The following is a 60,948-nucleotide window of genomic DNA, read 5'->3' as shown; positions in this document are numbered from 1 at the left end:
TTATTAAGCGTCATTCACGCTCGGGGGTGGTGGGAGGGGGGGGTTTACGGCGACCGTCTTCGGGCGTTTTAATTCCGCACCGTGTCCACCGCCAGCACGAGGCCGAGGGGACAGCATTTGCCATTTAAACGTCTCTCGTGTCGTTCGAACAGTCTTCCATCGGACGTGATTAGAGCCCGGCTGCTCTGACGTCAGCCAGATTGTCTGCGTTATAGGTGAGTCTGCGCGCGGCCGGCCCTCCTCTTCCTCTCATATCATCATCCTCATCACCAGCGCCGCCCTGTAGAGAGCGAGAGAGAGAGAGCGAGAGAGAGAGAGAGAGAGAGAGAGAGAGAGAGAGAGAGAGAGAGAGAGAGAGAGAGAGAGAGAGAGAGAGAGAGAGAGCCCCCTCCCCACCTAACAACAACCCCAACCCCGCAGGCTCCAGCACATCGACCCCACCCCCCAACCCCCTCGGAGAGAGGGGACGGAGCGAGAGACGCGCAGTCACGGAGAAACGACCGTTTCGGGATCCCGGCTCTTGTTTTGCCCTCAATCCGGGCCTAATGCTGTAGCGGACAGCGCAGGAGGAGAGCGCCAGTGAGAGACAACGCACTGACTGAGAGTCGGCGAGGGACAGGGCGGACCGGGGAGACGACGGGATTGCTCATTCGCCTGGAAACATGGGATGTACACTGAGCGCCGAGGAGCGCGCCGCTCTGGACCGGAGCAAGGCCATCGAGAAAAACCTGAAGGAGGACGGGCTGGTGGCCGCCAAGGACGTCAAGCTGCTGCTGCTCGGTAAGAGAGGCGGCGGCCCCGGCCCCGGCCCCGGCCGCGGGGCTGCTGGCGCGGTGTCGCTGTGGTGGGACTGCTGCATGGGGCGGAGGTGCTCTCCGTGGTACTGAATTCGCTTTGCCCGGCTCTCACTCTGCCCTCCGTTCTTTACAGGCGGCGGAGAGTCCGGCAAAAGCACCATCGTCAAACAGATGAAGTAAGTGGCTCCCTTTTGGCTGGCTCTGCCCTTCTCCCGCACAGCCGGAGTGAAAGGCCCGAGATTGCGCCTCGCCTGTCTGTGCTAGGGGAGGTTGAGCCGCCATGTTTCGAGAGGCCGTAGCCCCGGAGGAGTGCCGGTGACTCGAGCACCTCCTGCAGACCGACAGGGAGGCTGCGGAGGCCCGCGGCGCTCCGTCCCAGGGTGCTGTTCACTGCCGGGGTGCTGAAATCTAGTTACCGAGGGTTTTACTGGACCACAGGGAGTGTGCGGCTGGGGATGTGTGGGTGTTGTTCCTCCGTGTGTGTGTGTGTGTGTGTGTGTGTGTGTGTGTGTGTTTGTGTGTGCGTGCGTGCGTGTATGTGTGTGTGTGTGTGTGTGTGTGTGTGTGTGTGTGTATGTGTGTGTGTGTGTGAATTACAGTGAGGTCACTACAGCTCCATTAGTGAATACCTCTGCTTTTAATCTTAATGGCTTTAAGTGCCCGATATCGCCAGGAGTACTTTGCCTATAAAGCGGATTTACGCAGAAATATGGCTTCTAAAACCGCATCTAAACCTTCCCACTGTCTAAGCTAAATCACCCTTTGATGTTTTAAACGACTGTTGTTGCTGCATCTAAAGCTCTTAGTTAAGTTTCTAGATGTTTCAGGACAGAAAAGGCTCGGTCCTTTGTATATTTGGCCCTGGGAAGCATCTTCTCTAGCAGCAGCTCACACTGTGAATATCTCCGTCTCCTTCCTGCACTGCACTTGCTGCTGCTGCTGCTGCTGCTGCACCCTCCCTCCATGCCCTGCTTCCTTCCTCCTCTTCCCTTCACCTCATTACCCTCCCTGTGGTCTCTGGTTGCCCATAACTCAGAGCTCTGCCCTGAAATCAAGACGTTGGGGCCGAATAGTGATTACAAATACTCTGAGGGCTTGCTTTAGCTCAAGCAGGTGTAGGGGTTTTTAACACACACACTGGTAGCCATAAAGTTTAAGTTGTTGGAGGGTGCATCTAGCATGCTCAACTGTGTTGCGTCTCCTCACCATCATCACAAACCCTCCAGGTAACTGGGACCTGGACGTATTGTCGTAACAGCAGTGTTAAGGCTCAGGATGGTTAGGAAATGTGACTTGTGAGAATGCCGCAGCTTAAACGATGCAGAAAGCTTGGAGGACATGGTCGGTGTGTGAAACTTCATCTATAGGTGATGTAGCGCTCACTGTGCTCGCCAGTTGCAGCTGCAGAAATGTCACTGATGTCTATTTTTATACTTGTCCACTGTCAGACTCTGATTGGTTTGTATAGTTTAACAAACACACACTATATGCATGCAGATGTTTAAAACTGAAGCCCATAGATCCATCGCTTTCTTAAATATTGTGATTATCTGGGTCATTTCAAACCAAAAAAAAAAAAAAAATCTCTTTCTGATTGAATGCACCAAATATCATTTAGAATAATGTGCAGCTCAGTTGATACCACTATTATTTAAAGACTCAGAAGTACATTTCATCATTTGGTTTATGGAGCTTAATTCATCATCACTAATCACAGGCGCATTGCCAAAACTAAATAAACAACAGAATATAACACTAAATCTGAATTTGTATTTGCAATTATTATTACATTCATTATTTCAAAGCAGAGAGCGTGAACTATGTTGATGGTTGATCATTCATTTTTTCTTTCATATGCTTTGCGTGATTTGGACTGATATTTAAAGGAACCTTGAGGTGCAGGAAAATGTCAGATTTCATATATACTTTGTAGTCAAAAGCAGCAACCCTGCAAACTTCAAGCTTTACATGATTTTATTCCATCCTCATTGTGGTTCTTTTGCTCCATAAAACCATTAATTTCTGTGATGGTGGTGAGGATTCAGGCCTGATCCAGGTAGTTGATCTCTGCTCTCATACATTTCATAATGTGCACTACAGCAGTGAATATGTTCCAGCCCCTATCCTTTTATTTATCTTCCTCATCAAGTAAATCGATGGCCAGTCAGAGGCGGGATGAGAAGCTGTGTTAAAACTTTAAAAACCAGGATCTGGAGTTCAGTTTGAGGACCTGGTTTTTGTTTGGCAGCTGCAGTCAAGGTGAGCGAGTGCTGTTGGATAATTCAATGCTGGCCAGATTATCAGGAGTTTTAACTACAGCGAGTTCTGCGTGGTGTGATTGATTTGTGCTCTGACTAATATCACTTCATTTCCCATTATGAATTATAAATGGTTTAAATATCACATTACTGCCCAATTAGAGATGGCAGAGTGAGATGTGATCAATTCCTGACCCATTACCCACGGCACACTTTAAGGGAGTGTCAGTGGGATCGAGGGTAAGAGTAGCTGTGAATGGTATGTTTGGTTTGATGCCAAGTCATATTACCCAGTGTCCCAAAGCGACGCAGCTCTGCAGGAGCAGGTGGGGCTTTGACTGGGGAAAGGCCATTGTTTATGTCTGCACGAACATATGGACGCGTGTGAGTGTTTCTGCTCTCTGCGAGCTTGTGTTTCTACGCTAATATCTCTGTACGCATGCAGGATTATCCACGAAGATGGTTTTTCTGGGGATGATGTGAAGCAGTATAAGCCTGTGGTCTACAGCAACACCATCCAGAGCTTGGCGGCCATTCTCCGAGCCATGGACTCACTGGGCATCGAGTTTGGAGACAAGGACCGAAAAGTTAGTCGTCGCCTTCCATACGTTCCTCTTCTTCAAAAATTCTCAGCTCTGTAGTTAGTTTGTAGCACCAGTCTTAGGAAATCAGGATGATAAACTACTCCTCATTGCAGAAAATACCCCCAAATACCATCTCAGCATTTCTGAAAGAAAATTTTTCTTTTCTCCTGACCGCTGTGTCAACGTGTTTGTCCAGGCTGATGCTAAGCTGGTCTGTGACGTGGTCAGTCGTATGGAGGACACAGAGCCGTACTCTGCGGAGCTGCTCACTGCGATGAAGCGTGTATGGGCTGACGCTGGCACTCAGGAGTGCTTCAACCGTGCACGGGAATACCAGCTTAACGACTCTGCTAAATAGTGAGTAAAACTAAAGGACGACCAGAACCTTCACCCGAAAACACAGCGCAGATCTTGCGATCGTCGGCGGGGCTTTCAACCGTCCTCTGTCCTGTTGTCATCAGCTACCTGGACAGTCTAGACCGGATCGGGGCAGCGGACTACCAGCCCACAGAGCAGGACATCCTGAGAACCCGAGTGAAGACCACCGGCATCGTCGAAACCCACTTCACCTTCAAAAACCTCCATTTCAGGTACTAACTAATACTTGATTTGGCTTTTAATACGTCACCTGAGTTATAAACACAGGTGCCGCAGCGCCAAGTCTGAACTGACGTCTTGACTCCTTTTCAAGGCTGTTTGACGTGGGAGGTCAGAGGTCAGAGAGGAAGAAGTGGATCCACTGCTTTGAAGATGTGACAGCCATAATCTTCTGCGTTGCTCTGAGCGGATACGACCAGGTGCTCCATGAAGATGAAACAACTGTAAGTGTGTCTCTCTTAATCCAGCCTGAACCCCTCAGTGTGGCTCTACCGTCACTCTCATCGAACCAACGGGCAAAACAGAAAACACAAGTGTTTGAACTGGATAAAATAGTAATAGAGCAGATGACCCGCCCACAGTCAACTGCAATCCTGCATCCCGTCACTTACGACAATGACCTGGAACAGATGTTGGATGATATTTTGAAACGAGGATGTTAGATACTGTCTCATAAGACGAGATGCCATCTATCAGTAAAACCGTGGGGAAAGTTGGATTATTACGGAGAACAGCGAGCCCAAGTAAGAAAAAAGGGAAAAAATGAACAATGATATGTTGAAAAAGTTTTTTTTTATTTGTGAAGGCACCAGCTTCATAAATGAGTTTTTTTCTTAACCTATCGCCTTAATTTAGCTGTTCCACAATAATGACGAAATCTTATGCATCTTGTCAGAGTGTCAGTCATCTCTACTGTATTGCCACCGCTACTGGACTTTCTTCTCAGTCACCAAGCAGTAATAAAGTCTCGGAGAAGAGTTTCATAGTCTGCATCCGGTGAAAAAAGGGGAAAATGGATCAAAGTTATATAAAAAACTCATTAATAGTATGTCAGCCAGCTGCCTGAGGCTCAGTTACCAGGAAAAATACACTTCTTGTGAATTGTTTGTTCTGCTGTTTTTTGATATCCAGTGAATCTACCCTTTGGACAATTGCATTGATAAATGTTTCAAAATATCAAGTACTACTGTCCCTGTTTTTGACAAAGCGATATAAAGAGAGTTTTTTAAAACTTCTCTCTCTCTGACGTCAACATTGTTTGTCCCGCAGAACCGCATGCATGAGTCGCTCATGCTTTTCGACTCCATCTGCAACAACAAATTCTTCATCGACACCTCCATCATCCTCTTCCTCAACAAGAAGGATCTGTTCGCTGAAAAAATCAAGAAGTCCCCACTGACGATCTGCTTTCCAGAATACACAGGTGAGTCTCCACGCCCAGCCATTCGCCACAGCGCGGGGAGTGTTTGACCCCTCACACTCTGTTTCTCCCGTCTGCCCGCAGGTGCTAACACTTACGACGACGCTACAGCGTATATTCAGGTTCAGTTTGAGAGTAAGAACCGTTCTCCCAACAAGGAGATCTACTGTCACCTGACCTGTGCCACAGACACAGGGAACATCCAGGTAGTGTTTGATGCCGTCACTGACATCATTATCGCAAACAACCTTAGAGGGTGTGGCTTATACTGAGGCCTGGCCAAGCACAGAGGTTGTCATGGAGCGTATGAGGTGTTAATAATGATAATTTTGATGATACTTAAACACATAAATATGTAATTCTACACGTCCAAAATGGACCCAAAGAGCTGCCGTCAGACACCACACTGGATTATTGCCATGATTTGTTCCCTCCCTCTTCTCTTTTGATTTCAGTATACAACCCCAGTTTTGTCTTTTAAAGAAAAAAAAAAAATGTGTTTTTTGAGCTGAATGTTTCATATTTTGTTGATGACTTTGTCAACAGCTTGGGGAGGTCAGGAAAGTGGCAGCACCAGGGGGGGGGGATTTGAGTGGGCCTTGTTTAAAAAAAGAAAAGAAAGAAAGCCTAGAAATGTAACGCGAGGAGCGTGCAATGTTACCCTCCAAACACAATGTGGAATATTGTCCCGTTCTTTGTGGCATTTCCTTCTTCTGTCTCGAGGCGATTTCCATCCACTCTGAATTATAGCCTCTGGTGTTCAGTCTGAAGAGCTGCTGTGTGTGTGTGTGTGCGTGTGTGTGTGTGTGTGCGTGTGTGTGTGAAGGTGGAGATGATGATGTTGGGGAGGCGCTGTACTCGTGGCTGAGGTTTATGGATAGAAAAAAGGAGGCTATTTTAACTTTCCTTCAGAGCCACACATGACCGAGTAGCCCGCAGGTCTTTTCCACTCTTGGTTTCCTCTTTTATTAAAAGAGAGGACTCTTATGTGCAGGGTGGTTGGCCATCACCACCGGCCTCCTGTAGCGCCATGAGGAAATACCTATCAGCCAATGATATCTCGAAAAAAAAGAAAAAAAAATGCAAAGAAAAAGGAAAAAAAGAAGAAGAAAAGAAAAAAAGTCATATCGGTGCCAACCATCTGAGAACAACAGATAGGGGAAAATAGGATCCTAGCGCATATTATCAATTATATTATTTAAGTGAAAGATTTCTCATTTTATTATCATCGAATGATTTATTTATTTAAGCCTCATGCCCGACATGCCTCCTCCTACCTCCTGAGATCCCGTGCCACATTATTTATTTCCTGTCATGAGAAATTGGGGTGCACTGATACCTGTCTGCGGTTCAGAGGGTTAAAAAAAAGCAAGAAGCCCTCCAATGACATCTAGTTCTCCTTGTGGCGCTCGACCCTTCGGTGTGAATCTGTGTAGAACTAGGAACGACTGCACGAGGAGAACAATATCATTTGAGGCGGCCTCTGTCTGAGGAGTCAAGGTTTATTTATTTATATTTTGTTTTGTTCTATTTTTTTAAAAAACAAACCTTTTCGTCCTCTGATCAGTGAACAGGGAACCATTTTCCCCTCTTCCTCTCCACCTCATCTTCCTCTGTTTGTCCGTCACGTTTCTCTTTTCACAGAGAAAAAAAAAAAAAAAAAAAGTACAGCTCTCCATTCTCACCTGTGCACCCAAAACTTCCTCTTCCCACCCCTGTATGCTCCCACCACATATCAGCCCTCATATCCTATCTCATTCTCACCTTACAAAGCACCGTACTGTATATATATATTATGATTATACCAGATTTTTTTTTTACTGTGAATGTTTTTGTGCTGCACCCCATCCTATTCAGTAGTTTATTGGTTGCTCTCATGTGGAATGTTTGTGCTGAGCCAATCGAATGTTGTGTTTACATTAAAGCCACACTTTTCCTAACTACTCCCGCCTCCGTGGTCTGAGTCTTGATTACCGGCCGACTGGGTTCTACGCCCTCAGTCAACGTTTCAAACCCAAGCTGACCTGCTTCAATCTGCGCAGAGAATTAAGGTTAGACCAGGAAATTAGGCTGAACGTTATGAGAGTGGACCACTTTTAATGCTTCGCTGCACGGTGAACACAGCTTTGTATTTAGCGTCCGAAATATGTATAAAGGATTGGGAGCAGGCCTCGCACGGCAGTAGGGCAGCGCCGGGTGAAATGCGGCGGACGGCAGGGATCAGAGGCGTCGCACAGCAGCTCTCAATTTATTAGGTTAAAAGTGTTCCATCATCACAGACAAGGAGCTATTCATATATTGAATGACTACGCTGGATCAGCTGTCTGACCTGCTTCTGTCAGTTTAATGGGTATGATGTTCATTACTGCTCCGTCTCGCTGACAGCCGCAGAGCGCCGCTCCGCAGTCCCAACGCGTCCCCGTTTCTCACAGCCAGTCACAGGTTAAAAGGTTTGAACTCCCGCGGTGATACAATTACAGAGTCACACTTTTAATTAAAGATTTCGGGGAACATCTCATATTTTACTGTTAATTGACATGTGGAGATTTCACCGCTCCTTCCACCGACACCCATAGAACTCTGACAGTCTGGAAACCTCCGAACAGCAGTGAGCACCTTAGTTTTTTACATGAAGAAGTCCTGGTGTCCATTCACAGACACAGATCAAGCCCCGATCGGCCCTTTAGTGAAAGGTGGGTATTTTATTGGAGTCTGTTCCAACCAGCAGGTCAGCTCTGGGGTCACAGTCTCAGCCTCTTGATGTCTTCACTTCTGAAGTCGATTCTCAGAGCCAGAACCTGACGCACCTCTGCCGGGGTCAGCCGCCACGTCAGGGGCCCCGAATTAGGGCCCCAGTAATCCAAGATCTCTGTGACCTGCAGTGCAAAGAGCCAGAGTGATTTAGGAGCTGATAAAAGAAAAACTGAGCGGACAACTTCAAGCCAGCAACTCGTTTGTAATCGTAACTATAAAATAAGGGAAGTGTTTGAAGCTGCTGCACTGTAGGAGGGGAAGTTTCTACATCAGACTGCAAATCTATGAGTTTGGAAGTTTGATTTTATTCCTAAAAAAATGTTTCTGGAGGTAAAAAGCAAACCAGCATTACTACACTGCAGAATTTCAAAATCTTGCAAGGCAAGGCGATTAACTTATTCCAATCATTTGAACTTGAAACAAATCCACCAGGAGAAAAAAAAAATCACCTCACAGACTTTTTAAGACACTTCAAAAAAGGCAAAACCATCTGATTAATTAAAATATTCCAACATTGGAAGATGGCTCTAACACGATCAACAATCAAACAAAACAGGCTTGAAATAAATCCGTTTATATGAAATGCTTCCAGATGTAAATAATTAAGACTAAAATATTTAATTATAATTCTAACACTGGAACAGAAAGAAATCCTAAACTACCCATGAGAGTAACTCACATCTAAACTACACTAGCAGTGATGTAAATGTCTAAAAATAGAGCTGTGACGGTCAGACGTACCCGCTCCAGGTTGAGGATGGTCGCCATTTGTGTGAGTCGAGCGAACTTGTCTCTGATGGTCCAGGTGGTCACAGTGGTGAGATACGCCACCAGAGACCGCAGCTCTTTATCAAACTGCAGCCCTCCGAGCTGAAACACAGAGACCGGCATGGAGGGTCAGACTGAAGCTGTGGACTCAAACCCAACGCCGCTGCGGCGCCGCTTCACCAGCGTTACATGTTACACACACACACACAGTGTAAGAAAATGCGCTTTTGTGCTGAGGCGCTGCTGTAAACAGGATACTGCGAAAAGGAGGCGCCCTCTCCTCCAGGCCTCCATGAACTCATTAATAAATCAGTGCTGAGGCTTTTCTTCCCCATGTGAGCATCGGGGATGTGACGCATTAGGAGCTCGCTGCCACCTTGTGGCCAAGGTCAGCGCCTCACCCTGCTGAAGGAGCATTTCAAGACCGTCTTCTCCATCTCGATGGATATCAGGCTGGTCATGAGGCTGGTAAGTGTGTCGTAGATGATGGGGGAGAGGGCCGTCTGAGGGGACACAGACGCCACAAGTTAGAGAAGAAAGCAGTCAGAGAACAGCGAGGATGCAAACAGACAAAGCTCGACAGGAGAGAATACTTTAAACTCCGCCATGAGCTGCTCCAAGTTGACGATGAGCTGCTGCACCCAGGGGTCGTTGGCTTCATAGTCATTAAACTCCTCCTGTGGACGGACCGGCAGTTAGAACCGCACTGTTCCCAACCTCTGATGGGTCTGTACGCGCACCCCTCAGAACGTTACCTCCTCTATGTTGTGTGAGATGGACAAGAAGCTGCTGATCCACGGTTTGACTTGAGGCTTTATGGCTGTTGTGTTCAACTCAGTCAGACCCTCCTGTCAAACAGAATTCAAACCCGTGACTCAGTGAGTGCCGCATGTCAGAGAGAGGCATGTTCAGACAATTACCGCCATCACCCGTCATCTGAAGACAACTGCAGTAAAAACAATGATTAGTTTTGTGCAATATTTTTTTTCCCTCAATGCCTTCTTTTAAACAAAGGCTTGATACTGGAGTCATAAAAGCCGACTGTGTTTAATTCTCTTGTGGGCCTTAAAAAGCGACTGTCAAGTGTTCTGTCATACTAAATAATAATAATATTCATCGGCATTATGGAAACATACAGTGTGTGTGTGTGACTTGTGGTTGCGCGTCACCTGTAGGAGATCTTTGAACTTTGTGGAGGTGCCGACGAGGTCGGACAAACAGCTCTCGATCTTGGCTTGTTCACCAGACCCGGCGCCCTGACTGAACAGCTTGGAGCAGTCGTTCTGTCGGGAGACGAACAACACATGACGACAAATCAGGATGAACCGGAGAAAGGCGGAGCTTTGGCACAGAAGGAACTTACCTCCAGGTTTCTTTTTAGGGTTGAGATATTCTCACTGCACACTTCAACGTTATTCAGAGTCACCTGGGTGACAAAAAGAGAATCAGAGTGGGTAGTTAGCTGACTCCAGTGTGAGTCATTCTGAAAATACAGCTTATTGAAGGTGAGAAAATAGAAGAGCTCATTGCCTTTATTTTGAGTGACAAATTGGTATTGGTATTGGTCTTACTAGAAACGCAGCCTTGGCATTTTCGGCGCTCTCGATGCCCAGCGTGTTGAACTTCCCCTGCTGCAGGCTGCTCTGCATCAGGCTGACGGCGCTGCTGACGCCTCGCTGGATGTCCAGAAGCGTCGTAGCGGGGAAACCCTGCCGCAGCTTGTTATACAGCACCTCCCTGACGGGCGGAGGGAGACACGGCCGGGTCAGGACTGGGAGGTCGATCGTGTGAAAAAGCATTGATCATATTAGCTGGAGGGTGAAGCGGCACCTGAAGTCGGACTCGAGCACGGAGTTGGCGTGATTGATCATGGCACAGAGGCAGTCGATGCTGGAGCTGGACAACGCGCGGCTGATGCACTTCTTCACAATGTAGAAACAGTCGTCCACCATGCTGCTGGTCAGCTGACCTTTTTCATAAGTATCCATGGCAACGGCCTAAAGGGGAAAAGTAAACAGGATCTAGATTAAGAAGAGAATGTTATAATAATGCTCTTCGAGAGGACGTCACAAGATTTTGAGTCTTAGATAAAACGTCCCAAGTTGGATGTTCTTGTCAAATTTATTTTAAATCTTTCAAATTAATGCACTGAGAAGAAATCTGAGGATTTAGATTACTGGAACACTCAGTTGGCAACAAGTTGATGTCATTTGGCAGACAAAAATACAATGGAGCCGAGTCCAAATGACAAATACTTGATGCTCCATGTGGGCAGGCTCGACGCTGAAGAAAAACAAAGGCTGTCGGGAAAGGAGGCCTTCGGGAAAGAATGAGCAACTTCGATCGGCTGAACACCTCTATCGCAAACAATCTATCAAGATTATGGCTTCTACTTTACCTGCAACATCCACAATATGTTAACTGTATGCAACTGACCTTGTTAACGGACTCTCTCATGTAGTATTCTTCCATTGGGATGTAGTATCCGATCAGCTCCTGCATCGTCCTGCTCAGCTGGCAGTGTTTAAGCAGCTTCTCCACGTTTTGTTGATGCTCTGTGTCATAAGAAAAGCAAGAAAAAACAAACAAACTTGTAAACATGTAATTGTGATGATTGTGGGCTCTGATATGAAATAAGGAACTTTACCACTGTATTCTTATTTTCTCAGATGCTCCTGCACTTACAAAAGAAACAAAGACATTAAATCAAACCTGTTTAAACAAAATCTACCTTGCGTGACACTCTGAGCATCTCCAACTTCGAAGTCGGCCATTATTCGGCGACGCAGGAAGCGCAGGTAAAGCTCCGCCCTGGCGTTCATCATGGTGACCTCTGACAGCACGGGGTCCAGCTCCCTGTTCGTGTGACACGGAGGTGAAAACCCAGATCACTACACACACAGAATTAGAGCAGAAGCACAACATGTTGCTGTGATATCCTCCCACACCTTGGCTCGATCCGTTCTGCTGGCACGCTCTTCATCATGCTGCTCTGGACGATCTGAAACTAGAGAGCACGCTCAACATCACAACGGGGAAGAGATGCAGGGAAGAAACTCAGCACAGCTCAGGATGGACCAACCTTGTTGTGGTAGTCTCTCTGCTGAATGAATTTGTCGACAACTTTTTGGGCCTGCCGGTCGCACTCCTGCTGCAGGTGAGTGATGAGCGTGTAGAGGTGCCCCGGCCCGTAGTACGTCTCCACGATGGGCTGATGGGTCTCCACCACACGAGCGATGCCTGAAAACGACCCCATCAGTGGAATCATGTCCAGTAATGTCGATCAACCCAAACTCTTTGCAAATATGTAAAATGCTGCTGCCTTTTGAAGCTTACAAAGACAGTGAACAAGGGCATGCGTGCACGGCACACGTGCACACTTTTCTCACCTTCTAGCAGCAGAGTTAGAGTGTCTGCAAATATCAGCAGAGCTCTCTTCTCGCCAAGATCTCCTCCTGTAGCTAACAGCAGGTTCTCCTCGGCTTTGGAGGCAAGCTGTGTGAGCGAAAGTGTGAGAAACACAGAGAGAATAATTCATGATGTGATTTAATCAGAATCAATTTGACATACTGTAACAAATCTGACTGAAGGATAAAGGCTGAGATTCTCAGTAACATAGATGTATTATAAGCTAATTAGTAACCCGCAGTGAGGGGGTCTAGGCAGAGATGAACAGAATGAAAGGGCATCATTTGTAAATGCTTTTGAAGTGATATCAGCTGATTTACAGCCACAGAGATTTTCTTCCCAGTGGTAACATGCTTTATGAGCAGCACACTGCAACCACGGTCACACAAACCTCTCATCTTACCACGAAATGTGAAGAAATTTTTGAACCGGTCTAAGGATGCCATTTGACAAGATATGAAAAGATAGAATTAAAAAGGAGCGATTGACATTTTGGAAGGAGTTACAGTGACTTCATTGAACTATAGACATGAGCTGGAAGCTGTAATAATTCATTATAACCAAGGCCAAATTTGCCTGTATTCATTAAAGGCCTTACACAACAACTGCTTTATTCTTTGATAAGAGGTGAACACAGCGCGGTTTTCTTTCCTTGAAATGTTTTTCAGTCCATGACGATGATTTTTGTCACAGGAATTAGCCAGATGAAACACAAAACACGTCAATTCAATTTCAAAAATAGACGTACAAAAACATGACCTTATGGGGCCGTTACAGGAGCAGAACTGTGTGTGCATGCAGATTAGCGTGTGCCTGTAATGAGATTTTTGCATGCACAATCCAACTTGCATGAACAAAAAAAACTGTATGAGTCTAACAATCTGGATGTGTATGAAGTGTGTGTGTATACGCGGATTTGGACATGTCTACTAGGTCCTGTGAAAGTCTCTGTCTGCCACCTCAGGCAGCCTCTAAACCAACTGGATTTTCACTGATGGATTTTGCATCTCTTCTTCCCTGACACAAGATCTGCCACAACTCAGGCTTTCCTCATCCTAAGCCAAGACTCTTCATATCAGGCTGTGTGACGTTTGTCTGCACTGTGCGTTGATACAGCGCTCATACCAGCAGGAGGCGCTGTATCGACCTTTTAATCATTTCAAACAGAACAGCAAATATTTTGCAGTGACTGTTGGGAGCATGAGCTCATGCACCATTTTTGGAAACTACAAATCGACTCTGATAAAATGTATCATAATTTTCCTAAAACAGCTGTGTATTGATTGTGGCTTATCGTGAAAGAAATTCTGGCACACAACATTTCTCATGCACAGTTAGAGTATGAGTGCACAAAGTGAATTACAGACACACATACAAATATGCACAAATCAATGTATGTATGCAACTAGATATACAACTCTACACAGATGCAGAAATAATTTTATTGCTGGCCCCATAGAAAACATCAAAAAGTTACAGCAAGCAACGCTCTCACTAATAATCCCTTGCTTTCTGACCTCTAAGTGCTACTGACCTGGCTGCAGAGATATTGACCGAAGCGGGTGAGGCCCTCCTGGTGGAGGCCCAGCAGAGGGAAGATCTTGAAAAACCTTTCCACCTGCGCCAGGTCGACCGCCGCGACGGCTTCATCCAGCTTCTCGGAGACGATGACCTTCAGCTTCTGCTCTGCCTCCTGCAGCATGACCAGACTGGCATCCACAGCACTGCCTGTGCAAACGCCAGGCATTTAAGTCATGTCAACACAGACGAGACGCATATCCTCATTCTCACTAAGCTGTCCGAATGCACAGTGACACAAATGTAAAGGCTCCATACTTTCTTCTCCCTGCCTGCTCAGCTCAATGACCGACTGGTCCAGAGAGAGGTATCGGTGGATGTGAGCAGCAGCCTGTTCATAGTCTTCGTTACGCAGAGCGGTCTGGACGCCGTCTGTGCAGAACTTCAGGTCGAGGATATCATCGGCTCGCTGGATGACGTTGTACAGCCGAGTCTGCAGGAAACATGACACACACAATCAGAGAAAAGTATGGTTTAATAACAAAATTATGAGAGGAAACGCAACCTAAAAATTACAAGAGTGGAAATCTTATTGAGAATCTCAGCTACAACATCCAGGTGTAAAGCTCACAACTGATGAGTGAATGTGTTCTAGGTTATTAACCTGCAATCTAAAACCCCCTGGTGACATGCCAGAGATCACAGGAAACCTGAGGATATGGATGGTCTGAAGTCGCTCATATTAGATTTGTATGTGCCAAAAAAAATTATAATGCTGCTTGAGCAGAGACCAGAGACAGTTTTGCACATGGGAGAGGGTGTGTGCACCAGCATTTCACTTCAGTCTTCAAATCAAAGAGGCCAGGTGGGGGGCAACCACGAAAAAAAAGTGTGGGACAGACTTCAAATGATAAAGGTGTCAACAAGTTATCCTAAACATTAAAATCTATGAAAACACATAATTGAACTCTCTCTGTTGGGCTACTGCAAACACAAAGATGGGTTTTGCAGAGATTATGTGATTTAAACAGCAGATAAACAGCAGTTCACATTGTTTCAGTGACAGATGTTACCTTCGCCAGGTCGAGCTGTCTCACTTTACGACTGACATTTTCAGCCAAGCTGCAGGTAAACGTGATCATGCCGGACAGCTGACTGGCATCTCCTCCAATCAGCTGTAAATTGGGTCTGTAGAGCAAAGAAAAGAAAAAAAACCAAACATTTGCAGGACAGTAGGTTTGTTAAAGTTTTTAAAGTTGGTTGGTAGTTTTATGAATAATCAGCGATCAGTGCACACTGTACCCCATCCTCTGCAGTGCAAACATCTTTGTGTGAATGGTCCCCTCCTGTCCCACCAGCCGGTCCAGCTCAGCCTCCACCTCTTTCTATTACACAAAAAACATTATATTTAGACACACACACAGTCCATGGAACAATGCATATTCCTACTTTTTTGTGAGTTTCAATCTGTCTGTATATCTCAAAACACTCAAGGCAGATGAATAAACTCATACTGAAGCCTCAGATATGTAGAAACTAATTTTTGCATCCGGGTGTCTGATAAAGAGCTGATTATTCACATTTTCCCTGATCTGTAGCGCCATGCCATGTCGCCCTAATGTGAGGCATGTGGGTGTGCGCATGTGTGTACGTTTGCATGTATGTCAAGAGTGTGTGTGTGTGTGTGTACACATTGGGGGACGGGTTTATTTTGTAATTTTTTTAAAATGCTGTAAAGCACTGTGTGTTGCTTTTTACTGTATGAAAGGAACTATACAAATAAAGATTGATTTGACTAGATATTGCAGAAATAATCTCAAGAATATTACAGACAAATGATTCAGAATCTTTATCGAGTGTTTTGAACATGGATAAAGGGTGCTTTAGGATAAAAGCACCAAAAACTGCCATCAGAAAACATCAGATATAACCTTTTAATTTACAGCTCTACTCAAGGTTTGAGTTTCTCAAATGTAATTACATGAAATGGTTTATTTAGTTGAATATTTAGCTGATTTTTATGGAATGGAAAATCAGATGTGCTATAAAATTTTTTTTTAAGTCCGTTATAAATGTATGCTTATTGAAAATACGTCCAACTCAATCGAAGGCTTTGACACGTATGCAAATATTTCCAATTTATTTTAATTATAGTTTACAATTGGCAGTTAACTGGAAGAAACATAAATTTATTCTGCATGGAGTTATATGTCTTTAAAATGTTAGCTGTTAATTGAAATATGCTACATGTGCTAAAATAACTAATTTTGAGTGTTAATACTTCAGAACTTGAGATAAATTTTGTACTTTGCCATGTATGATTATAATTCTTATTAATATGAAAAACCTGGACGTATCATGCAACCTTATCAATATGAATTGATATTTGGACCGATATCAGACCAGCTGACACATTGAACAAAACACGAAACGCTACAGTATTTTTAATACTCCAGTGACAGGTATTTGTATTTGTATTCTGACTGAAAGTACCACAGGTTGTGTCATTTGTTTTGGGTCAGAGCGTCACGGAAGTGACCGTGGATGTGAGGTACCAACCTCCTCGGCACAGAGCTGCTGGTAAACCCGTTCCAGGTCCTCCAGCTCCGTCAGCGCAGAGATCGCCTCCATGCTCACTGAGGACACGGAGCCGGGGCCAGAACCAGAGACGGACACGGAGTCGCATCTTTTCACTGCCAAAGCTCCGCTGTCAGCCATCTTCCGCCACCGTGACACGACGCACAGGCAGCGTCAGCAGAGGGCAAACCTGCCCTGCGTACTGTCTGTCAGACACAGCCTCGGTAATAAGAAGCTCACGGCTGCCATAAAGTTCAATACATAACACACGATATCAAATGAAAATTTTGTTACAAATAAAAAGGTAACATCCTAGCTTCAATCACAAGTATTTTTAAGAGCAGCTTATGAATCAGATTTGCTACCTGAGAAGTCAAATTTTGGGTGAAAACTGGTTTGAGTTTGCGCAGTGGACTTTCGCCGGCGACGTCACCGGTCGGCCATCTTACCTAGGGGGACTCTTCCGGAGCGAGCGACCTACACAAACAAAAATACACTAAACTTGTTGAATTCTCGACGGATTTTGTCTAAATGATAATTTGTGTGGATGCAGTTGGGTATCAGCTAGCAAAGAAACAAGAGGATTTGAATGAGACATGTGAGCCACTTGAACTATTACAAAGTAACCTGGACTTAATTCTATACAGGTGGGAAAGACATAATTACTCCTTCGTTTTAACATGATTTTCAAGCTGTTTCAGTAGTGAAATATATCCTAGATTTAGATTCATTGTGATACAGTAACTGGCTGGCTTTGTTTGCAGAAAAAAAACCCTACAGTGCAAGATGCCAGACTTTTGTGCAGCATATGGATGCTCCAACGAACGTTCCTTCAAAACAAAAGCCCGTGGGATCACCTTTCACTCGTAAAGAAATGACTTAGTTTGGATAATTGTTACTTAGTGATTTTGTACTTGTATAATACAAGTTATTTTGACCCTGACGTTTTAGAAATGTTTAGAACATTTGTTTACATAATCATTGATTTTTTTTTACATTTCTTTTAACATTTTACTGTTATTTAGGTTTTCATAATGGCATTCAAGCATAGGCTACATGAATTGCCCCAATAATATCATAATTTAGCTCAGTATTTTTGTCCTTACTATTAATGTTAAAGGTAAGAGGGGTGTAAATTGTTGTCAATAATTCATATGTCTTGATATCTTCTCATGTTTTTAAGGTTTCCCCTAAACGCAGAGAAGAGGAGGCAATGGGAACTTGCTCTAAGAAGGGACGGTTTTGTTGCATCAAAGAACTGCAAATTGTGCAGTGAACATTTCAGGAGTGAGGATTTTGACAGGACGGGGCAGACTGTCCGGCTGAAGGCTGGTGTTGTGCCAACCATTTTCAAGTTCCCTGCTCATCTCCAAAGAGTATGTGTATCTTTCACCAACAAGAATATGTGATATACGTATTTTCACAATTTCTGCAAGTTTAGGAATACATAAAGTGTTGTGCATTAAGGACATTTTCATATTTAACTGTATATTTTAGCCGGTAGCAACAAGAAGTACTGCTGCCTCTAGAAGAACAGAAGAAAACCTGCCCATAGACCTGCACCAGGATAAGCCTCCACCTGATGATGTGAGTATTTGTACACAACTTAGAGCATCATATGGTTTATCATTAAATCATTTATCTCAGTGGTGCCCAGGTGTATGAGGTGGTAATCTGTGTAAAAGGATTGAGAACCACAGGCTGTCACTGGCTCATGTCACTCATACTTTTATGAATAAGCATGTGCAAACTACAACAAGGTGTAGGGAACCTTTACAATCAAAACTGACATTCTTGTCAAGAGACCCAAAAAATAATTTCGCCTTGAGCCAAGCCAATTAATTAAAATCAATTTATTAAAAGAATACTGATTTGGGTTTTATTTTGTAGATTTGGAGAACATAGCATTGCATTGAACTCAGAACTGATAGGTGAACATGAATTGTCAAAAAGTTACCATTAATACTGTCCTCATTATTATTATTTATATATTTTTCCAAAGCCTCAGGCAGTCACTGAAGAGAGGAGAAAGAGCCTGAAGAGGATGGCCCCTGACCACCTGTATGCATTGCCTTCCTGCCCCAAGGCTATAAAGGCCAAACTCGATGCAGCCTTGGCAACAGTGCAGAAACTGCAGCGGGAGAAGAGCAATGCCTTGGCCAGGGAGAGGAGGGCAAAGAAAGCGACTGTTGGTTTGGAGTGAATGTTGAATTGTTTTGGAATTGTGCACACCTGTTAATAAAATAAACCTTGATGTCATGTTGGTGAATATGTTTATTTAAAAATGTACAATAAAATATGTTCTGGAGAACAGGTAAGATGAACGAACCATCCCCTTGATCTTTACAACTATACACACGAGTTGTCACGAGACCCTAAAATAAGAACGCAAACATCATTTCCAACTGACTGTGGAATTCTTTGACTTTTGTGGTGTAATTATTTTTATGCTGAAGCAAATGGACCCAGGTCTAAACTTAAACATTATGCATGTTAGTGATATTCAATGCATAGAACTATGTGAATCATTTGGCAAAAGATCATTAAATTAATTTGGGTTGATCAAAACGATGGCCATGGGGCGAGATGAACCAGAAGCCTTGGGGTAATTTGAACCAATATGAATCAGAATTCATACAATGTACATTATTTGTTCAGGTTATTTTAAAAATATGTGGGTGAACTTACCCCTTTATATTGAGTATATGTATTAATTAGAAATAGAAAATATCAAACAATTAAATGTTTAACAAACACTGAATTTAATTTCACTATGTGTGCAGCTATGGCAGGTAATGCTCTACCAAATACTTTTTTAATTTAATATTAAAGTCCATGATTATAATTATCTCTAAATATATAACATAACTACACCTCTAGCGTTTATAACAAATCAAACCATTTAAAAATTGGTTGAAAATTTAGCAAGCTGTGGTTAATTAAATAGTACATGCTCCATAGGCATTAATGTTATCAGTAAACCAGCAGCCCCTAGGTAAGATGGCCGCTGCGTAGCGATGTCAGCCCTCAGTGGCTCACAGCATCTAAAAGGCAGTGAAAAATAAACTTAAGTCAGTCACGTACAATGACCATTGACTCCAGCGCCCCATGAACCCACACAGAATATGGATGGAAAATTTGTATGGAAATACAAAATTGACATAAGCCTCAGATTTCTGACTCTTAACTTCAGTGTTTATTCAAGCAAGGAAAAATCTCCCACTAATTTCATGTAAAAATCTCACACAATCCTGACATATCCCAGAAATCTGGGGCCAAATGGGGCATGTAAGTATGCTAGTTTTTCCAGCATTTTTTTTTTCTGTTTTAATCTAACTTCATGCCACAATTCAAATATGTGCACATTAGAATGAATGAAAACCCCCCCAGGAGTCACCCTGCAATTTGTGGCTGCAACATGAATTGAGAAAACTATAAGGAAAAGGCTTGCCACCTGATTTATTTATATATATATATATATATATATATATATATATATATATATATATATATATATATATATATATATATGTCTCTACATATATATATGTAGAGACAGAGAGAGAGAGATTTCCCTTTCAATTAAAGAGCAAGTTCCTTTTAATAACATCTGAACTTGTGTTTACTCTGCAACCTAATACTGAGATATAAAAAAACACATCAAATTCCTGCATGTTAAAATAAGAAAATACATGATTTATCAATTATAAAAGTAGATGATATTTTACAGTTAAACAACTTACAAAGCAATGTCGGCTGTAACACTGAAGTGTTTGCAATGAAAGTTAGAATTTTTACACCTCTAAGTGTACAAAATTAGCCAAAAAAGTTATTGACTGTTCAAATCTTTAATGAGTCTTGTCATCACACGTTCAGGTGGCTTGCTGTCCATCCGAAAACAACAGAATTGTTTTACTCGCTTCCCGAAACTCTTCCCATTTTCTCAGCAAATCTTCCTTTTCCTTCTTCAGCTCCTCCCTCTGTCTTCTTAAATCTTCAGCTTCTTTCTGCTGTGTTTTCCTCAGCAGCTCTATTCCCTCCTTCTCTGCAGCTACTTCTCGAGCATGGGCTGTACGCAGCTTATGAAGCAGTTCCCTCTGATGCTCCAGAGTCCGGGCCTCTTCCTTCTGAGTTCTCCTCAGAGCTTCGATTAGCTCTTGCTCCCTTCTCAACACCCGTCTGGCACCTGAAAGAAAACAAGGACACACACTTGATTTTTCTACCATTATGCATGCACAGTGAAAAACAAAAGAAAACAAAAAAACATTCAATTAAATAAAATTCGAATTGTTATACATATTTTTATCACATCTAGTACCAAGTCATTAGCAGCAGGTATTTTGAGTTATGGAAGGTTTTTCATCTAATAATCACATATTATGCCATTTTTATGCATTGTTGTCCTGAGTGTCCTCATCAAGTGCTGAGACATCTTTTGACACATAAAAAAGTATAAATCTCAACAGAATCATGTTCATGCTGGCATAACAGGCCCTCTTCAGGCTGTGTACTGCATATGTTCGTCTTGCTTTTAGTGTTGCTTCTATTTTGTTTTTCCTTCTCAAGTCAGAAGTATTTATTTATTAAAACATTGGAGGGAAAAGCCCAATAACAAGCCTTTTTAAAACATGTGAAGCTCACCTGAAGGCTCTGTTGTACCAGAGGTCCCCTCATCATCTATGTTGGTGCTGAAGGCCTGTCCATTGTCCTTGAGCTCAGAGAACACCTTTGGGTGTCTCTTTAACATGTGTCGACGCAGGTTGCTGGTGCCAGAGTTTTTGCCACACTGCAGCTTCTTCATGCAAATGCGACAGCGTGCGGCACTCAAGCTTGCCAGTCGTTCAAAGTAGTTCCAGATCAAACTGGGCTTGTGCCGCATTCGTGATGCTGAGCTGCAGTTTGTCTCCACCACAAGCTCTACTGTTTCTGAAGACTCCTGTGAAGTATGCAGCATGCCGTTGCTGGAAGTTTCATTGGGTGAGTGAGCGGCATCAGAGTCTCCGTCATCCTGAGATGCTTTCACTGAAAGAGAAGAAATCAAAGTTACGTTAAACAAATTAATAAATTACATTTAGAATTTCATTTGTAGAATTGTTTCTCACAGAAAAAAAAAGAAGAAAAAGCCCACTTGGAGCTAAAAATAAACTCACCTGAAGGTTGTATCTGCTCTGTTGTATTGAAGCTTTCCTCAGTGTCCATGCTGATGATTGGGTCCCTGGGTGTCTTTACTCGTGGTGGTTGCTGCATACTGGCTGTGAGCTCAGAGAACACCTTTGGGTGTCTCTTTAAAATGTGTCTGCGTAAGTTGCTGGTGCTGCTATTTTCAGAGAACTGTAACTGTTTTGAACAAATGTGACAACATGCAGCACCTGCTTCAGTCAGCCGCTCAAAGTAGTTCCAAATCAAACTGCGTTTACGTCCTGTTGGGCTGCAGTTAGTCACCACTACGCGCTGTATTATTCCTGATGAGTCTCCCGCTAAAGACTGGAGTACGCCATTACTGGCAGTTTCACTGAGTGAGTGAACAGTGTCGGAGTCTCCATCGTCCAGTGACACTTCCACTACAAGAGAAGAAAGCACAGTTATGTACGGAACTTCCAACTAATATAACATTTTCAAAAGCATTTGTAAATATACACAAACTGCTTTAAACTCCAGCTTAGCCAGAGATCTCAGTCAGCTGGAGTTTTACTCCTGTCATGATGACACACATTCACACTTCTTATTCAGGGGATGCCCTCAGACGGATGTGGATCAGCACAGCACTGTGATGGCTGCAAACACAACATAACAAGGTCTGGATATGACCTGGCATGCTTAAAGAGATCCTGAGGGCAAACAAAACCTGTGCAGGCAGGAGTGTAGCTAAAACAAAAATGTACAGGTCCTTGTGGCACACACTGTAAGTAATTCAGGAAGCAGTGATCCTAGTGTTTAACAACGTCATGATCCCCCGGAAGTAAGCAGGTCGAAGATGGAAAGAAATAGTTTAAATTGAATAATAAAAAACGTATAGAAATACAAACATGGGTAGACAGTAGCAACCCTCTTTCTGCCTTCACCATTGTATTTATCCATATAATACTCCTAAACAAAGGAAGAAAAAAAAACTTTTTGGAAGCTCTCTGAGGTCGTGCTGTTAGGACTATACTGTAGTTCCTCGGTATCGACCAGCACGTGCGTTAAGAAGCTCGAGAAGACAGAAGGAGGCGTACCGGAGCAGAACTGCTCCCTGTCAGGGTCCAGGTCCTGGAAGTCGCCGTCTGTCATGCTGTCGATGCGCTGGGACACCGCCGCCGGGTGCTTGGTCCGCACGTGTTTGAGCATGTTGGTGGTGGAGCCCCGGACCTGTTTGAGCATGTAAGTCCTGCAGAGCTGACACTGGACCGAACCGGACTCCGTGGATTTGAAGAACTCCCACACGACGCTCCTCTTACGGGAACCGTCCATCCCCGGCCGATGACATTGGAGAGCCGCGCCGCTGCCGTCAGCGAGAAGAAGAGACGCAGTAACCGTCGATGCTTGGCATTTGGTGTTTTTATTTATAATTCTCCCCTTCTACTTTTAAGGCAAAACAATGAGCAGTTAAGTTAGCCCGGGTGCTACACCTTCCCACAATGCACCGAGGGTGACGTCACTTCCGGGTGAGATCACCGTGCGTGAAAAAAATCTTCATAATAAAGCTATGCATCTATTTTTCTTACAACACAACCAAGACGTTTGACTTCAGACGGTTTACTTTCGTGTGGAGTATTTTTTTTTTCTTTTTTTGGAGGGTTGAGGACTTCTTTCAGGACCAGGAGAGCTTAATCTCCACATTGTTGACTCATATCTGCATCTGGTTGCCCTTGATTTCTTTGAGTTTTGGAGTCAACGCAAAGATTTGAACGCAAAATTCAAGAACTTTAGTCAGCCTTTAGATGAACACAGCTGTGTTTATTACAAGAAAAATCTTTCACACTAACAAACATACAGTTTTCCAACTAGAAAGCAACAAATTAGTGCTCAAAAGCCACAATACAAGTTAAAACATTCCTAAATGGAAATAAAGAAATTAAATATTACAGCTTTAAACAGAAATTCACAGGCTACAAAAGACCAGACATAACCAGGACACATGTTTTCACAACAACCAATAAATAAATACAAAAAGATTTCCTCAAACACCATGTTAAAATAGTCTTTGCAGAGCACTGGCTGTTAGAAGCATCACAATCCTCATTAAATATGTGGTATCAGTTTTCAGTGCAAATGAACAAACAAAAAAAAACAAAAAAACTGTTGACGACATGGTGAAAACTACTGGAATGTATTCTGATAGTGATGGACTCTGCAAGCAAACTTAACGTGTTTTGTGAAGACAATGTAAACTCGATTCCTTGTTTTGTAAAGCACTGTTGGGATAAGGTGAGGTACGTGTGCATCTATCTGAACTATGCAGATCCTGCATGGGTCAAGAGAACATATTGATGAAATCAAAGCAGTATTTAACACATTCTGTCTCAGAAAGAGGCCCGACATTACCTAGGGATATTCAGCAGAGGCGAAATGCAGTGAATGACTATTCCAACTGTAAACTGCTCCTGTCGGTCTGAGCGTATTTACACTCGTGCGCATCATATCCAGTGGTTCTACTCGGTGAAAACGTCAGTACAGGTTTATAACAGCTGAATTGTTGACGTAAGGCATCACACTTTATATATATTTGTTATTTTTATAGGACTGTTTACATGACACCTTGTATACAGCAATTTAAATTCTAATAAATTGTAAACAATCAATTTGTCTTAAATCAATTTTTTTGTCAGCACCCTGGTCTTAGTGTTTCAAACTGTCAGTTTATTTTTAAAAGCCCAAGACTCATTTTTATTATTTGCCGATATCTTTCCATGCAACAACGAACGGATAACCTGCATAAGCTTAAGAGAGGTGGTTAAGAGTTGGAAGCCTATCCTTACATTTTTTGCCAGACGAAGAGATTACAACTGATGGGAAACATCTTCATCAGCCGCTCTCAGCCATCAACCACATCATCCTCTTCTATTTTATAAACAGCCATCACTCACTCAAAATTGTATCAAAAGTCATGTGTTACACTTCGAGCCTTTCTCAAGCCAGTCTAGCTGTTTTTTGCCAATTACGGATTTCTCTTGGAATGACAAGGGCTGCAGGGCTGCCTAGCGAGTTCAGATGGTGTATTTTGCCCCTGAATAGGAATCTACAAATTTTCATAGCCTCTTTTCTTGCCTAAAATCAAGGTGATACAAATAAAATAAAAACTGGGCTTCTCTACAAATTAGACATATCATTCAACTCTCTAATAGCTTATTTTACTCAGTCCCTGGTATATTCTGTGTGCCTTGTAATGGTGCAACCTAAAATCCTACAAGCTTCTCTCGAAATCATATCAGCTATCTTATACTTATAATGAAGTTAAAAAAAAAAAGAGCACTATACAGCTCCATTAGTCTTATCCTGAGAATAATTTAGGAAAGTAGTTAGTGTCAGTAGAGAGTCATCTGAGACCAGCCAGAGACACAAAGACAGTGTTTTGTTAGTCAAATCGTCCTGGAAGCTCAACTGCTGTATTCCATGATCACACATGTTGTTTACAGTTGTCTCGTTTGGAATACAACACTGTGAGAAGGCAACTCAGTGAGTCATGATGAAACAGCAGCCCGTGTGCAATCCACTCGCTGTGTCGGGACAGTACAAGATGAGAGTGTAACTTATCAAAAGTGAACCCATTTCTGTGAACTGAGAGGACTGACTACAGGTCCGCTTTTTTTCTACAACACAAATATAACTCCAGGCACAGGTCTGACCTCTGAGCAAACAATTCAGGCTTAATATCTGATAGTTTAGATTTTACTGTCGATCTGGTGTCCACAACTAAGTCTCTGGACGAAAGTAAGGTCACATATATATTTGATAAAGACGAGGGTCCTTTCTAACAGACGTTTGTCCAGTGGTGACTTGAATAGGCATCATGGTACAACGTCAGACAATCTAGTTCTCTGACAAAGTTATTGGTTCTAACGTGAGTTGCTGAGGTTGTTTCACTAACTGATGCTAATTATTTATCTTGAAAGTTTTTTCTAACATTCTGCAACTGAAATATGCATTGATGATGTGGCAAAAATATTATAAATATTCTTGAATTAAAAAGAAAGTCATGCCACTCATTATCCTGCACATGTTGGTCTGTTGCTGGATTTTGACATTGTTTCGATTATTGGCCACTAAAATATGATCATAAGAATCTGACTGATGAAGCAGTAATTCAGAAATTTAGTCACAGGTTTGACATTTAAAGCCTCCACACAGTTCAACCCATTCTGCCTAAAACATGAAAAGTGTTAGGTTTATCTCATTTATATGAGAAACTTTCAGAACTCGGCTTTGTCTGACGTGCAGTGGTGACACCGGGTAAATAAATTAATTTAGTTTTTGTTTCTTTGAAGCGCCTCACACAGGTTGTGGTTCGGATCAGGCTCCTGACTCATGATCTCGACACACTCCCATTCTCCGTTACAACTGGACCGTTTCACCGCTTCAACGACCGTCTGCACGTACAGGCCGTCCTCAAACGTTGGCGCCATGGCGACTGGTCCTCGTGCCCAGGACCGGCGCTCCTCGTGAGCCTGGAAGGACTGCCTCAGCGCCTTCACCATGGAGCTCAGGCCGTGCAGGTGAGGCAGGGGCATCTCTTTCACCTCTGGTCCAACCCACCCACTGTCGCCTAGCAACAGCTCCTCACCTTTACTCCCATTGCGCTGACCGTATAGCTCCGTCCCCCTAGCAACCAGTCTACCGGTGGATCCGACGACCATGACCTCGTGCACAAATGACCCGGGCATGTTGAAGTTCAGGGTCACGGTGCAGCACACGCCGCTGGAGCCGCTTCCCCCCATTAACATCTGGAAGAAGCAGAAGTCATCGCTGGTGACGTGGCGGATCCCTCTGATCAAACCGTTCTGCTGCACGAAGGTCCGCAGCAGGCCGTGCACGCGATGGGCTCGTGCGCCTGTCAGGTAACTCAAGAGGTCAATTATGGTCGAGCCGACGGTGTGCAGACCGCCTCCGCCCATCAGCTCTTCGCACGTCCAGCCATAGGACTGGTCCAGAAGGCTTGGGCCGTACACTCGGACGTCGCACACCTGGAGCTCACCAATGTATCCCTCCACCAGCAGCTTCCGCATTGTGACAAATGCTGGCAGGAAACGCAGTGTGTTACCCATAATGCTGAGCAGTTGAGGGTAGTATCTGGCAGCAGTGACCATCTTGAATGAATCCACAGCGGTTGCAGCTTTCTCACACACAACATTCTTGCCTATACCTGCAGGGAGAGACAACAATTACCTGTCAGGTGGAGGTGGAGAAAGGTGGAATTTACAAATAATTTACATTTTAGGGCAATATATCAGACTGACAGACATTTCTTCTTAACATGTATGCTGACGACTAAAATACAATTTTTATGAACTGTGAAAGCAAAAATATCAATAATATGGAATTTGCATATAAAATTAACATCACATATTCAGAATAGGTTTGATTTTGACCAGAAAAAGTTTTATTCTCAACATTCTCATTTTATTCCTGAAGGTTTAAGTAAATAAATGAGAAAAAAACAACTTCCACAATTTTTCGTTATTTGGCCTGAGTAGGTGGTTGCAAAAACAAAAATGGGTGTGTGTTGAGATTTGACCTGAAGGTTTTGCTAGGTGAGTCCATCTGATTTTGAGCAGTGAGCTTGGGTCTCACTGTGCAGCTCCAAGTGTTTGATATAAATAAACAAAAAGTTAACATTTTTGCAATTGCACCGAGGGTGTGCAGCTTTTATCTATACAGATCAGCTTTCAGTAGCCCTGGGTATCAGTGCTATGGACAAGCTGTTCAGTGGGGAAGCACTCAGGAAGTTGCAACTAAAACAGGAAACTGAGGTCAACACTGAGGAATTCCATCAGATATACTGCATTAACATTCTACATCTCTGATACGATGGCGTTTTGATGAGATTTGCAAAGTGTGCTGTAAACAGATTTTACATGTAGAAGCCTTGAACATTTTGTGGTTTTGTTTATCTTCTCTAAAGATAACTACGACTGCAGCGGTTAGGACTGGAATCACCGTTACTCACAGGTCACAGATAACAAAATATTCATAAAAGACAAATCTATTTTCACTATTCGCATCTTCCAGGAGGTGTTTATGGCCAAAACATTTTCACATAAGTTTGAGGTCTGACAAGCCACACCTAGCTGGGTCACAGAGGCAGTTTGTTTAACTCCCACACTCGTACAGAGTAAACAGAGACTGATAAAGTATCTTGAAAGAGAGGTTGAGGAAGAAACATCTTCTCAATAACTATCCAGCAACATTCTCTCCTTTTATGGCTTGAGAAGACCGTGAATGGAAAATGCCACAAATGTGATTTGTGAACTTTATCAATGTTTACAGTTCTGTTCCAGGGCATAGAAGTCTAGTTCAAATAAGAGTGGATATGTGTTTGCACAACTGCTTACCTAGTGCTTTGACAGCAATCTGTCTCGTCATCGACGGTGGAATATAGATACATACAAGATCGACATCTTGGTGCAGCAGCACATCATCGGACCGGCTGGTGTGGAATGGGATGCCCAGTTCCTTTGCCAAGCAGCATGCCTCCTCTTCACTTCGGCCCCAAAGTGCATGGACCTCAAAGCCTTCAGCTTTTAGCAGGGGGACGAGCACCCGGGCAGTGCTCCCCGTGCCAAACACACCGACTCCAGGCAGCATGGCGGAGCCACTCACTGTGACTTTACGTTTGAACCATGGTCAGTGTCGCCAGCATTTCAACAGCAATCGATCAACTATTTTGATAAGGTCCAACCGCTGACTTCCTCAAATCGGTGTGAACCCACCTACAGAGAAGAGTGAACAGATTTAAAACTGGGAGACCAAAGAAAACTTTTTCAACATTCAAGAATGTAATATACTGTGTCTATTTTTAATTCCATTTAACTTAAAATAAATCTGTAAAAGCAAAAGCAGCAAACTGACACTGACACTTGACTCGGGTGTAATGTTAAAACCATATGTTGCCATGAGCAAACAGGAAAGCGATTACCTCCCTCAGGGGACAGCATAACCTGTTCTGGCCATGTCACATTTTTGGCTGATGTATCAACCAACAGGACCAACGTGTCTGAGAGACGTCCAGTCCAGTTAGATTTATCAGACGTCTCTCACAGCCACTTTACACTGTGTGCTGCTGCTGCATACTTTACATGCTTTTCCTGACGTGTTCCACACCCGCCAAATGTCAACGTCATCTCTAACGAAATATGTTTCTGCAAAGAACTATGGACACAATGTTGACCTAAACGTTATTTGATATGTAAATAATAGTTTGTAACTCAGGTCATTTAAAGCCTCCACAACTACTCTTCTGGTTTGTAGATGTAAGGAGTACGTGTAACTTCTGGGATTGGTTTCTTTTGGTGGTGGGTTATGAAGTTGAGGGGCTGAACACTTCCTCTGGAATTGTAAAACAAACGGGCTGATCGAGGGAGATGCCTGTGCACCTGCATTACCTGGGTAACCTGACAGCTCCGCGTCTCTGTTTCAAACGACAGCTGCTCTCAAACCAACGAGCAGAAGAGCAGCTGGAGCTTCTCTACCTGACATGGGGACCGAGCGCTGCTGTGTTGACCCAGCTGGACACATAATAAAGGCAAGTCACACCAAATCACCGCTGTCACAGGCAGGTGGTGTTGCAATAAATGTCTTATATTCTATTTCAAGTCTGCAAAATGTGGTCTCCACTTTCCTGAATGCCAATTCATATGCTACGCATGCACACACCCTGGACTGGCTGCACACTGGGCTTATTGATAACGTTAGCTAGCACGCTCAGCTAGCCGGCCAGACAGCCCCGGCAGAAAACCACCATTAACGCAGCTACTCCACGGAGTTATTCTGTCAAGTTCAGTGGAGAACCAGCCTGTAGGCGCATCAAAAACACAACACGGAGAGAAAAGTAAATGTAACAGTTCCCACCTACTGTGTTCGCCGAGTCGACATCAGCGGCGGAGGCGGTCAGTGTTGATCCGGGCGCTGCCCAGTTGCTAATGGTAACTTCAACGGAGAGCTGAGAGCCCAGTCGTGTTTCACGGTGCCTGTGTATATCAGACATTACGGTAACGGAGGTGTGGCTAGCTCATGCTACAACGGGCTTTACGGTAAAACCTTACCCCAGGGTCCAATAATTTGTCATTAATTCTCCGGAATAATAATAATAATAATAATAATAATAATAATAATAATAATAATAATAATTATTATTATTATTATTATTATTATTGTAGAGGGATCTTCCATAACTGCAAAAATAGCATTCAAGAATGATAAATCCTTTTTTTATTTCAAATGTGTCAAAAATGCTTGTGCAAACATACGCACACGAGATACACAAATACACATATACTCACTTTTCTAACGAATTCCTATTTAAACCCCTTAATTTTACGTATCATGAAAATATAGTAACACGGACAAATAAATAAATAAACAAACAAACAAATAAATAAACAAATAATATTTATAATATAATATATGAATGAATAATATTTATAGCTTTGCAATTCATACCCGCATACACATAATTCAGACAGTGTTCCATCAACCTGAGAAGCAATTAACGCTTAAAACCAGGAGGGGGCAGAAATGCGACTTAAGGGATGGCGACTGCCCTAAAATTTCTAAGACGAAGAAGAAGTAGAGGGACGCGCAGTGGCTTGTGGGATTGTTAGTTCTCGGCGGGTAGGATATTTTACGATCAAAGAGAAGAACAAAACAAGTCGTTTTAGGACCAAATCCAGCGATTAGCCTTTAACTCAACATTTACAGGAGCGATGTGCGTGTTATGCATTCTGATAAACTATATTTGACTCGATGTTTGCCAGCGGAAGAGGCTCACTTTGGAGAAAATAAACAGGAAGTTCTTAGCTTTGTGGGACGTGTAGTTCGGCTGCAGGCCGCCGAGCTTCATAACCGCGCACATAGAATAGAAACAACAATTAAATACACTAAACAACTTCCAGACAGTGCACGTTTGGTCTCGGCGCTGCAGCAAATATGCCCGGATTCACATGCTGCGTCCCTGGCTGCTACAACAACTCGCACCGGGACCGGGACCTGCGCTTCTACACCTTTCCAAAGGACACCACGTTGAGGGAGCAGTGGCTGAGAAACATCTCCAGGGCCGGGGTCAGCGGCTGCTTCAGCACCTTCCAGCCCACCACGGGACATCGGGTCTGCAGCGTGCACTTCGCCGGCGGCAGGAAGACCTACACCGTCAGAGTCCCTTCCCTATTCCCGCTGCGAGGGGTGAATGAGCGCCGGAGTCGACGGGGCAGGGGCAGAAAAGTGTCCGCCGGGGTTCCCTCCCCCGCCGCTGCAGCCACCTCCGGGATTGTGGTCACCAGTGTGCTGGGAAACACGGCGGAGGGAGCCGAGGGCAACGCCGGAGGTGAGGCGAACGACGACAGCATCACCGTGGTCCAGATCGGTCAGAACGGGGAGTATCTGGGAACGGCGCGGCTGTCCGCTCAGCCGGAGGGGACCTGTTACAGCGCGCCGCCGGTCTCCTCCGCGGACGACCTCAAGGCCGACCCTTCGTCGGCGGAAAACGCGTCCGGCGTTTCCCAGTCGGCGGTACAGTTTGTCAGCGTGACCAGCAGCCCGCTGGACCACTCGTACTCCCTGACCACCGGCACCACGTCGGCCGAGCTGCTGCGCAAACTGAACGAGCAGCGGGACATCATCGCTCTGATGGAGGTGAAGATGAAGGAGATGAAGGCGACCATCCGCCAGCTCCGGGTGGCCGAGGCCAAGCTGCTCGAGGAGGTCCGGGAACGGGACCGGCTCCTGTATGGCCACTCGGTGTCTGTTAGTGTCCGGAAAAAAGTGTGACGGGACGCGTGGACTCACCCGGAGACTCGGACTCACTCAGACCCAGCCGTGTTTTGTATCGGGGTCAGTCACGCAAGTTTGGCAGGATGAAGAAAAAAAACAAAACAAGACAAACAAAACAACGAACTTATTCTAAAAACATGCATCAAGTTTTAAAAAAATGGAAGTTTGTGTTCATGTTTGTTTATTGTAGCTTGGAATTATATTTACGCAACTTTGTACAAAGAGTAAGTGAGAGTTTGTTTGAGGACGTCAAGTATGTCACCACAAAACTTTAGAAATTATTTTACTTAACTATACTTCTGGGACACATTTCACATAGTCATACAGGGGGGGAGTGCTCTCATTTTGAAGCAATCAGGGTTCTTTTTGAGCTGTTTGTGATCACATTATTTGACATTGTCAGACACATTTACATGTCACACAACATGATTTTTCTTAAAGCTTGAATCATGTTTTTAATGTGATAATCTTGCCAAAACCAGTTACTGACTCAATAAACTACAAGCGATGACAATATATTTTCATCAGATAGATACATTTTTTTTTTCCACTGGACTGATATATAAACTTTTGACTGACTAGTTGATGTAGCTGAAGCTGATAGTAATAACGTCATTACTAATCACATAAAATTATGCATAGCCTTGCAGCCCAGTCATAATGAATTAAGACCCAGTTTAAATATTGAGTCAAAATTCATGGTTGGGGCAAATTTACAGGTCTTGGCTGGTGTGTTTTATGGGGAGATTGTTTAGGAGTATTTGCTTAGTTGCATACAATGCTTTTTTTTTCTTTTTGTTTCTTAGCTTTTCAGCAGAAATCAGTAGATTACTGCAGAAAACCACTGTCCATGGACTCCAGAGGTTGTTTGCACCAACATGAAATAAGACTTTTCACTTTTCTTGGTGCGCTGACAGTTATAATCTGCTGAATAAAACTTTACCATAACTATATTAGAGTTGCCTTTGGGGGTTTCAGAAGCTGCTTTTCTGGAGTTTTGTTGCAAAGACTTTTGCTCAACAAAAAGAAACTCCCAGGACTTTTTTTTTTTAAACAATAAAGGGCACTCAATCGAAATGTTATCCGAAGATGTTTCTTGACAACAAGCATTGGGTTTGTGCATTTGTGCAACGATCCTTTTAATAGATTACTTAGATTCAATATATTTTATGCAAGTTGAATATGTATGTTTGTCTCAGAGGCTGTTTCTTGAAAGTACATCTAGTTTCCGTATGGTTCATGTATTTTATGTGCCTGTTTACAGTCAGATGGTTTCTTCACACAGACTATTAATGGCTGCATCCCTGTTATTCATAGAACATTACATTACAGATATCTGAACTTGGTCTAACAGCTGTGCTCGACTCTCGCTTTAAATTAGATTTCACTTTGAAACAGTGCAGATACAAGCAGGTTCATTTCTCAGCTCACCGTGGATGCAGATATGTTGTTCAGTGTCACTGTTACAAAACAGAAACCCTCTGGGTCACCAAGTCCCTCAGGGTTTCTGTTGTTGATGCCTTCAGTGTAAGAGGAGTCTGGCTCATATTTGTCTGAGTGAAAACTCCCTGAAGCCTGAACCACAAAGCTGGATTAACATGGACAGGACATCACTCCATTATCTCATTTTACAAACCCAGACATTCTCGGTCTTTGATAGGGGGAACTACGAAGCTGGTTATCAACTAGGTAAATCAATTCAAGTTTTTCTAATCTTGACTGGTGTGCGTTGCTGTTTGCAGAGTCTGACAGAAGCCCTGCAGAGCAGCTTTCTTTACCATGGAGGAGCAGACAATTATTCTTTCAAAACATGAAGGATTCAGACACATCATCCAGGCGTAAAGCAACAACGCTGCAACAGCAAAGGCCAAGACTGCGAGCAGAAAATTGCTGACTCTGGTAATGTGTAACTTTGTGAGATTATACAATATTAATTCATGAGAAAGTATGAATGGGCGACTCTGATCACTCAATATGACTTTATTACGACACTGTTACTGGCAGAGCCTCCTCAGTGCTCTCCTTACAGTTCTTTTGAGGCTCAGCTTTCTGTGTGAGTGTGTTTAGTGTTGGAATATTAATTCCTCGCCGTGACAGCAGGAGTAGTTGTGCATTCCAAAAAAAAAAAAATCACATTTCTACAGTTATGCCATGTGTGACTGTTGCTTATCATTAATCTCTTTATTTCAGATGCATCCCTATAGGGTGCTCAATGAAATTGGGAACAAGTCTAGAACAGTTCAAAAACACACTTTACAGCAGTGACAAGGATTTATTTTATTATGTAAAAAAAAGTTTGCATTTCTCCTTAAAAACTCTTTCTCTCATATGCGCTCCACTTACGATCGACACGTCAGGATCTTCTCAGAATGGGTAGGTCATTTTCCAAGCACTCATTGGTCTGGAGTCTGTAACCTGGTCTGGAGCAGGTTATCCGTTCAGCGGTAGTTGCCCCGGTGAGAAGTGAACCAGCATCGTAGGATGGACGACCCAGAGTTATTCCCTGAAGTTGCTTCGATAAGAGAAAATCCAGCTTTGTAGTACAGGCCTCTAGACTGCAGTGAAGGTTTTGGTTTTGTTTGCTCTATTAAAGACGAGACAAAGATTTGGAGTGAAGTGCAGTATTTTTTCAGCTGTGAGTTAAGTTGTGAAAAAAATAAAATTTGTATCATTTAAATCCTTCAAGTGTTGTGATGATAATGAAATGGAAATACTGCTCTATTAGTCCACTCACCAGCTTAGTGGCAGAAGACATGAACTGCATTGCCACATCCATTCATTTTCTAACCCACTTGTCCTTTTCAGGGCTGAAGCCTGGAGCCAGTCCCAGCTTATAGTCTGTCACAGGGGCAACACATGTAGACGAACAACAAGGGCAACTTAGATGAAGGTTTTCAGACTACAGGAGGAAGTCAGAGCACCTGGACAAAATCCAGAGAACATGCAAACTCCACCCAGACTGGTATTTGAACCAGGCGTAATATTGCTGTGAGGCAAGAGCACTAATCACTGCACCACCATGCAGCCCTTCATCTTTCTCTGATACTGATGTCTGAAACACAGTGAAAAAAAAAAAAAAAACTGAAGCTGGGATTCAATTGTTGCTGTTACACTTGTCTGAAATTTTCTTAGTTTTTTTTTTTTTGTGATATTTGCACTTCTGAATGCTTTCAATAATTTATAAAAGAAAAGTAAACTGGAGACAATCAGTCGGATGATCAGTTCTTGTTTGTTCTGGTCATGTAAACACTGAAAGTTATAAATTACATTTAAAGCGTTAATTTATACACATTTTGTTTGGATTGTTTGATAGAACTGAAAATTTTTATTCCATGTTCTCATTATAACTAATCAAATAATTTAAAGTAGAAATTATAATTTTTTTACAGTTACTGTATCTTGAACTTAAATATATATTTTAAAAATATATATAAAATATTTTTAAAAATCTAAAAAAACAAGTATTTTTTCTAAATTTCATGCAAATAGTTTCACTTTCTTAAATGTTAGCGAACACTTTACAGTAATCAGCATCTTGGCGATAAAGTAGGAAATAATTGTAAGTGATAATTGAACTAAAATTGTAATCAATAGACAATTATCTTGTCCAGACATTTCTGATTTATTTTCAGAGGCGTGTCTGCATACAGTCGTTTTGGTACCATTAATATTTAGCTTCTCATTTACCTGGTTTCTGACGTTGTGCAGAGTTCAGTAAGATTTTCTTCCTCTAGATGGCGACAGGATTAAAGCTTAGGAGGAACAGACACATCGCTTGTCTACACCTCTGCTTGCCTCTGTTGTTTGTTGGCCATTTTCATTGCTACTTGGTTAATTGTTACACATTTGAAGCGACAGACATGTTGATGCATGTGGGGATCAAAAACAGTCCCTGTACACCAGTGAGACGGGCTATTTTGAATACTGTGGCGTGTGTGCCATTGAGCAAAACAAATGGAAGGGTTGGAGAATGGATGGAGACAGCCATGATCCAGATCCTAATCTCATCTGGATTTATTTTTTTTTACTCCCAACAGTGTTGCATAATGCCGTAATCCAGCGCTGTCAGTCAAACTTACACAACTCTCTGTTGCGTATTTCTGCCGCCATTCAGCATGTCTGCCTTTACATTCAGCGCAAACAACAGCCTCTAACATGAGTCTGTGTGTCTTCCTCTGGGAATATTTATGTAATGTGAATTAGGTGGAACACTAGAACTTTCACAGAGAATATAAGCGATGTGAGAACCGAAGGATGTTGAATGGAATTATCAGCGCAAAGTAGTTTTTCTGTTGAAATGACAGTTTTTCAATAACTTTAGAGCATTTCTCACATCACTATGAACATTTGCACAACAGTTGGTTCAACCTCCACAATGTTTGGTCATTTGTACACAACTGCACATCATAGTAGCAGTTTCTCATTCCTTCCAACAAATTACAAATACATTCGGTCATGCATCAGTTGTTTTCCTACAACTCTCTGCTGTGTTATTGTCATTTGCTCATGTCATGTTAGTTGATGAACTCTACTTACGAATGCTGAATAGTCGTTTGTTGTTAAAAAAAAAGGTGTAGTTTTTTTTTTGCTGTGAAAAAATTGCAACTGCAATGAGCATTATGCAATAAAAATGTGAAACATATAATAGTCAACGTGTTGTGCTGAGTTCCCTCACTAAACACAATAATTACTGTGTTTTTGAAACGGCTGTGTAAACAGTATATAGTGCAGTGTTGAGCATTTTCAGGTAATGTCACAAAGATCTGACTTTTTTGCTTTGGAAAACACACGCAGAGTAAACTTTCATACTGAAAACACAACAAAACCCTTTTCCCTTGAAAACCTGCGTTTGAGGAATGAAGAGTCCATTTTGAGTAAGTGACACTTTTGCAGGTTATCGGTGAGATTTTACAGTCTGTACTGACTGTTGAGAACTGCACCAAAGCACCTGAGACAAACTGTAAAACAAAAAACTGAAGTTTTCAACAAACATTTGAGCTCATGAGTTATTTTTCTCAGGACCTGTTGTGTAGATTTGAAATCTAAAAAGCAAACTACCCTGTTCTAACCATTCTCCTTTCAATGTTTTCTCTGTGGCAGAATATTATAAACATTCTACAGTTGTGTCAGTTAGCTTCCATCTTCTGTCACACAGCTGCCACCGACCCAACAGAGGGTGCCTGGGGGGCTGGAAGCAGTCCTTACTGATACCTGTGTTTAAGTTTTTAATGATTCTACACCTGTGACTCTGACCTTCCTTGTCATGGAGTCCTTTGAAAGATGAATTAAGAGAAAACTGCTACTTTAATAAACTTGTTTTATAAACATCTTGAAGGAAGCAAAATCCACACGAAGCTGCTGCTTGCAGATTTCCTGTCTGCTTTTACTGTAGCTTCACTTTTTAATTGACAAACTTCTTCACAATTTAACTCTAGATTTGAATTTTTTCCCCTGCATTCTTCTTTTTTTTGACACCAGAACACAGAGGTTGAGGGTGAATGGATACACATGGACTATGGACTCCCTATTTATCATCTTTTTTTTAAAATTAAATTTATATATGAACAAAAAAGACATGTTATACTTCCAACCAGGCCTGAACCCTGTCATTCATTGATAACTTTCAATATCACACTCATATTTTAATCAGTCCTCTAAGAGCCATCCAGAAGTGAGGGACATATTGGACTGCCTGGGCTTTTCCAATTATTACTCTGAAGAAAAACAGGACCCAGACGGGCCTAATTCTTCATTCATATTCTTTTTTTTTTGTGATCAAATATTTTATTTTATTAGAAAAAAAACCTGCATATAATTACATGGTCATAAAATGCCCAAGGCACAGAACACACCAATTAACATAGCGCAAATATGAACAAACAACGAGCGAGAAAAAAAACAAAAAAACAAACAAACATGGATCTAGGATATAGGAAGGGGGTAGACATAAAACACACAGGACAAACAAACACAAGGACAGACAACTAGTTGACACATCCGGTGAGGTACAGGTATGAATGATGAAGAGCATCTTTGAGTCAGGGTAGAGGAGAGTTAGAGCGAAAGCAACATTCGTTTCAAGGATTCAGCGATCCCAAGCCAAGAGTCCAAAGTTTTCCTTTTCGAGGCTCCATTAATACGAGCTGTAGAGAGTTCCATGTATACGACGTTTAGAATGGAAAGAGTCCAGGTGTGGATAGAGAGGTCATGAGGAGATTTCCAGCGAGTTGCCACCATTTTCTTCGCAGCTGTGAGTCCAGCGTAAATAACACGCTTTAATGCTTTAGAAACATGCACAGTAGATAAATCATTTAAAATAAAAACAGGTACACTGACTGGTATAGAGACATTGACCAAAGTGGACAGATGGGATGCCACACCGATCCAAAACTGAGAGACAGGAGGACAATCCCAGAACATAAGAAAGAAAGTGCCTAGGGCCTGAGATGAACAGAGGGTACATAAAGGGTTGTTAAAGGTGCTGTAGGCAGGATTTTGCTAGTCAATGCTAATTTTTCTGTGTTTTCTTTGTATTCAATGTTAGAGTATCCATTGATAATCCTTTAGGAGTGTAGCATAATTGCACTACCGCGAGGGCGCAGTGTTTCCATCTGTCTCTGTTCTGAGCTGAAAAGGAATCTCGACAGCTCCAGGTATCTTTGACCAATCAGAAGAGCCCATGAGGCTCTAACCGTGATTGGTCGAGGGGTGTCCGTCGCACGTTCTTGTGGGAGGGGCTTAACTTGCGTAAGGGCGTGATGTCAGAGAAAACAGGACAGGTTTGGCTGTGCTGGGTTTCAAATCGCCATCTTAGATGGGTCAAATCGCCATCTTGCTTAGGTAAGCCTAAGCAAGATGGCGGAGATGCTGCCTACAGCACCTTTAATGATTCATATTCATATTCATATTCTTCAGTATTATAGTCTGGCAACCCGTCCAACATTTACCATGACACAAATATTTTCACTTTTGCTTTTATCTGCATGTAACTTCATCTCTGCTCAGAGATTACAGTTTTTCACAATTGCTAAAACACTAAACCCCATTGCCTGAACCAAACTCTCAGTGGCCTAAACTTGTTTTTCGAATCAAACACTCTTTTGGCAAAAACTTAAACACTGTTCAGGTCCTATGCTCAATTTGCAAAACCCATCTGCTCTTTTTTGCAAAACCTCAGACACATTCTCAGTCACTAAACACATTTCACAACATTTTTGCAAAATTGTAATCACTGGCAGCAAAATGTGAACACAACTCCAACACAGCTGTCATCTTTTGCACACAACAACTCAAAACTGAACACACATATTTCTAATGATGTGATCAGACCAAATGCGCACAGAGACAAGATGCTGGAGACTGAATCTCCATGACCGTGACCATGCAGTAGTGTGCTTTGGTTTTGTTTGTTTTGTATTTATTTTTTGTTATGACAGTGAATTTAGATATCACTTTGACTTTGATGCTTTTTTTTTTGCTAAATGCATTTACAATACGTAAAATAAACATTTTCTGTGCACTACACACTCTTAAAACTGCTGTACTACTGTAAAAATAACCCACATTGGGTGACATTGCTGACCCAGTGCTGGGTCCAAAAGGGACCGAGCCAAAGCTGGGTAATTTCTACCCAGACATTTGGGCTGAAGAGTTGACCCTGATGCTGGGTCAAGTTTATCAGCAGGTCTGGGAAGGTTACTTTAAAAATGTGATCCCTTAGAATTCACGCACAAGTTGCCCTCTGCCATGCAAGGCTGTCCAACCCTCCACTGGAAGCCAGCTGGGGTTCAGGGCAGTTCATTGACATTTAGGGGAAGAGATTTGAACTAGCAACCTCACAACTGCTAGACAACCACACTACCAACTTAGCCACAGCCACACGTCCACAGGGAGAGGGAGGTCATACGTCTTTTCCTCTAACCATTGCAATAATCCTCTGTGAGAACACAGGACTCCAGTTTTCTGTTGCATTTGTTGCCAGAAGCCTCCAGATGCAAGAAAGAGAAGGAGTTCAAAATGGTGATTCTTCTCTTCTCTTCAGCCACAGAATCATTAACTCACTCTGCTGGGTCAACACGATTCACCTCATTTTGGGTAAAAGTGACCAAATCTGCACAAAATCTAGGGCTATCCAGAAAATGGGTTGGGAAAATAACCCAGCAGGTTTAAGCGAGTGTGTCCTCAGTTATTTCATGTAGTGTCTAATGAATGATCTGAGGTGGACATGTTTTTACCTGCTGTGTGTGAGATCTGAACGCAGAGTGTGGTTTTGAACACAGGAGAACTGGTTTTGAGGTGATAATTTGATTTTGACAGAAATGTCTGAGGTTTTGTGAATGTAGTGTGGATTTTTGGATTTGTGTTTAAGGTTTTGAGAAAATGGACGGAGGTTTCAAGAAACGTGTTTTAGCAATTGTGAAAAACTGTAAAACTGCTGGGTTACTGTAAAAATAACCCACATTGGGTGAAATTGCTGACCCAGCGCTGGGTCTAAAAGGGACCGAGCCAATGCTGGGTCACTTCTACCCAGTCATTTGGGTTGAAGAGTTGACCCTGATGCTGGGTCAAGATTTATCAGCGGGTCTGGGAAGGTTACTTTAAAAATGTAATCCCTTAGAATTCACACACAAGTTCCCTCTGCCATGCAAGGCTGTCAAACCCTCCTTGGAAGCCAGCTGGGGTTCAGTGCAGTTCATTGACATGTAGAAGAAAGGATTTGAACTAGCCACCTCACAACTGCTAAACAACCACTCCACCAACTTAGCCACAGCCACACATGTTCATGTGGAGAGGGATGTCATATGTCTTTTCCTTCTTTGCCATTTCAATAATCCTCTGTGAGAACACAGGACTCCAGTTTTCTGTTGCGTTTGTTGCCAGAAGCCTCCAGATGCAAGAAAGACAAGGAGTTGCAGGAATGTTCAAAACGGTGATTCTTCTCTACCCTTCAGCCACAAAATCATCAACTCACTCTTCTGGGTCAACACAATTCACCTAATTTTGGGTAAAAGTGACCCAATCTGCACAAAATCTAGGGCTACCCAGGAAATGTGTTGGGAAAATAACCCAGCAGGTTTCAGAGTGTGGACTTGCTGCTGTGTCCTCAGTTATTTCATGTAGTGTCTAATGAATGATCTGAGGTGAGCATGTTTTTACTTGCTGTGTGTAAGATCTGAACGCATAGTGTGGTTTTGAACACAAGAGAACTGGTTTTGAGGTGATAGTTTGATTTTGACAGAAATGTCTGAGGTTTTGAGAATGTAGTGTGGATTTTTGGATTTGTGTTTAAGGTTTTGAGAAAATGGACGGAGGTTTCAAGAAATGTGTTTTAGCAATTGTGAACAACTGTAAGTTCCATATTCTTTGACAGCTAGTTCTCCACCAGCCACTCTCAGCTATGAGTGCACGGTGAAACAAGAGGTAAAGCCATAAATATCTGTGAGAAAAACATTTTAGAATATTACCAAAATGAAGTCTCACTAATGAAGTAATGTTGAGTACAGCCATTTCTCGATGTGAAGAGGAATTGACCAACAACCCATTATAACATCCTCCACTCAGCAGTAAAGAAATCTTTCAGTGGTAAATCTCCAGTGTTTGGTTAATGAAGAATTGCAGCTGTGTGAAGGAGGAGGTGAACTGAAGGCACAGTGCTTTTACCTTCAGATAGTTCTACTTTAATGACTGTATCATCATGCACCATTCCATTTCCCCCTCTAAACCCCCTAAATCCTACACACTGGTCCTTTAATTATCACCAGCAGAGTGAAAATCAGCATGCGTGAGTTTGAATGAGCTGTGAGGATTACCTATGAAATGTGACACAAAGGCAGGAATTGAAGCTATATCTTTTATTGAAATCTTTAAATAGTGTGATGACAGAACAGGCCTGATACTAAGCAAATATTTGATAGATATAATATTCATTTATTTAGTTTATGAAATGAGTCACAGTAACATTCTGGTGCATACTGGAGGGGGGGGGGGGGCAGGTCGCCTGATTGCACATCAACATGTCAACTTACTGCACATTTCTATCATGACATGTTTAAGAAATGATACCAAAAAAAAAAAACAGAGTATGGTATCTTGCTGAAGTTCTTGTTGCTGAGAGGTTGGCCTTGTATCGACAGTCTGGCCTCCTTGCGGAGCAGGAGAACCAAGATTTTCCAAGGCAAATAGTTTCTATTCTAATCTTACTTTATACATTCAACCAAATCCACGTAACTGCATCGCGGCAGCCTATTATCCTCATTACTTACCATCCTAAAAGAGAATCCCTCAAACCTTCATATTTCTGATCCTTCTCACCTCAGTTTGTGGCCCTGAAGGCCGGGCCAATGAACACATTTACCATACAATAGCACTGCAGGGTCGAACAATAGATGTGGTCTTATGAAAGAAAAAAAACAACAACAAGGCACAATTGCTGTTGATTTTTTAGGTGCCTGCCTACCTCCAGTGGTGGGGCAAGGGTCTTTGGGGGCTCCAAGCAAAAAATTCATGGGGCCCCCACCCCATCCGTGCACATCGAAAAAAAAAAGTGTTTTAGCACACAATTTCTGGGACATTTGATATGTATACTGAAGAACTTTGAGAACCCCTAATCTAATAGAAGAGATTAGGGGTTCTCAAAGTGAGGTCCACAGACCAATAGAAGTCCTTGAAAGCCTTGACAGCACTGAAGGCAGATAGGGCTGTGCGCACCCCCCCCCCCCCCATGGGGGTTTGCTACATCGCTGTTTCATAATTGCGTCGTAAACATAGTGGCATGAACAGTCCACAATAGCTCGTCAATGAATGAACTAAGTAATGTTATAATGTCAAAACAATAAAAACAGTGAATAAGCACAATGTTAATATATCAGATTCACAGTAATGAGACAAAACGAAGCAACCACCGCCTTAGACCCTCACATCCGGCAAGAAAAAAACTCCAAAAACCCAGTGGGAAAAGAAGAAATCTTGGGGAGAACCACAGTATGGAGGGATCCCACTCCCAGGGACGGACAGCTTTGGCAACAGCTAGCATGAGACAATAAGAAGTAAAACTTAGGACTATATAATATAAGTATCTAATATAAGTACAACTACTGTGCAGTAATACTTGGGTATCTTTGATACAGGCATCACCGAATTATTCACGGTGCTGCACTGTTTCCACATTTCATGTTATAGTACAATTTGGATTAAATTAATTTTTCCCATATAATTGTACACACAATACTCCACAGTGACAATGGCAAGAAAGTATTTTTTAAATGTTTGCAAATGTATAAAAAAAAAAAAAAAAAACAAGAAATCACATGCACACAAGTATTCACAGCCTTTGCTCTATCAGTACTAACTTGATGCACCTTTGTCAATAGTTGCTTCATCATGTTTTTGCCGTTTCACCCACTTGTCTTCGCAGCACCTCTCAAGCTCCATCAGGCTGGAGGAGAAGACTTGTGCATTGCTTTCTTCAGACCTCCAGAGATGTTCATTCAGAAGACAATGACTGCATAAATTGTTGGATGTTTGACTTTCAAATGTTTGTCATAATATATTATTTTTAACAGTTCTTGTAATTCAGAAGCAATAAAACCACAACCTATCTTCTGCAACCAGATGCAGATATCTTTCTACATGAACAGTTTTAGCTACACTTATGATTTTGCAGTAAGCTAAATTTTGGTCTTCGTTACATCATTACACTTCCTGTGGTATTTTAGTTTAGCTTAAAAATGTGTGATTCCGAACAGAACAAATCCCTCAAAATGTTGTGTGATAGAAATGTTAGTCACAAGCACCTCATATTTAGAATGACCTATAGTGAGCTCATTTTCACTATTACAATGAAAGAAATAATGTCTTTTCTCAGGTGATATGTTTACATGTTGCCTTGGATAAATTTGCTCATGGGGTATCCCTAAATATGAATGCAGCATCAGACACAGATTGCTTTGCAGTTAACGGTTGGTTTAAACTACAGATTAACAACAGGTTCCCCATTCTCATGTCAGCATACAGATGTGAAGCAGGACTTACACTAATGCACAGAGTGAGCCATCTGGGAGGCATAGCAGGGGATTTGAGGGCTGGGGGAGAGAAGGGGAACGTAAGATAGATGATAAAGTAAGAAAGGCTAAAAACTAAAATGGCTGATTTACCATCCTCCATCTTTAAACAGTTCTGTTGCTTTCAATTGTCTCATGTGATTGGGATTTTTTTATTTTTTTATTTTTTTGCTAACACGATACACACTGGTCCTTCATGACCCACATAGCTGGATGAATTCTCACATGACTTTCTGATTTTCTCAAAGGCCGCGTTGCGTCGGATTCCCAGGTGATTGTTTTATCCCCACTGGGACGTCCTCCATCTGTCCAAATTAGAAAAAAAAAAAAAGTCCTCATGACAATATTTGCTTCCACAACCATGGTTAAAAATGAAGTTATTTTTTTTTTACGATAGTAAAAGTAGATTTCTGCTCAAAGCAGGTGTGTGAGAGGCTGCGTTCATTTAGAGAACAATCACCATTATACAGTATACAATCTGTGTTTCAAATAAATGTTCTAAATACTGAAGACCGGAAATGAGAACGCTCTAATCCAGTGATACTGTCATTGGTTTGCAGCAACACACACACACACACACACACACACACACACACACACACACACACACACACACACACACACGCACACACGCAGCATCCTCTTACTCCCTGCGATGCATCCGTCCCTGTCACTGTTAATCCAGCTGGGCTGTGCTGTGCCTCTGCTGTGCTTTAGTAAATTTGTGCAGTCTGATGAATTCCCGGCGGACGGGAGAAAACACCACACTTTGAAGCAGAAACTTCCCACTCACTGGATTTACACCCAGCGGGAGCCTCAGATCACAGAGGAGACACTCAGCTTCACGGGACTCTGCTGAGCCCAACCATGAGGTCTGGTCCAGGCACTGTGACCGTGCTGCTGCCCGCCGCTGTCTGCTTAAGTAAGCTTGTTTCTTTACTTTGGAGGTGAAGTTTCAGTCTGTTGTATTAATGTTTCTGTGGATGTGAAGGATTTTGTGAGGAGTTCAGTTTGTGGTTTGATAGTTTCTCTTTTGCACAGAAGTCTCTTCTTTAAAACTGTGGTCAGGTGATTTTCATATTGATAAGAAAAATGTAGGCTTGTTGGAAAAGGCCCAACGTCAAATGACTGATAAAACTTACTCCAATCAGGTCATTCTGAAATTAGGTAGAGAACGGTTTAACAAATGCACTCACCTTAATGAAAGGCTCCTGGTTCCTGCATGGACTGATTCTCTGTGTGTTGATCTCTGTTGGCTATGATGGATTTCAACTATCTCTGACTTTGTAACATTTTCTTTTCCCTTTCTTTGAGTACCTGGAAAAAAAGGAGCAGCCTGTGAAAAAAAGCATATAAACAACTTTACATTGATCATTTTCTAGGTTGCAATACAACATGCTGAAAACAAACAAACGTCTTTGGCATAATGTAGTTCTGCATAATTAAATCCATCTGACCAAATGATAATTAAAAGAAAAAGAGAATTAATTCATGAAACAACATCAGGTGCAGATTTGTGATATTTAAATGAATCTTCTGTGTAAGTGTGTCAGGTGATCTCTAAGGTTATTTTATGGCAGTTTATTCACACTAGGAGTTGTGGTTGGAGTTGCAAAGTTCACCCTCGGCAGTATTCTGTGGACAGAAGCATGTAGAAGAAATCTTCCTCTTCAGAAGTGTTCATGTTTTTGACTTTGCTCAGCAATTCAGACTGACCAAAGTTTTCATCCGACAGCATTCAGCGATACATTTGGAGTTGTCTGCTTCTCGCCATATGACAACAGTCTGATCGGAACAGTGGTGCTAAATTATAGCACAAATCAAGCGGGGTGGTTTATCTCACAGAACAGAGTCAAACCAACAGAGCCAGTTAAAAGTGACTCATCAAAAAGTTCCTCTCTTAAAATCATATGCAGAGAGGGGATTACTTTTGGTGTGGATCGTAAATAAATAAATAGCTGACTGGATTGAGCTCAACACCATCCAAAAAACAAGGGACACACTCGAGTGGAGTCTTTATCAGTGCCTGACCGCACGCAGATGAGAACAAATCTGCTCAAGCCTGCTCCTAAAATCAGCTTTAAAGCTTTACATTAGAAGACAGACAACGGTTTGAGCAGCTATGTTGATGGAGTGAGTTGATTAACTAACACCTATGAGTTTACAAACCAGCCTGTGCAGGTTAACGCTCGAATCGCTAAACATTTTCAATGACAAAACAAATTGGGGAAAAAAAAACTCTAGAAGTCAGATGTTATCAGATGTCCGATCTGTGTCGGCTTTTGAATATTTGAAAAGGATTCTGAAAAAAGTGAGACCAACCTCAGCAAAATGCTGAGCTGATCAATGCACTAACAGCTTGTATGGTTTCGCGGTTCAACACTGAATTTGGCTTTGAGGCTTTATAATCCCTCCAGATGAATGGAACACAACATATTTCTGTATTTGTTTGATCCTTCTAAGCACTTGATGGATCATGTCTAAAAATACACAAACATAGTGTTTCACTCAACAAAATGAAATCCTCCAACTAAAGGAATGCAGCGATTTTATCTCTTTTATCTGTACTTCTAATTTTTTCCTTCTCTCATGTACTGATTCATTTGTTAATATTAGTTTTGATAAAATGATCTCAGCAAATACATTTGTTCTTTTTTTCCCTCTCCACCACAGGCTTGTTTCCGTTGTGTTTCGGGGCTGCGATTCCTGTTTCATGTGGCTCAATCTACAAGAGCTTTGCTCAGTGTTTACTCACACTCGGGGACAGTTTGGTAGAAACACAAAAAGACCAGAATACGCAGGACATTGATGCAATCTGCAGGTGTGTATGTGTGATTTACATATTGATACTGTTGTCTGCAAAGCTGCTTGTTGTTATGAATGTGACATTTTGGTTCATACTGAAATATCACTGGTCGATGAACTGACGTACATGTTGTGCAGGTGAATCATACTGGCTTTAGTGATTCACACATTTTTCATGCAGTAGCATTTTGAGGTTACTTGCTTTAGACTCTAAATGTCCAAATGTCATTTCTCTAAAGTTTAGAGAAATGAAATTTGGACACACATTTTACTTCCTGTCAAGATGGACTCAAGTCATGTTTGTGCTTGTTGCCTCGTCATGTTCATACCTGCATTGCACTATTTAATAATTACATTAATGTAGCTATTAATGATCATTAATTTTGATATGAAGCTTTTAGCAAAATTTCTACCATCATATCCAGATTTTACAGGCCAGATTTCACTGAAATGATCCTCTTTCCCCACATTTCACAGAACATCCTCCTCTTGTCCTGGCCTCTGTGCCAGAGGAGCTTCAGCATTTTTACTGTTGGAGCTGTTTTCTCTAAATGATTTCACCATTAACACAATCATAGTCACATTAACACAGAATATAACCTAAACCAGAGGTGTAGAACATGTAGGGAACAATCAAGCCCGCACAATGACTCAGAACTGAACACCAGATTGCAGCAATGCAGCCAAGTGAGGTGCAGTGATGAAACAGTACATCATAACTAAACTGTTGTCTTCAAGCTACTACTGGTGTCAAAGCTACAGTATGTGGACAGCTGAAGAGATCCGAGGCTTTGAGAAGTGACAAACTTTTAACATCTGTCTGAAGAGAAACATGATAATGAGGAATTGTGCACTGATTTACTAAATTCAAATAAATGCAACAATTGTACCTCGTGACACTTTTGGAAAACTTTGGGATTGTTGGTCATTATAGGTTACTGTGGTCTTGATTTAAAGCTCTGAACCATTTCAAATTAGTCTGAGCTGAATGTGGCCAATGAAGGGAAAAAAATTGACATCCCTGACTTAAATAACCAGTAACTTAGCTTATACTTTAAAGTACTTTATTAATTCCTAGATTCTGAAATTCAGGTGTCCAGCAGCACACAGTGTACAACACAGAAAAATCCACAAACAGCTAAAGCGAGAGGCTTGTGTGATGCTTTGTTGCACCAGTAAACACAACAGTAAGTGATGTGACTGGATCCTGAGATACATGTTAACCTGATGGAGCTCTCAGCTTTTTTTTTATACTCAGGTGAGAAGAGCAAGTTGAGCTGCTACTGTAAAAGTGTACATCCGACTTCAGCAGTGAGCCTCTGTAGTTCTTTTGACTGTTGCTGACTGGAACTGAAAATTATGACTCAACTAAAAATGATTAGACACAATATGCATGAAATATCACCACACTACATTTATTTAGAAGAGGCTGGCTTTACTTTTCCAGTCTACATCGTTCTTGCTTCTGGGGTGACTTTTACAAACTGCTTGCAGCGCTTTAAAGCTTACAACTTGGGAATAGAAAGTATATTCATAGAGAGCAGAATAGAGCAAACCTCATGGTTCAGCTCTTAGTTTTAATTCTTTCAATAAATAACAGTTTTGGTCCACATGCTGTTATATGCATATATGGTGCACAGCAGTTGCAGCGTATCTGTATTTGACTCTGACGTCTCGTCTTGTCCCGGTTCCCTGAAGGTCCTGGAATGCGTTCCACGTCTGTGCCAACTCGGCTCTGGCCGGCTGTCCCGGGGAAGCAGCAGCTGTCTGGGAGTCTTTGCGACAAGAGTCCAGGAAGGCGCAGTTCTCTGGAAATCTCTACGACATGTGTGCCAGTCGCACCACGCTCCCCCCCAGCACCGTGCCTGTTCCTCCCAGTCCTCCCACCTCAGACCAAACCAACCAGGAGACTCTGAAAGGCCGAACACACAAGGAAAGGCCCACCTTTGCCACAGTGCTGCTTCCTGTGTTCAGCCTGCTGCTGGTGCTGCTCAGGAGTTAGCTGGTCTCTTTAAATGGCCGTCAGAGTCCTGCTCTCCGTGCAGCCCAGGCACATGGGCACACACTGTATGCAAGTCATAATGATCCTGAAAGTGAGTGGATCAGATTTGATTCAGCATTATATAACTGGACACAGTGTTGCACACACTGAGGAATTAAATCATTATTTGTTAAGCTCTTTTAAGGCCTTGCTAGCAGAAAGGTGGTTTCAAACTAGTAAGAAAACAAAATTTAAGGACACTATTGGCTGCTCAGTAGTGCTCAACAGTGACGTTGTGAATAAATCAATTGTGATTAAATTCACATAACATAACTGACTGCATGGGTTAAAGACTGGAGCCACAAACACATCAGTTACCAACTATTTTTTTTTTCCTGAAGCTGTTTTTTAAAACAGATCTGCAGGACATTGGTAATGCCACCAGATTTTAGGACAAAGGGAGATTTTAAGCGGTGCTGTAACACCAGGTGTCCAGATATGCTTGTGATCCAATCAGGTGTGATCTACTGGAGGGTATTATTACTGGGCGCACAGCGGCGTTTTTGTGTGGAAGGTTTAATTCTGTTTTTGATTGCGTTTACCAGGAAAGCCGATCTCTGTGTGGAGGGACTCTCTGACGAGCGGTTCATTTCGTTTGTGTAAAGTAGAGTCTTTTCATGTGGCTGCATTCACTGGTCGGGTTTATATAAAGTGACTTTTTTATGATTATAATTTACATATTTTGAATTATACTGAATGGAATACAGTCAGCAGTGCAACGAGAAAATGGGAAGTTTTCATCCTTGTCCACTAACTGTTGATGTGAGATTATTTCATGTTGTAGATCTCTTCTTTTGTACTGAATGAGCTCTGATGTTAAAGACACCGCAACTTGTCACTGGTGTTTCCCATGACCAGTGTGTATACTGTGGTATTTTGTAGTTATGCCTTGTTATTTCGTTCTGTCAGCATCTCAGAACGCACATGCATTTTTTTTTGTTTCCCACCCAATGAACTACTTCAGTTAAAAGCATGTCTACATGTGTAATGCAAAGTTAATACAGTATCAACAACAAACCTCACTGACATCATGTTTTTCTTTTTCTGCTAGAATTTGTCTCTGTGTGTGTGTAGGTGTTTGTATGTGTATCTATGCGTGTGTCTGTGTGTAATCTTAATACTCTTAAGCTGTTTCATAACAGCAGAATCGAGTAGATTAATCTGGTCGGTCTTTATTCATCCACAGTGTGGCAGGTTGCACCCCGCCAGCCTTGAACACAGACTTAGTGGGGGAAAGATGGCTTGTTAAAGCTCTATCAAACACGATGTGAACAGGTGCAACAAGTGAGGTCCAGAGGTGAAAACTTCCTCACTGCTGCGTGCTGGAATTTAAAATAAGGTACTGATGAGAAACCTGCTTCATATCAAAAATTCACAATTTACACTGAGAGATCAACTAAAGTTCTGTTTCATAGCTTTAGGAATACAAAGCTGATTTGGGCTGGATTTATCACGGCGTGGGATTCTGGCTCCCGCTTCCTTCTGGAATCCGATGCACTGAATATCAAAGAGTGTCTGGCTTTGTCGTCGGACTGATTTCATTAAATTGAGTTGACTTTTGCATTAGAAACCTAAAGACAGAAAAGTTATTGTATCTTGAAAATTGAACAATCTGTATGTGCAACAATACTAAAGTTAGAAAATAGTTAAATTAAAGCTCGGTTGATCCAGGACATCTTTTAACATTTGTTTTATGTAAAAATAAACCCACTGAGTTGAAAAATCATGGTTCAGGCAATGACTGACAACTGCACACAAACCATACAAAGAAAACACAGGATCAAAGAATTTACTAATAAATCAGTGAAAACCGTCAAAATTAAAATGATGCATATTTTAAAACTTATAAAGACATATTATAAACACAAAATGCCTCTAAAGCATCTCTTAAAGACAGTCAGATGATTGTCAAAACCATGTGAGGAGAAAGCTACATTTCTTTTTTTTAAATTGATATTAATTAATTAAATTAATTCTTGATAGTATTATGAAAAACAATGTCTTCAAGGATATCACCTTGTTTTAGGTTTACAGGTATTCATGAGTATCATTTTAAAAAATGAAATCACAATCACAATTTTTTTCGGTGTCCTTTTCTTAAAGTGAAACCATTTCGTGTTTCTGAAAACTGTCCACGGCTGCAGGATCAGCTGCTAAGTCTGAACTGTTCCCAGGACGTCCCGATGTCCCTGCTGCTCGCCATAATCTCTCTTTGTCCTCCATTCTGCTGCTGGAGAAAATCTGCACCATCATTAAACGTAAACTCATTGTGAGGAGTCCCACAGCGCTCAAGTTCTGCATCCAGCCGTTAAAATGCAAAGGTACAAGAGGTTTTCATTGGTTGCAGCAGAGATCCCTCGCTTCCTACGAAGTAAGAGTGATGTGGAGCAACATACATGGGGTTTTAGTGATGCCCCACAGCAGATGGTGTGTAGCATAAAAGATGGCAGGGATTATGAAATCCATGTGCAGACAATTGCACTTTCTGATTCATATGGCCAGGGTTTTAATTCAATGGAATTTAAAGGCCATAAGATCATGGGCTGCGCTGCACGTCAGCTCTTCATATGTTATTCTGTCTGCAGCACATTATATAAATATGAAACGTAAAGCAAAACTATTGCTATAAAATAGTTGAATTTATGATGTTGAAATCATGATGCACTACAAAATGTTGTTTGCGAAGTGTAGGTGAGGATCTTGTTTCCCAGTGTGAATGCGTGGGCTGAGACTCCCGTGGCGGCGCCATTGGCGAGGCGAAGGGACGCTTTACAGCAGCAGGAACGATCAACAATCCTGTGATCAGGAGGGATGATCAACAAAGGATTTTCACCTGAAACTTTCCAAAAGAAATCATGAGGAAGAGGTTAATCTTTCCAACAATGATTCTTCTAAAAAAAATGAACCTCAACTGTATCGCAAAAACATAGGTCAGATAAACTGATAGACAAACCCTATAGAGCAAACTTTAAACCATAAAATCTCATAAATTAGCCAAAGACAACCAGTGTGTGGATATATAAATAAAACTCCAGAATTCCAGAGAAAAACCGTGATATGACAAGTATTCATAATTGGTTTTGTAAGGTCAGAATTCAAAGAAATGCTGTCATTCTGCTCTTGTGGTCCCACTGAGAACAAGGTGTGTTGCACTTGACCCCTGAACTATCATGAGTTTCACACCCCGGGTCTAAACCACTAATTGAATTGGGGTCGACTGGATTTTAGGAATTGGGTAAAATCAGTCATCCAAACCTACGTGTCATGAGACTAATTCTTTTAAATTTCACTCAAAAAACATAAGGCGATCTTGTTTTCTGAATATAAGGAGTAAAAAACTGTATGTTGTACTTCAATGAGCAGAACTTGAAGGTTGGCTGATACTTAAGTTGGAGGTGGTGTAGTGTGATTTAAACAGTATTAAAACCAATATTAAACAGTTGTACTTTCTTTTTTTTAATAGGGAAATGAGGAATATCTTAAAGTGATTCTAAAACTGAAGGTTTACTCATGTTAATTTTCAAGTAATTTACATAGTGAGATTTCATTAAGTGAACCTACTCTGTGTTCTGGAGGTCTGGTACACTGAATAAATCACAGACGGCATATAAGAGGCGGGTGCAGGAGCAAACAAACTCACTTCAGTGTGTAATGTGTCACCTCAGAGAGAAATGCTTAATGCTCAGAAGTCCAATTAGACCACGGTGGTCGTGCGACCACGTGAGGAAGGTCTATATAGTCTCACGGTCCACCATTCACTCGATTTCATCTGAAAGGAGACGGACGTCACTGAACGCCTGGACACAGTAGTGGTAGTTTCCTGGTACTTTCTTCATAAAAGCGGCCTTGATAAGCCCTCGACGGGCGAGCAGAAGGAGACTGGTCTGGGATCATGGAAGAACTGGCCCGGGAGAGCATCAGCCTGCTGGCCCGGTCCGCGTCCCACGCAGACCCCCCGCGGCTCGGCTCCTTCGGGGCGGTCTTCATCATGCTGAAGTCTGCGCTGGGAGCTGGACTCCTGAACTTCCCATGGGCCTTTGAGAAGGCAGGTGGAGTGACCACCGCCGTCAGCGTGGAGCTGGTGAGTCCTAAAAAGGCGCTGAGGTGCTTCTCTACAGCAACGCTACAGTAAATGATGCGAACACTGAGCCGAGTCACGGACAGCATCATCCTTTCTGAAAATGTGACTCTCATGCATCTGATGCTAATCTGGCTCGCAGGATTATTTTTGGCTGTTTCCTACAGCTTGTAGAATAATACTCACACACATTCTATGTTGAAAAAATGTAATTATATGTACATTCTTTTAAATATTAAGTTTTGTTTAATTTTCATTCCTCTTCTTTACACACTATTTACAGTCTATTTTTATTCATTTTTCATTTTCCCCCCCTGTAACCATGATATATTTTCTATTATATTGTATTCTTCTACTGCAACAAACTGGCATGGTTAAAGTACATCTATCCACTGTACCTAGACGTTAGCGTTCCTGTCTCGCCCCTCTATGTGAAAGAGGTGCCCACTTTTCACAGGTGTGCTCTAATGAAGCTCCCAGTTTGGGTGAAGACCTGAACTTTCTCCGCCCTGCATCTGACTGTCCAGACATGTGTTTGTGTGTGTCACAGACAGATGACTGTGAGCTTTCGAAGAACTCGTCCTGAGGGATGTTCAGATTGCGACTTGTCACATGCTTGATGGACTCATTGTGGACTCATATGTAGTAAATATACATTTCACTGTGATCAGACTAATGCATAACTCCCACTAAAAATACAAAATACGCAGTCTTTGTCACAGTACAGTTAATATATTTTGCAATGTGCTGAGTTGCATTCAGGTGCTGATATGCAGCGACAGCATTCTCCTGGAGCTCAGTCTGAGCTTGATAATCAACATGAAAAGACAGTTGACTAAACTTTTGGTTGAACACCATTTGAGGGCAAAGACGGTCTACAGCAGCAAGCTTGTGTTTGGAAAATGTAGAGTTTTTAATCCTACTCTTCCAGGTGTCTCTGGTTTTCCTCATCAGCGGCCTGGTCATCCTGGGCTATGCGTCATCGGTCAGCAGGCAGAAAACCTACCAGGACGTGGTCCGAGAGGTGTGTGGCCGAGCCGTGGGCCAGCTCTGTGAAGTTTGCTTCTGCTTCAACCTCTTCATGATTAGTGTGGCCTTCCTGGTGGTGATTCAGGACCAGCTGGAGAAACGTGAGCACATATTTATCCTCCAGTCCTGCTTCTCGCTGTGAGAAATATTTTAAACTGCCTTCTGTTTCTATGTTTCCAGTGTGCATTTCTTTATATGAGGCCGTGACGGGTTCCAGCGAGGGAGACATGCCGTATTACTGGTACACCGACCAGCGGTTTGCCCTCTTCATCATGTGCCTCATCATCATCCTGCCACTGTCCATCCCCAAAGAAATCGGCATCCAGAAATACACGAGGTACGCAGAAATACACAGCAGGTCATCAGTGAGCGAGAACACGAGTTCATGGATCTCTCTTCATGTCAGTGTGTTGGGGACGCTGGCTGCTACGTATCTGTGTGTGGCAGTCATCATCAAATATTACCTGATGGATAGCCACACAGCCATAATAACCCCGGAGCACAGCCAAGGGTCAGTGGCGGGCTTTCTTTCTTTCTCAGTGACTCCAGGTTCTATTTCATCATATAAATGTGCCAACTTGTGCCCGTGTGTGTTTCAGCGTGAGTTCATGGGCGTCGATGTTCAGCGTTGTTCCAACTATTTGCTTTGGCTTCCAGGTAGGATCATTTGAACCACTTAACAAGAAGAACCATAGACATGTAGCCCTTTATCAGCCACTACAAATGAAACTGAAAATGTGAAACCCAGGGTTTAATACTCTTTCTGTCATTTGCAACCACTGTTGCGCAAAAATTTCTGTATATAAATGCAGATAATTAGTAGACATTTAGGCAAAGGTATCCACAATCAAAGACAATTCAGAGAGCTTTCCAGAAACAGAGAGTTCTGTCTGCGTCTGCCTTTCAGTTCAAACCTGGATTTAAACAGGAGTTTTTCCATCTTGCCTCATATTTGCATCTGCAGTATCAGTGAAGTCTTCACAGTCCTAAATATGCATTACAGCTATTTGCTGCTTTCCTTTTGCCATTTTTCTCTTCCAAAGGTGGATTAAAAACTCTTTAATTGTGATTATTGAGTGTCTGTGTGTGTGTTTTTTTTCAGTGTCATGAAGCTTGCATAGCGATCTACAGCAGCATGGAGAACCAGAAGCTGTTCCACTGGGTGGTCATCTCCGTGCTCTCCATGTTTTTCTGTTTGCTCATCTACACTCTGACCGGTGAGTCCCCTGCTCAGGCTGCTGCCTCTGCTGAGACTCTGCAGTCACAGGAGGACGTCACATGTCTCTCTGTCTCTTCAGGTGTGTACGGCTTCATGACGTTTGGACGAGCCGTCGCATCAGATATTTTGATGTCATATCCTGGAAATGATGTGGTCATGATCATCTCCAGATTACTTTTTGGAATATCAATCGTTACCATCTATCCTATTATTCTTCTTCTGGGGAGGTAAGAATCCTTAAGATGGAATTGTTTGTATAAGTGGAAAGTTTTGGATGTTGAGTGTTCAAACTATGTAATATTCATACGACTTTCAGCAGCTTTCTTTCTGGCCAGGCTGAAGTGGGACACCCACCCTTGCTCATCTTGTGTTGAACAGATCTGTCGTCCTCAACCTGATGTTACGGGTCCAGAGGCGGCGGCGGGGCATCGTCACTCACTCGTTTGAGAGCCGCTGCAGGGTGGTCCTTACCGTGCTCTGGATCACCCTCACTCTTCTCATCGCCATGTTCGTCCCTGACATGGGCGACGTCATCAGCGTCATTGGTGGAATCAGTGCCTTCTTCATCTTCATCTTTCCTGGTACGAACGTGTGGAGGAGTCGCTGTCAGGCTAAAAGATGTCATAGAGTAAATATCATCATTGCAGCAGGTTTTTTGTATCGGTAGCTGTAAATCTTCCTCATGATGAATGTTTATGATGGAAACTGTTTCAGCAGGATCTGCATACCTACAGCAAATGTGAATTAATGCCAGAGACGGACAGATCAACCAGTAAAAATGAAACTGATCATTTTCAGAAGGCTGTTATTGAAGTCTTAGTAGCCTCTGTTTTGCAGCTGTAGCTTGCTGTGATCCAAACAGCATCTCAGCAACAGTGTTCTTCTCTCATAGACCGACAGACAAGACTCGTTTGCACTGCAAGAGTAACTTTAATTTGAGCTTTTGGTTGTTTGGAAAACTTTTAATCCTATTTACATGAAAGTAGATTTTATGTAAATTGACTTTTTAGGCATATTCAGCATTCTGACTTGCTCAGCAGCTGCAGCAAATAATGATTCCATTCACATACCAGCTTGATCGTAAATTAATTTCTCCTGTCAAATAGAAGGAAAAAAATCTGTCATTCAGTGTCTTTTCCCCTGATAGTATCACTGTCATATATAAATTATAATTTCAGTTAATTATCACTAAATGGAGATAATATTGTAAAATGCTCATTAAATGAATCTAATTTGGAGAAGTACCTGGTCTTCATGATAATTCTGACTCTTTGCTGTGTTTCTGTGTTACAGGTCTTTGCTTAGTGTTCACTATGCAGACTGAAAATGTCCCTGCAAGAGTCAAGTGAGTAAATATCACTGTTTAGTGAATGAATAAATTTTTTAAAGGGCTGCTGTTTTTATCTCATCAGACAACAGTAACAATGTGCAAAATTAAAATTTTTTCGAGGTAATCTTACTTTCTGATGCAATGAATATATAATATTTAAAATGTCAACGTTCTTGATACTTTTAAATCAATTAAAGAGCAATTTCTCCAACTGCAAACACAGATATATGACACATTCTAATTTCCCCAACCTTTTTCGTTTCACTTTTCATACTCAGTCACAAACTTTTTTAAATGCCTCCTTTTGCTCTCCCTGCTGTTGGAACTCACCTGCATGTCCGCGTCTCCTGATTCGCTGACTTTGTTTGTTTCAGGGCCGTTTTAACCGTTTGGGGGGTCGTAACTATTGTGGTCGGAGCCTTCATCTTCGGGCAGAGCACCACCATCGCTGTGATGGAGATTTTCGACAAAATCTGAGATAAATATCCTCAAGAGCATCACGACCAGCAGCTGCTGCTTCCCTGTGATGCTCCTCTGCTTTGCACAACCCATTTGTACAGGCTTTTTTTTCCAAGGAGAACTCAGTTTAAAAAAAAAATATATATGTATATTTATGATATCAGAAAGTAATGTTTGGTGCAATTTATTTCAAGATTTTTTGTTTTTAAGTCATGTAAAAAAAAGTTAGCAAAAATATCTTTGGATACACATTTTTTTTTTTATTACATGGGGTTAAATAGTAATGATTATTTGAGTGTGTGTGGCTGTTCTGGCCAATAGAATGCCCTCATTTGGACTTCCTAAACGCTGCCAGGGGGCAGCATTGCACCACTGAGGACTGCTGTATTTATTGACGAGATTTCCATTCACACGTGTGTCACTGCATATTCCCACCGCAGATAAGACAGTATGGGACTTATCTTGGTTATTCTGCTCTCAGTGATAATTCTGACATGATAATGGCACGTTTCACTGAACTGAGCTGGAAAATATTCTTTTTTATTGTAAACATCTGTGTTTATTGTCCTTGAAATGCATGTTCCTATCAACCAGGGAAATAAAGACGTGGAGATGTTTTTGTGGCCTTTAAATGTATAATTCTTATCTTTTCCCTACGTTACCCAGTCCTCTTTTCCACTGACCTCCACTCTGCCTGAGTCACAGCACTGATATAAATCTGCAGCTTTCATTGAGCAGAAATTGATGGCTGAGGTATGCCAAATATAACTATTTATTGTTTATTGACTTCAGGCTTAAAGGAGTTATGATGCACCGCACTACACACACACACACACACACACACACACACACACACACACACACACGGACCAGTGAGTAATGACTTCTAGTAAATCGAGAACTTGAGCACTGTTGTATCTGTGCCTGCAGGGCCCTCCTTAATTTCAACGTATGAGCCACGCAAACGTCTCTGAAATGCAGGAGGCTCACACACAGCACTTATCTGTCTGAACGCACATAATTAAAATGAGTTTTGTTCAAAAATAAACCACGTAGGAATATACGGCTGCTTCTTATCAATGCTGTGGTTATGTAATAGATTTTCTCATCTCGTGCAGCATTAATGTCCTTATGGGAAAATGCTCATGCTCTGATACTCTGCTTGTGTTAGGCTGTGGGATTATGCTTCGACCTGCTGGCCGAATGACTAAAACCATTAAATGCAGGAGGGGAAAACAGCCTTGAAAAAAATCACACAAACTACAAATGCCTCTTTCAGTCCTGCAGTTCAACACGCTGTAAACTGGTTCATGCATCTTTGGTGATCTGATCAAACATAGAATGAATCTTTTTTTTCTGTCACTTTAAATGTAGCTCTTCATATCTATATTAAGAGAGCATCCTCTTTATGTTGCCCTGGCAAAGCTAGACTCTCATGATGGAAAGGCCCCGTTAAATATCATCTTTTCTTTGATGAGGGAATTGATGAAGTACGGCATAGTTTGCAGTAAATCTAACCCCTAAACCTAACCTCATCCAGTTTTCCACAAAAGTGGAAAAAGTTCCTGTAGACAGTCACAGTGGGAGGGAATGGAGGGAGTGAGGTCTGAAATGAGAGGGAAAAGACGCAAGACTTAACAAGAACCTAAACGAAGGCACAACTTGAACATGAAACAGTAAACATTAACACCCCAGACAGACTATAACAGCAGTCACATACTGATGCAGTGGTCAGTGCTACTGACGCTCAATCAGGGATCCACAGTTCAAGCCTGGTTGGGTCCTTTCTGTGTGGAGTTTCTATTTTTTTGTTTTTTTTTGATACTTTGGCTTCCTCCCACACTATAAATTAGTTGCTCAGAACTGTGAATATGTATGTGTGTGTATGTGTGTGTGTGTGTGTGTGTGTGTGTGTGTGTGTGTGTGTGTGTGTGTGTTCTTGTATTTCTATCCTTGTCGGGGCCAAATGTCCCCACAAGGATAGCAAAACATGGAACGACGTGCCTTGTGGGGACCTTTTTCCGGTCCTAAGTAGGAGAAACAGTGTTTTCTTGACCATGTTGTTGTTACTGAAAAAAGTAAAAGTGCAAAAACATTTCTTTAGGGTTAGGCTTTGTTGTGGTGTGGGTTAGGGTTAGGGTAAGGGTCAGGGTTAGGGGCTAGACATGAATGGGAGTCAATGGACGGTCCCCACAAGGATAGAAATACAAGACTGTGTGTGTGTGTGTGTGTGTGTGTGTGTGTGTGTGTGTGTGTGTGTATGTGTGTCTGTAGTGGGCTGTCTCTCTGTGAGTTGAAGCTGAGATGCCGCGTCTCGTCCAGGGTGTACCCTGCGTTTGCCCATAATTAGCCAGGATCAGCTCCAGCCCCACGTGACCCTGAATTGAATAATGAAATGCTAATATTGATGAATATTAATGGTAATGGATGCATGTATGGTCCATTCAAAGGCACATCATTTGAACTTTTGACACATGTCAACATCGCAAATGAATCATCCAGCCTCAGAACACAGGAGATCTCAGGTGATCCCAGACGCCAGAATCATTGGAACAGACTGTTTAAATGTGAACTGTTTTCAAAGACAAATGAAGACGGTGGTCAGGGAGTGATGTTGACTGAAACACCAAGATTTCTCCTTTCACTAAAGTCAAAAGCAGACATTCATTATCCTGAATGTCTGAACAGACTTTAATGAAATTCATCTCAGGATTCTTGATCTCCCCAGTCGGGTCTGAATGGACCGAGACCCACACTTTCATCTCTACTGTGGCGCCGTTAGCATGACCCAAATCATCCATTATTCCCAGCATTAGATTATCTTTTCATTTTCTTTGGCCTGTGGAAAATAATTTCCAGCTCTCATTATTATGTTGTCGCCTGTAGCTACTTTCTTTACTGAATGATTACTTGTAATGTAGGCTTCTCGCAGCGCTAATTAATTGAATGGTAATTTGTGGCGACGTCTCTTTAAAACGTTTAATTGTTCCTGATAAGAGCTTCAGCAGCAATGAAAGCAAATGGCTTTGCGTTGATGTGCGTGTGCGTGGTTTCCCTCATTCTCACAGCAGTTCGCTTTAGTTCAGGCCTTTTGTGTTCAGAATTTTCAAAAAAAACCCCTCTCAGTTCAGTTTCATTGGCAGACGAGTGTTGCTTTGCTGAATTTTTCTGCCTCCGAACGAGAGCAGTGGTGTAAAGTGTGTGTTTTTAACGTGCGTGCTAAGTGGTACACAGCATGTATGGCGTTATCGTGTGCATGCATGCGCTTGACCTTATTTTGTATGCATCAAGGTCAGGACCAGCAGGCTGGAAACATAATAATGGAGATAACATGTGTCCATCACTCGGCTGCTCAGCTTTCATTGAAGTGGTGACAGCAGATCTTTGACCTTTAGGCTGAACTCTGCAGCATAATCGCTGCAGCAGCAATGAACTAAGGTGAAGGAGAGGCCTCTGTCACCTTGTGTGTGTGTTTGAGCGAAACACCTCGCATCCTGCCTGTGATACAAAGAGTGATACTGCATTTTGCTCTTCATCGTATGTTCTTCAAATCTGTGAACGATCAACCCCAATTCCGAAAAGGCTGCGGTGCTGAGGGACAGATAACTCACTCTAGATGTGTCAATATAAGGTTAATCAGTAACAGTTTAATGCATAACAGAACAAAGACCATGACAAGCATTAGAATTAACCCACTGACTGCATCCATAGAAAAGATGAGAGTTGTGCATTTGATGAAGGAAAACAGCCGTAACGCTGCATCATCAGCGTTTTGTCCTTGGTCTGTGCATCTGGGATATTTTGCTACTTTAATTTATCAAACTGTTGGATTTTTATATAAAGAAAAAAAACTTTCCATTATTTACGAACCTCTGAACTTTTCTTCAGGGGCTGTATTTCTTTAAATTCATTTAATGATTTCTGTTTAAATGTGATAGAGGCATGTGCTGACACAAATATATACCCATTTTGATTCTGGACCTGTTTCTGGGGGGGAGTTTGCATGTTCCTGCTGCGTATTTTTTTTTGTTTTGTTTTTTCCCCAGATGCTCCCTCCTTATTCAAAGACATGCATGTGACACTGATTGTTTTGAGTGTGTATGACAGTCTCCCGTTGTTTGCTGTGATGGACTGGTGACCTGTCAGGGTGTACCCCGCCTGCCTTCATCCACAGCTGGGATCAGTGCCAGTTCCTGGATGAGGTGATAGATGGGAAGCTTCGCAGGTCTTGAGTTTTAATGGAGTGAGTGGTTCATGGCCTGTGTGTTTTCACAGTGAGTGTTTAGCAGTGAGGGCGCTTGCTGTATGATGAGGTGTGTTTCTCAAAGCTTTTTTTCCTTACTACTTTGCAGCTTCAAAAGCGGTCATTTCAATCTTTTATTTGTGTGCAGCATCAGTATTGCATCAAACAAATATATAGTTTTGGCAAAACGTTCATACTGGTTTTTTTTACTTGACATGAGCATTTAAAAAGTGTCTCTAAAGCACAGCTTCAGCTTCTTTGT

At 42.2% G+C, this 60,948-nt stretch overlaps 8 protein-coding genes across 11 annotated transcripts; 5 read left to right on the top strand and 3 right to left on the bottom strand.

Annotated features, from left to right (window-relative positions):
- The first annotated feature begins 368 nt into the window (after positions 1–368).
- On the top strand, positions 369–6,063 carry gnao1b (guanine nucleotide binding protein (G protein), alpha activating activity polypeptide O, b). Its single transcript, XM_030110040.1, has 8 exons — positions 369–780; positions 931–973; positions 3,501–3,642; positions 3,836–3,996; positions 4,101–4,229; positions 4,331–4,460; positions 5,287–5,440; positions 5,522–6,063. Exons 1-8 carry the CDS (start codon positions 663–665, stop codon positions 5,707–5,709), a joined length of 1,065 nt encoding a protein of 354 aa, XP_029965900.1. The 5' UTR covers positions 369–662; the 3' UTR covers positions 5,710–6,063.
- An 889-nt stretch (positions 6,064–6,952) lies between these two features.
- On the bottom strand, positions 6,953–16,636 carry cog4 (component of oligomeric golgi complex 4). Its single transcript, XM_030098623.1, has 19 exons — positions 16,445–16,636; positions 15,188–15,270; positions 14,959–15,073; positions 14,204–14,378; positions 13,902–14,095; positions 12,349–12,454; positions 12,042–12,199; positions 11,908–11,966; positions 11,691–11,815; positions 11,396–11,514; positions 10,790–10,956; positions 10,531–10,696; positions 10,323–10,385; positions 10,129–10,242; positions 9,715–9,807; positions 9,553–9,636; positions 9,361–9,462; positions 8,933–9,061; positions 6,953–8,313 (listed from the first exon to the last, which is right to left on the bottom strand). Exons 1-19 carry the CDS (start codon positions 16,601–16,603, stop codon positions 8,179–8,181), a joined length of 2,346 nt encoding a protein of 781 aa, XP_029954483.1. The 5' UTR covers positions 16,604–16,636; the 3' UTR covers positions 6,953–8,178.
- Positions 16,637–16,907: 271 nt separating this feature from the next.
- LOC115389642 (THAP domain-containing protein 2-like) lies at positions 16,908–18,723 on the top strand. Of its 2 annotated transcripts, none has more exons than XM_030093152.1 (5): positions 16,908–17,109; positions 17,227–17,309; positions 17,646–17,838; positions 17,960–18,049; positions 18,465–18,723. In XM_030093152.1, exons 2-5 carry the CDS (start codon positions 17,275–17,277, stop codon positions 18,663–18,665), a joined length of 519 nt encoding a protein of 172 aa, XP_029949012.1. In that variant the 5' UTR covers positions 16,908–17,109; positions 17,227–17,274; the 3' UTR covers positions 18,666–18,723. The 2 variants fall into 2 exon arrangements, with proteins under 2 accessions (XP_029949012.1, XP_029949003.1); XM_030093143.1 differs by having other exon boundaries at positions 17,227–17,328.
- A 1,297-nt stretch (positions 18,724–20,020) lies between these two features.
- Positions 20,021–23,091, bottom strand: LOC115388566 (uncharacterized). The gene is made up of 4 exons (XM_030091746.1): positions 22,678–23,091; positions 21,613–22,023; positions 21,104–21,484; positions 20,021–20,648 (listed from the first exon to the last, which is right to left on the bottom strand). Exons 1-4 carry the CDS (start codon positions 22,910–22,912, stop codon positions 20,335–20,337), a joined length of 1,341 nt encoding a protein of 446 aa, XP_029947606.1. The 5' UTR covers positions 22,913–23,091; the 3' UTR covers positions 20,021–20,334.
- Positions 23,092–25,544: 2,453 nt separating this feature from the next.
- Positions 25,545–29,589, bottom strand: gfod2 (glucose-fructose oxidoreductase domain containing 2). Of its 3 annotated transcripts, none has more exons than XM_030091758.1 (3): positions 29,507–29,589; positions 27,991–28,368; positions 25,545–26,801 (listed from the first exon to the last, which is right to left on the bottom strand). In XM_030091758.1, the coding sequence occupies exons 2-3, from the start codon at positions 28,241–28,243 to the stop codon at positions 25,906–25,908; spliced, it is 1,149 nt and encodes a 382-aa protein (XP_029947618.1). In that variant the 5' UTR covers positions 28,244–28,368; positions 29,507–29,589; the 3' UTR covers positions 25,545–25,905. The 3 variants fall into 3 exon arrangements, with proteins under 3 accessions (XP_029947618.1, XP_029947626.1, XP_029947634.1); XM_030091766.1 differs by having other exon boundaries at positions 29,511–29,583; XM_030091774.1 differs by lacking the exon at positions 29,507–29,589 and adding an exon at positions 29,041–29,174.
- Positions 29,590–30,205: 616 nt separating this feature from the next.
- On the top strand, positions 30,206–34,050 carry thap11 (THAP domain containing 11). Its single transcript, XM_030097822.1, has one exon. The coding sequence runs from the start codon at positions 30,584–30,586 to the stop codon at positions 31,418–31,420; it is 837 nt and encodes a 278-aa protein (XP_029953682.1). The 5' UTR covers positions 30,206–30,583; the 3' UTR covers positions 31,421–34,050.
- Positions 34,051–44,148: 10,098 nt separating this feature from the next.
- Positions 44,149–48,289, top strand: nrn1lb (neuritin 1-like b). Its single transcript, XM_030094900.1, has 3 exons — positions 44,149–44,404; positions 46,156–46,303; positions 47,986–48,289. The coding sequence occupies exons 1-3, from the start codon at positions 44,350–44,352 to the stop codon at positions 48,287–48,289; spliced, it is 507 nt and encodes a 168-aa protein (XP_029950760.1). The 5' UTR covers positions 44,149–44,349.
- Positions 48,290–52,220: 3,931 nt separating this feature from the next.
- On the top strand, positions 52,221–56,461 carry LOC115391257 (putative sodium-coupled neutral amino acid transporter 8). Its single transcript, XM_030095382.1, has 10 exons — positions 52,221–52,409; positions 53,338–53,536; positions 53,616–53,772; positions 53,842–53,946; positions 54,035–54,092; positions 54,538–54,652; positions 54,734–54,881; positions 55,033–55,235; positions 55,948–55,999; positions 56,359–56,461. The coding sequence occupies exons 1-10, from the start codon at positions 52,221–52,223 to the stop codon at positions 56,459–56,461; spliced, it is 1,329 nt and encodes a 442-aa protein (XP_029951242.1).
- Positions 56,462–60,948: the final 4,487 nt, after the last annotated feature.

Source organism: Salarias fasciatus, chromosome 1 (assembly GCF_902148845.1).
Source record: "Salarias fasciatus chromosome 1, fSalaFa1.1, whole genome shotgun sequence".
NCBI lineage: Eukaryota > Metazoa > Chordata > Actinopteri > Blenniiformes > Blenniidae > Salarias > Salarias fasciatus.
Note: the sequence above shows the minus strand (reverse complement) of the source record. Positions and strands in the feature narration are given on the sequence as shown.

Coding starts and splice junctions, on each gene's coding strand:
- nrn1lb (XM_030094900.1), top strand. CDS start 44,350: ATGAGGTCTGGTCCAGGCACTGTGACCGTGCTGCTGCCCGCCGCTGTC. Junction 44,405..46,155: donor GCCCGCCGCTGTCTGCTTAA/GTAAGCTTGTTT, acceptor TCTCCACCACAG/GCTTGTTTCCGTTGTGTTTC. Junction 46,304..47,985: donor GACATTGATGCAATCTGCAG/GTGTGTATGTGT, acceptor GGTTCCCTGAAG/GTCCTGGAATGCGTTCCACG.
- gnao1b (XM_030110040.1), top strand. CDS start 663: ATGGGATGTACACTGAGCGCCGAGGAGCGCGCCGCTCTGGACCGGAGC. Junction 4,461..5,286: donor TCCATGAAGATGAAACAACT/GTAAGTGTGTCT, acceptor TTTGTCCCGCAG/AACCGCATGCATGAGTCGCT. Junction 5,441..5,521: donor CTGCTTTCCAGAATACACAG/GTGAGTCTCCAC, acceptor GTCTGCCCGCAG/GTGCTAACACTTACGACGAC.
- LOC115389642 (XM_030093143.1), top strand. CDS start 16,994: ATGATAATTTGTGTGGATGCAGTTGGGTATCAGCTAGCAAAGAAACAA. Junction 17,110..17,226: donor CTGGACTTAATTCTATACAG/GTGGGAAAGACA, acceptor CTTTGTTTGCAG/AAAAAAAACCCTACAGTGCA. Junction 17,329..17,645: donor CGTGGGATCACCTTTCACTC/GTAAAGAAATGA, acceptor CATGTTTTTAAG/GTTTCCCCTAAACGCAGAGA.
- gfod2 (XM_030091758.1), bottom strand. CDS start 28,243: ATGCTGCCTGGAGTCGGTGTGTTTGGCACGGGGAGCACTGCCCGGGTG. Junction 26,802..27,990: donor GATTGCTGTCAAAGCACTAG/GTAAGCAGTTGT, acceptor CTCTCCCTGCAG/GTATAGGCAAGAATGTTGTG.
- LOC115388566 (XM_030091746.1), bottom strand. CDS start 22,912: ATGGACGGTTCCCGTAAGAGGAGCGTCGTGTGGGAGTTCTTCAAATCC. Junction 21,485..21,612: donor AGAGCAGATACAACCTTCAG/GTGAGTTTATTT, acceptor CTTCTCTTTCAG/TGAAAGCATCTCAGGATGAC. Junction 20,649..21,103: donor TGGTACAACAGAGCCTTCAG/GTGAGCTTCACA, acceptor GTTTTCTTTCAG/GTGCCAGACGGGTGTTGAGA.
- thap11 (XM_030097822.1), top strand. CDS start 30,584: ATGCCCGGATTCACATGCTGCGTCCCTGGCTGCTACAACAACTCGCAC.
- cog4 (XM_030098623.1), bottom strand. CDS start 16,603: ATGGCTGACAGCGGAGCTTTGGCAGTGAAAAGATGCGACTCCGTGTCC. Junction 15,271..16,444: donor AGCAGCTCTGTGCCGAGGAG/GTTGGTACCTCA, acceptor TTTGTGTAATAG/AAAGAGGTGGAGGCTGAGCT. Junction 10,386..10,530: donor ATGCCAAGGCTGCGTTTCTA/GTAAGACCAATA, acceptor TTTGTCACCCAG/GTGACTCTGAATAACGTTGA.
- LOC115391257 (XM_030095382.1), top strand. CDS start 52,221: ATGGAAGAACTGGCCCGGGAGAGCATCAGCCTGCTGGCCCGGTCCGCG. Junction 53,773..53,841: donor GGCATCCAGAAATACACGAG/GTACGCAGAAAT, acceptor TCTTCATGTCAG/TGTGTTGGGGACGCTGGCTG. Junction 54,882..55,032: donor ATTATTCTTCTTCTGGGGAG/GTAAGAATCCTT, acceptor TGTGTTGAACAG/ATCTGTCGTCCTCAACCTGA.